Raw genomic sequence first — 61,021 nt, forward strand, 5'->3', positions numbered from 1 at the left:
CATTAATCACTTCAGATGGTGGGGTTAATAACAGTTATACTGCTGGAAGGTCTAACAGGTGAAAATATCATGATTTAGTAGTAGGTCTAATAGACTCTGCAAAGTAGCTGTCATAACAAATGTAATGGACTAAAAAGTACAATATCTCCCATTGCAATATCGCGAAGAACAAGTAGCATAACAATAAAATACTCAAACAAAGTACAAGCACCTTGAAATTGTGCTTAACAAATGTACGTACAATGTTTATCTGTGATTTAAAGTAAAGTAAAACCACAAAATCGCTTTTTAAATCTGATAGTTTCGCAAAGTACGAGGAGCTCCTGAACGCATCGGGATGGAAGGTGGGTTTTTCTCCTCTTTTTTGACTCTCTTTTTGGGGAGGGGGCACAAAGCATTTCCTTTTTCCATTTGCATCACACTTTGTAGCAACACAAACAAGTCAGACTCTCGTACGAATTAAGTGAGGATTAACAAACCTGGAGGAGGAGGATGCTTCAAAAACTCTGTGGACTCTGGAACTTCATTTTGGATTTAGCAGCCAAAGTTTGACGCAATCTTTCCCGGGATAATAATCAGGAATAGTCTGCAGTGTCATCACCATGGAAGTATTTCACAAGGAGCAATAGAGATGTGCACAACTTGGAGATAAAGTTTGGAAAACATTGAAAAAAGTGTCTCTTCCAGATGTCTTTATCGATGCAGCTGTCTAATGAAACCCATTCACACCCCTAAGGAAAAAGTTAATACTTTCTTTATTTCTAGCAACTTTGTGGACTTCTGGGAATAATATATGACCTCTTTCGCTTTGCATTGGGATTTTCCTTCAATTAAATCAGGATAACGGGATTTTGTTGTTTCCATATGCTGGAAATTAAACCACGTCGAAGTTTCTGGAAATGGACGGACACCGAGGAGACAAAATAAACATGTTTTAATAAATAACAGCCAGAAAATGCTATTTGGGTGAAGTCGTCGGAAAGGGAAGCCCCAATGAGTGGCACACAGTCAACACTCACTGACAGGTAGGTTAAATGCTATTTTCCTACCATGAACTCGTTATTTTCCAGGATGCATTTTGAACACATCATACTTTCTCACGATTTCTGAATCTGAAAGAGTGTTTTGAATCGGTTTACGCATGGGAACACACCCAATTGCATCACGCCAAACCCCATTGAAACAAAATCAGAATGTAAGGTTATCTTACCTTGTGGAAACATGCATCCCGCCAGAATGGAATAAACAAGATGTTACCATTTTGTTGCCTATTTTGGTAAATTCGGCATTCAAAAGATCAAACAAAAAAGCTATATTTTTCTACGAAGTGTAAATTAGTTTTTCTTTTATCGTCACATTTTAGTGCTAGAGGGCAGCTTCTGGGATTCGTAAGGATAAGGGAATATAATGAAAACGTTCAGTTTGACCTAATATAATTGTTTTTAATCGATTGTTAGCACGCCGAACTGAATATAAGGGGTTTATATCACAGATTAACTCTTCATTTATCTTCTAACTTCCATTAATAAGGTGTTAAACCTGGAGCAATTTAAAATATGCACATTTCTCAATGGAGTTTGTAACAGGGTTCCCATTCAAAACTAAAAGAGGGCTCAGTGAGTTGTCTCCTTTTCCTGTTGTCGACAAGCACCTTGTTCCCAGCCATCATGGTTCATCTTACTAGAAGATTAGATAGATGGATAGATGGATAGATAGATAGATAGATAGATAGATAGATGGATAGATAGATGGATAGATAGATAGATAGATAGATAGATGGATAGATGGACATATTTATTTGTGGCCTTAACATGATAGAGGTTTTCTACACATGTTTATGTTCAAATAATATATTACATGCATGACAAGTGCACAAAATGAGTCTGAGAAAGCTTCCTCGGTGTGTGGCTTGATTGAAGGTGAACTGATTGAATTATCTGTGTGTAAACGTGTTCCTTTAGTATTTATGTATACTGTGAAACAGTCCCACAGAGGGGGTTCAGCTGAACATTATAAGATACCTGTATGTTTCACTGTCACATTATGTTATATGTGATGGTCAGCACACTGACAGCATGTTTTTGCAACAGGATGCAGAACTGTGGACAGAGTTAAATGTCACATTAACCTGTGCATGTCAGTATCGATTGATTATATGATCAAATGACTTGTCTTTTCATTGATCACAGAAAAAAATCACAGTTTTGTATAGAATTTGGGAATTTTTTTGCTTGTTTTATGGCAGAGAAATACGTCACTGATAAAGTTCTGCAGCTCTTTAGTTGGTTGAAACTCTTCTTTAGGAATCATATGAGGTGAATAGTTTTCTTAACGTTAATGGTTGACTTTGAGCTATTCGGATTCCACCCCCCACTTGTATATTTTTACACTGAGTAATCAGGAGTTTCCTCTGAGGAAATGCCAAAACAAAGGCACACATGACTGCCTCGGAAAAGTCAAACAAAGTCAGTTGATTTCTTGACCTTCAGCCTGAAGAGAAACTGAGCTGCTCCTCTGCTTTTTAACCAGACTGACTGGGCCTCTTTTTCGTATCGTTTTTTGTAATGTTTCCATCACAAATCCCACAGAAAGACCATATTCAGTTAAACAGACGGTGGAAGTGGAAAGCATGACACACGCCACAGAAGGGACTTAAAAGGAAAATGAACCCTGAAATGGATTTCACAGATAAACACACGGCTCTTAGCAGCTCAGGATATATTTTTAGATGTATTATGACATGACTTATGACTGTTATATGTATCCTGTTTTATGAGGGAGGGCGGAGCATGTAATGCGTTATCATATGATGCACAATTCTACTTTATACTTCTACTCCACTACAATTTTGAGGAAGAAACTTGATTTGCTCTTACAGGGGCTGCTTTTTCGCTTTCCTGTAGTGTATTTATACGTTTTAGTGCATGTAAATGGTCTGCAAAGGCTACAATCCCAAAGTTCCACCTCCATTGGACTCCTTTGTTTACTTCCAGAACATAGTGGCATCACTACGTAATAAGATAAGATAAGATAACATGGTACTTTATTGATCCCAATTTGGGAAATAGTTTTTGTTGCAGCAGCATAAAAGACAAGGCATTTTACAATAAAACAAAACTAGAAATAAACAAGAATAGAAATAAAATAGAAAATATACATGTAGAATTTGACAAGACATTATATATACAATAAAATATATATATATATATATATATATATACACATAAATATATGACATGGAATATTAATATTAGCTTCTATAACTAGCGCTCCAACACATGTAGGTGATAGGCTGAGGGGCGGGACATCTCTAAGCAGTTGACCAATCACATCAGAGCCGGCCAGCTAACCAATCAGAGCAGACTCTGGTTTCAGACAGAGGGTGAAAAGAGGTGCTGCAGCACAGGCTGAGAAAAAGAAAGAGCTTTTTTAACATTAAGCATGGAGACATTCCCAGTAGAGACACTAGATACTGATATACACCTGAACATCAGCAGGAGAGGACTCTTTAAGTAGAGACACTAGATACTGATATACACCTGAACATCAGCAGGAGAGGACTCTTTAAAGTAGAGACACTACATACTGATATACACCTGAACATCAGCAGGAGAGGACTCTTTAAAGGAGAGACACTACATACTGATATACACCTGAACATCAGCAGGAGAGGACTCTTTAAAGTAGAGACACTACATACTGATATACAACCTGAACATCAGCAGGAGAGGACTCTTTAAAGTAGAGACACTACATACTGATATACAACCTGAACATCAGCAGGAGAGGACTCTTTAAAGTAGAGACACTACATACTGATATACACCTGAACATCAGCAGGAGATAACTCTTTAAAGTAGAGACACTACATACTGATATACACCTGAACATCAGCAGGAGAGGACTATTTAAAGTAGAGATACTACATACTGATATACACCTGAACATCAGCAGGAGAGGACTCTTTAAAGTAGAGACACTACATACTGATATACACCTGAACATCAGCAGGAGAGGACTCTTTAAAGTAGAGAACACTACATACTGATATACACCTGAACATCAGCAGGAGATAACTCTTTAAAGTAGAGACACTACATACTGATATACACCTGAACATCAGCAGGAGAGGACTCTTTAAAGTAGAGACACTACATACTGATATACACCTGAACATCAGCTGGAGAGGACTCTTTAAAGTAGAGACACTAGATACTGATATACACCTAAACATCAGCTGGAGAGGACTCTTTAAAGTAGAGACACTACATACTGATATACACCTGAACATCAGCAGGAGAGGACTCGTTAAAGTAGAGACACAACATACTGATATACACCTGAACATCAGCAGGAGAGGACTCTTTAAAGTAGAGACACTACATACTGATATACACCTGAACATCAGCTGGAGAGGACTCTTTAAAGTAGAGACACTAGATACTGATATACACCTGAACATCAGCTGGAGAGGACTCTTTAAAGTAGAGACACTACATACTGATATACACCTGAACATCAGCAGGAGAGGACTCTTTAAAGTAGAGACACAACATACTGATATACACCTGAACATCAGCAGGAGAGGACTCTTTAAAGTAAGAGACACAACATACTGATATACACCTGAACATCAGCAGGAGAGGACTCTTTAAAGTAGAGACACTAGAATACTGATATACACCTGGAACATCAGCTGGAGAGGACTCTTTAAAGTAGAGACAACTACTACTGATATACACCTGAACATCAGCAGGAGAGGACTCTTTAAAGTGAGACACTACATACTGATATACACCTGAACATCAGCAGGAGAGGACTCTTTAAAAGAGAGACACTACATACTGATATACACCTGAACATCAGCAGGGAGAGGACTCTTTAAAGTAGAGACACTACATACTGATATACACCTGAACATCAGCAGGAGAGGACTCTTTAAAGAAGAGACACTACATACTGATATACACCTGAACATCAGCAGGAGAGGACTCTGTAAAGTAGAGAGACACTACATACTGAAATATACAACACCTGAACATCAGCGGGAGAGAGGACTCTTTAAAGGAAGAGACACTACATACTGATATAAACACCTGACATCAGCAGGAGAGGACTCTTTAAAAGTAGAGACAACTACATACTGATATAACACCTGAACATCAGCAGGAGAGGACTCTTTAAAGTAGAGACACTACATACTGATATACACCTGAACATCAGCAGGAGAGGACTCTTTAAAGTAGAGACACTACATACTGATATACACCTGAACATCAGCAGGAGAGGACTCTTAAAGTAGAGACACTACATACTGATATACACCTGAACATCAGCAGGAGAGGACTCTTTAAAGTAAGACACTACATTCTGATATGCACCTGAACATCAGCAGGAGAGGACTCTTTAAAGTAGAGACACTACATACTGATATGCACAGGCAGTATGAGAAGAATAAAGAGCTTTTTGAACATTAAAGAATGGAGACATGTCCCAGTGATATAGATTAGATTCAATGGAAAATGGTGAAGCAAACACAAGCAGGAGAAGTGAGACATAAGTCTGAACAATAACAAAGGGCAAATTGAATACTGCCTGCTATCTATTACAAACACTATTTATTTTTGCGATCACATGATTTAGATTATTCCAGAAAATATGCTCCATGTTTAAAGCCTTATACTGCGTCAACATCTTGATATCATTTATAACTACTTAATTATACCAATAAACTACTTAATAATGACTTTCTATGAGTAATAGTCACAGTCTCTTTCAGATTGAGTCATACATCGTTGTATCATCATCATTCCTAAATAATGTTGAGTTGCAGATTATTGTAGGAGCTGTTGTGTGTGCATGCATGGGGTTTAGGTGTGGCGTTTGTTTTGATAAGTGAAGCATGTGAAAAATGCATAGGCTGGATTTTTCTCTCACGTTGCACATTTGGTGGAACGAGCACCTGGTGACCTTTAGACATATTCCTCTGCTGGACTTCAATGTGTTGAGGATCAGGAGATAGATAGAGAGATAGATAGATTAATTGATTGATTGGTTGATAGATAGATTAATTAATTAATTGATTGATAGATCGATTAATTACTTAATTGATTGATAGATAGATTAATTGATTGATTGATAGATAGATTAATTGATCGATAGCATAGCTAGCGAGCTCGATTACTTGCTTGATTGATAGATTGGTTGATAGATAGCTTATTCCTTAATTGCTTGCTCGCTCGCTCGCTCTTCCTTGCTTGCTTGCTCGCTTCTCTTCCTTCCTTGCTCGCTCGCTCTCTCGCGCTCGCTTCCTTGCTCGCTCGCTCGCGCGCTCGCTTCCTTCCTTGCTTGCTTGCTTGGTTTCGCTCGCTCTCCTTCCTTCCTTCTTGCTCGCTCGCTCGCTTCCTTGCTTGCTTGCTCGCTCGCTTCCTTCCTTGCTCTCTCGCTCGCTAGCGCGCTCGCTTTTGATTGATTGATCGATTGATCGATGGATGATATCGCATCGGTCTTCAACAGGGGGTCCGTTATAAGATAATATTTACTTTATTGATCCCAAATGGGGAATTTTTTGCGACAAACAAACAAGGCATTGCACATGAGTAGAATTAAAGAGTAGAAATAACAATTCTAGAATTTAAAACATCTCAAAATAGATTAAAATATACAGTAGACCGTGGAAGTTAACAAATCGATAAACTCAGACAATAAAACAACTATCGAAGTGCCAATTTTCAGTTAAAACAATTTAAAGCAGGGTATTCTTTACATTAAGTGTGTAGGGAATGGAATATTACATTAAATATAAATGTAAAATGTACAGTGTGTGGGGTTATGGGGTCTTAAGGGTAACTGCAGGGGGTCCGCCATGTTATTGTTTTGAAAGTTGTTGTTTTTTCTTGCTTAAAAATACACATTACAGTCACATAAATCCAGGGTATAGGGGAAATAGAGGACATTTGATTTTGCACAACATTGATGATAGTCTAACTGTTACACACAGACCCTCACCATCGCTATAAAGTGAGATAGCTAGGTGTTCGGGTGATGCTCAGATTGCGTGTGATCAAACTGGATGCCAGCGGACCGTAGACAGGCTCTTTTTGCTCTTTGTCACACACACACACAGTTCTGCTGATCTGTGTGTTTCCCAGCCCGCCAACAGCCCCCCCGACCCCTCGCTCTGACGGGAAGTGGTGACAATCACTGTTAAACAATGTCCTGTCGGGCCCTCAGACCCCCGAGCCCCTCGGCGACACATCAGTGCAGGACGGACACCGATACAGTGAAATATAACTCCTCCCATCCTCTACAGTTAGTGAAGGTTTAACTTTACTTTAAAAACTAACTTATTTAGTTTTGCTCAAAGCCTCTGCTGTGTTTTTGGCTCGGTTTGATTGTCTGTCTGTTCAATTATGTATTTATTTCAACAAGGACCAAGCATACAAATACATTAATCTCAGAAAAGAGAAGAGATACATTATGCCAGATTGAAGCTAATAGCTCATTTCCATCTGCAGTCTTTAGGCAGGTACACAACAATCAACAAACACTAAAACATTGCATAATCTCTATCACTCAAACAATTATAAAACATGATTTAAAGGGGACCTATCATGCAAAATCCAGTTTTTTATGTCTTTTATACATCAACATGTGTCCCCGGTGTGTCGGGGAACTCACGCAGCGTCAGAAAATAAAACCCTCTCTCTTTTCCTCCATACCCAAATCTCTAAAAACGGGGAAACAACGGAGCTGATCCAGATTGCGTCCGATATGACGTAATATCTGAAATGTGGACCCACGGCCCAATCAGAAACGTTGCTATCAGAAACAATGCCCGACTGTTTTGGACGTAATATGGTCGGTGTTTACATTAGCATCGCTAACAGTCAGAGCTAACCTGTACTGGAGAGTATGTGTGTGAAGAAGCAGGAAGTAAAAAGGAACTCACCTTGTGGTATAAACCGGCAAGAGAGAAAGCCTTTGAGCTCCAGACTGTTTCAGCATTTAGTTTAGACAGTAGCTGCCGGGTCCCGCATGAGCTCCGCCCCCTCCTTTTTTTTAAATAAATTTTTTTTTTTTTAAAGCTTTTTTCCTCAAATCAGCACTTTTGAAACAGGAAGTGAAATAGAGGGATATGAGGCATGGCTAGAATGAGTGATCTGTTTGGTATTTTGAGCAAAACACTTCATAGACATGTTTTTTTATGTATTTTTTATATATCTGAGACCTATGCTATTGCTTAAAAATAGCATGATAGGTGACCTTTAAGTACAGGGTCAATCAAATAATACATAGGACAGTTAAAAATATAATATTACAATACAGTTAAAATTGAAAAACTCAGATTACAGTGTAATTAATGTTGGCATGACTGATTGCTTAATATGTTGTTTTGTTTGTCTTTCCGTTGAAAAACACTGGCTAGATTTGCATGAAACTTAATGTATAACTTGCAGGAAATTACATTTTTTTTAAAGTCAAGAGGAAAGTGGTCAACATATTTTAAATGTGGTTAAAACAAAAACTAAGTTTCCATTTGTATTAAGTCTTCTTTTCCCTTTTTAGCTTCTTTAACCAAACATGATAGTTTATTTTGCATTTTCTTGCACTTTATTACAAGCTCTACTTTGTAGCACCCAAACTTGAAATGGTCTTTGACTACTGCAGTCTCACAGCACTGTTTCAATCAATTATTATTATTATTCAGGCATGTTGTTTTAAACTATATCTTTATAGATTTCGTGGAGTTGTAGCTCCTTCCTCTTTGCTTTCGTCTCCATCTCCAACCCTCTGGAGCCGATTGACGTTATCATCCCAGAGGAATTGTCTGGTATTTTTTGGCATTGGAGGCTCAAGTAGATTGCTGCGTGTTTTTCTTTGGTTGCTCACTCTGCAGTGAGACATAACAGAACATGTTAAGAAATCAGCCAGCAGACATGTATCCCAGCAGCTAATGTAATACGTGAATTAATGTTGTCTCCTTTTAACCGTGGTGCCAGTACACTTTGACAATGACACGGACATTTTGGGAACTTTTTAAACCTTTAATGCTTCAGAAAAAATGCATTTGATGTTGATGACCCTACAAAGGAAGGACATATTAGGAGGCGCGTTCACACCAAGTACTTTTCCCACAAAGGTTCCTGAGAACATACGATTTAGTTGCTTCACACCAAAAAGTCCAGGAACTAATTTAGTTATAGAGAACCTTTTTTACCCCCTTTTCAGTCCCTGCTAGAGAGCAGGGACTTTCGTGGAGAAAAAGGTTCCTGTGTCTGATTGGCTGGGCGGAATGCAAACCACGCCCCGTAAAAACTCCCAACAACTTTTGTGAAGCCGCCATTTTATTATCCTTGCATTGCATTATTAGCATTAGCATGAGCCCAGCGCAGAAACGCAAAGAGACTAACTTATGGACAACACAAAATAAAACATGGGAGGCGGTGGAGATGAGGAGGTGTCGGCGTTCTTTGCGATTTACTCAGAAGGCTTCAGTAGAAGCTGCTGGGAGTCCCAGCAGCTTCTGCTGAAGCCAGTCCCCAACTCCGGGGACTTCCGGCCGGGGGACTCCGGGTGGCAGTATCCGCCGTGAAGTGGTTTGCGGCCTGCCAGTAAAACCCAAAGCAGAAGAAGAAGAAGTGACGTCAGCGGCTTCATTGCCTAATCCACCCCCAGGAACTAATTTCCGGTGGTGAACGCGATCTGTACTTAGTTCATGAGAACTAAAGAGTTCTCAGGAACCTTGGTGGGAAAAAGTACTTGGGTGTGAACGCACCTATTGCTTGACTGTTAGCAAATCCTGGATTGAGATTACAGCCTGGGAAGATTTATCATCTAAAAACTAGCTTTTACCTCCACAGAAGAGATCACTATTTTCAGTTTCTCACAGTAGAGACACTAAGGTACTATATGAAGCTGAACAGAAGCAGCGTATGTCCTCTTTAACCTACAGTAATGTTTCCGCTTTGCAGGTTATTTATTTTTGATCAGTTGGTTAAAACTTCCTAAGCACTACTGTAGGCTACAACGGTTAACAAAAAAAAGACAAAAACACCCGTAATGCATGCAAGGAATGCAAGGACACTACAGTGGATATTACATGACACACCAACAAAATGTTACACAGTAATACATATATAGTGTTTTTTCTAAACCAATAACTAATTAGACTCCGGTTTACAGTACACGATGCAGGACGACTGGCTGCTACAAGTCTCATTACACCCATAATCTTTGTCACTTTGGGGTCACTTCACACAGCTATCAGCTCTTCTGAAAATAAACCATTATCTTTATTTCAAGGTGTCTCCATACAGTAGTTGAAAGAAGTCTTTAAATATCTGCAGCAGAATTCCTCCTGTTATCCAGCACTCACTGCCACCCACTAGGATGCAATCTGTCCTGCTCTCGTCTTATCAGCTGCTAATCTCCTGCAACAAGGCTCCCTGAAGTGGGGCCCTGCAATCCCAGAGAACAACACAGGCTTACCTCCTTCATACTCTTTAATAAGACAACATTTAAATGCTTTTAGTCTGTCATTATGACAGTTTTGTTGTGTCTAGGAGGGTCAGTATTTATTTCTCAGTCTTTAGTCTAACACAGCGGTTCCCAAACGTTTTCAGTCGGGCCCCCCTTGGGTAATTGGAAATATTTTCGGGCCCCCCCAACCCGGTTCCCATCTATATTTGTAGGATTAATTGTTATAAAAACATTACATTTTCTCTGTTGATAATAAGAAGACACAAAGATCCAATTATCATTTTATATTTTATCATGGATTACACATGAACAAAAGTGCTTGTAATAGATACTCTGAATTCATTTGGCCTAATTAAAACTAGTAGGCCTTCTTCCCTAAAATGTCTTTAAGGAAAATATATTAATGATAATAATTCCTACATGCAGGTTGCAAACGATCACGTCACTATACCATTCCCATTCCATAGATAGCTAATGACTCGTGTGTTTCATGCTCTCTGCTGCTGCTAAGGTTTTGAAACAGAGGACACACGCTGGTCGTTCCTCCCCTCCTACCACGTTAGATGTGAAGCCAAGGGAGATGTATGACTCATCATCATACTTTCTTGATTTGGGCTTTGTTGCTGTAAGGCTTGTCGTAGGCTCTTCCACTTTTCTTTTAACTGACGGCTGGGTTAAAAACGTCTCCATTTTGTAGACTTATTTTCGATTCGACAACCCAACCATCAAAAAGACAACATAGAATAGAGGACTATATGTTCAAATGTGCGTTCCCGTGTCAAGGGGTGCATTTCACTACAGGGGTGCATAATTTGACACACACTTTCCGTCACAGGAACACGCTTTGCTGGCGGCGAAAATAATCCCACCAGACTCCTTTGCCCCTCCAACAGAGGGATGTCCTTTTTCCTTTTCGTCATTTCGTCATTTCGTCAGCTCGATCTTCTCTCGAATTATGTATTTTTTCAAATGACGGCAAGACGCCCCCCTGGTGGAAAGGCTGATCCCAATATTTCAATATTAACATTTTCTTTTCACCATGAGGTTAATTTAAACGTCTTATTCTCACAAGTTTGGAGTGAAATTGAATGTTCCTCGGCCCTCGTCGTCTGTCTCCTCTCAAAGTCGCCCCCGTCGCCTCCTCCCCCTCCTCCGTTTCTTTTTCCCACAATCAGGAAGCTGGAGTGGAGCCAAGAAGCCGAGTCTCCGTTTCCGGGAATCTGTCCCACAAAGCCACAGTTCAGTGAGGGGGCTCTGACGTGGGGGCCATTGTTAAAGAGCCCCATGGTCCCAGGGAGGAGGAGGAGGACAAACGAAACCTCCTCTAGTGGAGTGAGGAGGAGGAGGAGGTTAATCTGCTATTAATATACAGTGGTCCCTTAAGGGAGAGGCATATTAAACAAGTACCAATGCAGCTCTTCATATTGTCATTTATTGCAAAATTGGACATCAACAAACGTTTTCTTTCGTCCTTTAAATAAATCTCCTCGGCTCTCATTCACATAATGCAAGATTCAAGGTGAAATGTACCTAAAATATGTGAAATCAAAATGATGAAGTGCTTCATTCAGGTCCTTCTTCTAGCCATGTTTCCACCTAAATAATCCTAAATAGGAGCCTTGGTTTAATCTTTGCAACAAGCTCGTCCATGATTGCATTCGCTGAAATGATCGGAATCAGAAACGGGTTTATTACCAGTTGACAAGTACGGGGAATTTGACTTGATGTTGTGGTGCATACATAAAAAAGTATAAAAGTACAGGGTAGTCGTACTGCCACCAAAATCACACTGGTGTTTGCTGTCCCCCTCTAGTTTGTGCACACAAAGCATTTTACTCTGAGCTCAGCAGGTGAGAAACTAAAGAGGGGCTTCCACATGTGGCAGAGCAGGTGTTGGTGCTGCCAGATTTTGCACCCCCCCCGTTAACTTTGTCCATGATAGTCACAATGTCACCAGTGTTGGTTGTTTCCATCTTATTTGAGACGGTTTTCCATCCTGAGGATAATTAAGACTTTGTATTCGCATGCTGACCAAGTCCTTTAATTATTTGTCCCTGTTATTCTTTGCCTTGTCCTGTTATCCGAAAGAACTAAGATAGTCCGGTCATGAAAAACAACAATTAGCTTTGTTTGATACTGTAATGACCCAAAGAACGAGATTGCGGATACAAGCGGCCGAGATGGGTTTTCTCCGCAGGGTGGCTGGCGTCTCCCTTAGGGATAAGGTGAGAAGTTCAGTCATCCGGGAGGGACTCGGAGTTGAGCCGCTCCTCCTTCGCGTCGAAAGGAGCCAGTTGAGGTGGTTCAGGGCACCTAGTAAGGATGCCACCCGGGCGCCTCCCTAGGGAGGTGTTTCCAGGCACGTCCAGCTGGGAAGAGACCAAGGGGTAGACCTAGGACCAGGTGGAGGGATTATATCTCTTCGCTGGCCTGGGAGCGCCTTGGGACCCCCCAGTCAGAGCTGGTTGATGTGGCCAGGGAAAGGAACGTTTGGGGCTCTCTGCTGGAACTGCTACCTCCGCGACCCGACCACGGATAAGCGGGAGAAGATGGATCGATGGATGATACTGTAATTTCTTACAGGGCAGTTCTTTTTTTTTGTACTGGTAACTAATGACGTAGGCTTACATGTGTTTTTAAGTACTTCTGAATAAAGGTGAAATAAATACTTTACATTACGTTATTTTCGTGTTGTGTAAATAATGATATAATGCTTTGGAAAGGCAAAGAATAATACAAAAAAAACATGATCAGTACATCCATAATTAATGATTATGCAAAAATGTCAACAATGATGAACACTGATATTAAGAACAATACAACATTTAATGTATTATTTGTCTTATTATTGTAATTAACTTTTACAAACCTATTGTAATCAATGGAGAAGATACCACACATTTGGACAATTTGGGTTAGGGTAAATATACTCGTCTTTATTTTGTGCAGTTGAAAGACTTTAAAAAACTGGAACTTATAAAAGCAGGGACTTCTCATTGCCTGGAGAAAAGGGTAATTGTTGATTGAGATAGTACCACAATTGAGATAGTACCACAGAACCAGAGAAAGGACTTGGTCAGCATGCGAATACAAAGTCTTAATTATCCTCAGGATAGAAAGTCTGCTCTGCCGGAGATGATCTCAAATAAGTTGGAAACAACCAACACGAGTGTGATTTTGGTGACAGTGTGATTATCGTGGACAAAGTTACAGTGAAAGTGCCAAATCCGGCAGCACCAACACCTGCTCTGCGACATGTGGAAGCCCCTTTAGTTTCTCACCTGCTGAGCTCAGAGTAAAATGCGTGTGTGTGCACAAACTAGAGGGGGTCAGCAAACACCAGTGGGATTTTGGTGACAGTACGACTGGACAAAGTTACAGTGGGGGTGCCAAAGCAGGCAGCTGCACCACCTGTTCTGCTGAACATGGGCTGTCGAGAACCGTGCAGATCTTCCCTATTGACACCAGGGTTAACCTTGGCTAAAAATCTTATCCTTTCAGCATGTATTCTGTAGGAATAAAACATAAACACACTGAAGTATATTCCAATACGAAACATGAAACATGAACATGAACAGATGTGTTTTTACTTTGCTTCCTCTAGGACCCCCAGCATTCTCAACAAGGAGCCCACAGACAAGAAACCCAAGAAATGAGAAATCCTCTGTGTCCCTCAAACATGAGTTTGACCCCACAGGTACACACACACACACACACAACACACACACACACACACACACACACACACACACACACACACACATCACACAACACCACACACACACACACACACACACACACACCATGTATACATCACTTCAGGGGACATTACATTGACCTACATGCATTTCCTGGAGACTTATCCTAACCTTAACCATAACCAACACATGCCTAACCCTAACCCTAAACCTAACCAAGTCTTCACCCTAAAATTAATGATTCCCCTTATGGGACCTCAATTATGTCCTCATAAGGGAGGTGAGTCCCCACACGTGACTGTGTAGACAGATTAAGGTCCCCCACAAGTATAGTAATGCTAGACCACACACACGCACACACACACACACACACCATGTATACATCACTTCAGGGGACATTACATTGACCTACATGCATTTCCTGGAGACTTATCCTAACCCTTAACCATAACCAACACATGCCTAACCCTTACCCTAACCCTAACCATTACCCTTACCCTTACACTAATCCTAAACCTAACCAAGTCTTCACCCTAAAATTAACGATTCCCCTCATTTGGACCTCCAATTTGTCCCCATAAGGGAGGCGAGTGAGTCCCCACACGTGACTGTGTAAACAAATGTAGGTCCCCACAAGGATAGTAATGCTAGGACACACACACACACACTTCAGTAATTTTCCTGTGAAGCCTTTGTGGATCCAGTGTGAACGATTTAACTGCACTTGTTAAATGGTTTAACATTTCATTATTTGTATTTAAACCCACATTTGACAACCAAACTTCACATGACAGGACATTGAACCAAGATTTCAGTTAAGCTGAAACTTCAAGTTAATTCATTTTTTCTTAACAGTTAAACAACTTATATCGCCACTGGCTTTCTTAATGTGTGGTACATTCATTTGGGATAAGGAATCGTTTGATTGAGTAGAAAATGTGTCTTGATTATATGTGAGTTCAGTGAGGTAACTCAACATAAACAACATGGTTTAGTTGTCTTTCTGTACGTTTAGATACAGTTTGCTGTCCAAGTTAGTCTTCTCTCCGTTAATTTGCTTTAAACATGAAGTATGAACCTCCCGAGGTCTCGACCACAGGCAGCAACACGTATTAAAGGTTGTTTCTCCTGGGTTTCTGACATTAATCCTTCCTGCCCTTTCGCTCACCCTGGAGGCCAGAAGACGACCAATTATCCTCTCTGCTCCGAGAGATAAGTCTTTGAAGAGGGACAGAAAACCTCTGGGTCACTAAACTTCCTCTGATGAGGGAGGTTTCTTTATCCGACAGATTGTTTCTGCAGATTTTGGAGACGTTAGTGTAGGAAGGGGCTGAGACTAAACTGGGAACCATTAGCTGTGCATGTGGTGAATTAAAACTGTCAATACAAACACAGGATGAGTTGATAGATATGAAAGTGTGTCTGGATCCACTGCAGCTTCTAAATGCCTCTTTAAAACTACATTTTACAATATTTTCCCTTTGTATTGCTGTGTTTTAAGATCTTTTAACAATTGTTTACAGATAAATATTGGTGTCCAGATCAAAACAGCTTACAAAATGTTACATTATTGATGTTTTTTTTACAAAATGTTACTTTAATTTGCATTGTTTGGTTGCATAATGTAAGTGTTTTCTGCAGGTTGTTGATGTATGATTAGGGTTGTTATTAATATTAGTAGTAAACCTGGTAGTGTAAGTATACAACGGATAACAAAGAGAGAGTAAACACATCTCTTTCTGGTGAGTTTAGTTTTGTTGGAAAGAGTGCAGCCTCTATTTAAAACATTTCCTGCTTCATAAAACATGTCCTGCTTCTCGATCACATCCTGTATTCCCACAAATAAACATCGTACAGTTAAGTTGGGTGTGTGTGTGTGTGTGTGTGTGTGTGTGTGTGTGTGTGTGTGTGTGTGTGTGTGTGTGTGTGTGTGTGTGTGTGTGTGTGTGTGTGTGTGTGTGGTGTGTGTGTGTGTGTGTGTGGTGTGTGTGTGTGTGTGTGTGTGTGTGTGTGTGTGTGTGTGTGGTGTGTGTGTGTGTGTGTGTGTGTGGTGTGTGTGTGTGTTTGTGTGTGTGGTGTTGTGTGTGTGTGTTTTGTGTGTGGTTTTGGTTGTGTGTTTGTTGGTGTGTGTGTGTGTGTGTTGGGGTGTGTGGTGTGTGTGTGTGGTGTGTGTCTTGGTGATTATAACGATATGTGTAGTGTTGTGTTCGTTAGTTAGTGGTGTTTGTTTTTCACTGCCCGTTCTGATGTGCAGTCCGCGGTGTGGTGCTACTCCCAGACGCGGATGCGGCATGGCTTTCGGGTGGACACTGTAAGCGATGAACAAACCCCTGGTGTTTTGTGCAGCTGGTTAAAGAAGGGTTAGACACCCACCCACACACACACACACACCACACACACACCCACACACACTTGCAGAAGCCACGTTTTCTTAATCTTTCTTTCTGTACAGATGGAGCGGCAATGCGAGCCGGTGTTCAGACAGGAGACAGAATCATTAAGGTTTTCATTTTATTAATATTTAGTCCCTGTTACTTCCTGGATCAGTAACTGAACATCTCTTAATCTGGATGCTAATTTAAGGATGATTTATTGAATTGACACATTGTTGTTTGGGGACTATGGTATTGTTCTGATAAAAATATATAAAACATCACCTTTTCCTTAAAGCAATATATGCCAAAGTCTTGACTCTTTCTCGATGCTTCTTGTTCCTGACAGGTTAACGGGACCTTAGTCACTCATTCAAACCACATAGAGGTTGTGAAGCTGATCAAATGTAAGTCTGCATGTATCACTTAATGATCTCTACTACATTACATGTGTTTGTATGGGTCATGATAAGTATAATCTTACTAAAATCAAATCAAGTTTTATTTATATAGCACATTTTTAAACGATTTTGGACGAGCCAAAGTGCTGTACATATAATAAAAATACCCCACAGTAAGAGACACTTTACAGCAAATACAACAGCACAGATTGTGCAGAATATCAGTATGAGAAAACGACCCCCTCTACTTCCCTCTATCCTTAGACCCTCTGTCCTTAGACCCTCACATCCTACAAAGAAACACTTCCAGAGAAAACCCACAGTTTAAAGGGAACATGGGAGAAAACCTCAGGGAGAGCAACAGAGGAGGGATCCCTCTCCCAGGACGGACAGACGTGCAATAGATGCCGTGTGTAAATTGAAGAGATAATACATTTTACAGCATATAGACCGAATGTTAGGAAATGCATGTGTCTGTAATAAGAAGATGAATCCACGAGGATGTCAGCTACAGTCCTGTGGAAGCCATCAGGGAAGCAGCATGACGAGACCCAGGCAGGACCGCAGAGACAGGTTCAGCCACGACCCGAAGTCCACGACTTAATCCAGAACTCAGGATAGAGGATCCAGGGCACAACAGGATCAGCCTCGACTCCGGATCCCGGCGTAGATATAGATACAAAACAAGAACATTTGGGGGAGGCTGGGTTAATCGGAACAAGAGAATACACAGACACAGACAGACAGAAGGAAGAACAAGCACTCCCTTAGGATAGGTTGAGGGAAAAGGGAAGCAAGCAAGAGAGTAAGGAACAGAGGTGGAGAGGCACACTCAGGGAACAAGGTCCCCACTGCAGCCTCAGTTGGAATTGGTGAGAGGTAAGGAGGTACGCTGTTAATACGGTCTCAACACTCCCCGGCCGGAATAAGCCTCTCTGCAACCTGTTTCCCTCTAATAGAACCTCGAGAGGTCAGAGAGGGGAAAGGTTTTTGGATAAAGAGAAAATAGAAAGAATAGATTACAGGTCTAGAGAGTATGAGAAGTAGAGAGAGAAAATATTTAGAAGAATGAGAAGTAGTAATAACCTTAGTTTTAAATATAAGATCCAAGTTTTTAGGATTTAAGTGAAAGAGCAAGAACCAAAATGTAGGTGAAGAGTCACAGCGTGTCTGCTTCAATGCACTCTTTATTAGATTATTTTATCAGCTATAAGCTTTGTCAGAGAGGAAGGTCGTAAGCGTACTCTTAAAACGGATAGGCTGTCGGCCGCCCGAACACAAACTGGAAGCTGATTCCACAAAAGTGGAGCTTGATAAGAAAAGGCTAGAAGGCCAGAGAGAAGAAGAATAAGTGAGTTTTAAGTGTTGATTTAGAAACCCCTAGGGTCTCACATGGAGGGGCAGAGTGTTCCAGAGCCTGGGGCCCGCATCAAATGCTCAAAAAGCAAAATATCCAAAACATTGTGACAAATACATATAATGATGTTAATACACCACTTTATGTATTATAATACGACATATTGTAGTACAATTGACTTCTCTATGTTTACATATTTTATTCTATTTTAGTCTATCCTAAAATTCACCAACTCTTACGAAATCCTTTTTACCCCGAGGGATAAATAAAGTATTTCTGTCTCTGAGAATAGAGGAACATCTGACCGCATAAAAACAATGAAAATAACAAAAATAACGATGAGATGTGTTTGAATTACATGTCCTGCCCAAAACAGCTGTTCATACAGGAGAGGAAACCCTTTAAGATCTCTCCAAATTAAAGGGGACCTATCATGCAAAATGCACTTTTTATGTCTTTTCTACATCAACATGTGTCCCCGGTGCGTCAGGGAACTCACGCAGCGTCAGAAAATAAACCCCTCTCTCTTTCCTCCGTACCCAAATCTTTTAAAAACGGGGGAACAACGGAGCTGATCCAGATTTGCGTCCGATATGACGTAATATCTGAAATGTGGACCCACGGCCCAATCAGAAACGTTGCTATCAGAAACAATGCTATCAAATCGATTCTTTGTTTGTTTTATCTGAGTGTTCCAGGGTATTCTCTGAATACCTTGAAGGCCCTGACGGTTCACCTCTGATATTAATGCTAAAAACGTTATCCCTCAACATTTACAGTGTTATACGGTAATCAGAATCAATCAGAAATATGTATTTGCTCCAATTTAGAGTTAAAATGATATGAACATAAGTTATACAAAAAGTGCACATAGTACGTCAGTGGTACGAGTATTGCACAGTTGAGTAATAGAGTGCCACAGTGACACGTCCTAAAACCCGGACGTAAGTTAGCATGTCACCACTTCCGGTTCCTTCGACAAAAAGCAATGGGATCTCTCCAAGGATTTAAGGAAAATATCTGAACTAAGGTCTGTGGTTCAAACACACTGAAGAGACGGATCACGTTTTGTTCTACGACATTACATCCATCAGCAGTGACCCCACTGGTGATTTCTGAAGAGTTGACGTGTCTGAGAAACGATGGTTGTTACCAAGTGGCTGAATAGGACTACAGAAGTCGTGGAGGCCGTTGTACGTCATTACGCCAAACACGTAAACACACAGCAAGTTAGTTTCTGTTCTGCTTGAAAGCAAGTCCCTGCCTCCTGCAGACTGTTCAAACAAACGCTTTCAACTCGTACCATTTAGAATCTGTAGTTTTGAATATGGATCTGAAGTCGGCGTGACGTTGAAGCAGCGACCCTGCTGTAGTTCGTTTACAGCATAGCGTTAGCATTTTGCTTCTGGCGACTAGATTTATAATTAGAAAATGATAAAGTAGGATAGACATGTGGAGATTATCCTCTGAACAAAACGTGATCCGTCTCTTCAATGTGTTTTCAACCACAGACCCTGATTTCCAGCTATTTTCCTAAACCCTATGGAGAAATTGCATTGCGTTTTTTTCGAAGGAACCGGAAGGAGTTTACTTCCGGGTTTTAGGACACGTCACTGTGGCACTCTATTACCCAGGTTATAAAGTCTAAATATAGTCCTCTCTGTGTACGCTAACTCCCCAGTGGAGGATTTTATTTCTTTAATTGACTTTCTATCGACAATAACTCAGTAAAAACCCTGCAGCTCTTCACACGAGGAGCCAAACCCTCCTGTGTTTCCTCCTCCTTCATTCCTCTCTCTTGACTCCTCTCTGGCAGCGGGATCCTATGTGGCCCTCACGGTGCTGGGGAGGCCCCCGGGGGTCCCTAACCTCCCGGAGGAGGAGAGTGGGGGGGAGCAGAGGAAGAGAGGGGGGGGGCAGCCAGAGGTCAGCCCACCCACCCCTCTCTCAGACCCCCACACTCCTGCACCGCTGGATAGCGTCCAGGAGGAGAAAACCTCCATCACTGATGGGGGTAAGGAGGGGAAATACACAATGTGTGATGTTTCTTATTAACGGGGGACCTATTATGCACTTCTTCATGTTCTTCTACATAAACATGTGTCCCTCTTCTTCATGTCTCTTCTACATCAACATGTGTTCCCCTCTTCTTCACTGTCTCTTCTACATCAACATTTGTCCCCTCTTCCTCATGTCTCTCTCTTCATCAACATGTGTCCCCCTTTCTTCATGTCTCTTCTTCATCAACATGTGTCCCCTCTTCTTCATGTCTCTTCTACATCAACATGTGTCCCTCTTACTTCATGTCTCTTCTACATCAACATGTGTCCCCCTCTTCTTCATTGTCTCTTCTACATCAACATGTGTCCCCTCTTCTCATGTCCTTCTTCTACATCAACATGTGTCCCCTCTTTTCTTCATGTCTCTTCTACATCAACATTGTGTCCCCTCTTCTTCATGTTCTCTTCTACATCAACATGTGTCCCCCTCTTCTTCATGTCTCTTCTACATCAACAGTGTCCCTCTTCTTCATGTCTCTTCCACATCAACATGTGTCCCCTCTTCTTCATGTCTCTTCCACATCAACATGTGTCCCCTCTTCTTCATGTCTCTTCTACATCAACATGTGTCCCCTCTTCTTCATGTCTCTTCTACATCAACATGTGTCCCCTCTTCTTCATGTCTCTTCTACATCAACATGTGTCCCCTCTTCTCCATGTCTCTTCTACATTCAACATGTGTCCCCTCTGTGGAAGAGGACTCTGAAGTTTCAGGAACAAAGATTCTCTCCTCTTTTGATCCATTTCTATAAAAACCTGTCTGAAAATGAGCTGATCAGATTTTGACCACTTTATGATGTCATAACGATGTTTTGTCTCTGTGTAACCATTAGCCAATCAGCAACCAAGGTAACCCCCCCCCCCCTTATCCCCTGAATCTCCTCCTAGAGCACCATTGAGTTCTTTGTAACCAGATCTCTCTCAGAGGGGCCGTGGGGAGGGGCTCCTTATTTCATCTGAAGTAACAGACAGAGAATCAGCACTTTGGAAACAGGGCTGAAACAGAGGGGATTATGGGTAATGCTGCAATGATCTGTTTGGTGTTTCAGCCAATCAGAGACAGGCTCTGGATATATCTGAGACCTGTGATATATGATGGAAAACAGTATGATAGGGACCTTTAAAGGATGAGGACACTTTTCACAAAACGTGTGAAAAACACAGATTCTTGCATTAGAGAACACAGATTCTTGCAGAGGAAGCAGGAGCTTGAGAAACGGACGCATAAGAAATCTGGGAAAATTAGTTTCTATCCCCATAACCGCATGCAAGCAAGACACAATACATCAATTATAAGATTTATTTTGGGCTGTGTTAGTAACTATATAAAACATTGGAGTACTCTGCGCACATGAACTGAAACTTAAATGACTGTATTTTTTATCTGTGTTTCAAGAAATCAGCAGTCATTATTTTTGAATCATCTGAATCACTGAATGTGTGAACTAAAGACTTCTGTCTGACATCGAATCAGAAATACATGCACGTAGATTGTTCCCTGTAGAAATGATCTGTATCTCTTCTCATGCTGTTCTTAAATTAGACGAGTCTTTTACTGTATGATGAATTTCCACATTTCCCTTTGGACGTTAGTCTCTCCAGTATCACTTCTCTCTCTCCGTGTGAACCTCGAGCTCCTTTCAGCTACAGGAGAATAATGATGTATTTCCAAACATATGTTCTCACTATTTCGGCTCATTATTTCCTCCTTTAGGGTGAGAATAAAACCAGGCACAGTGAGAGGGTGGACCTCCTGCAGAAGATGCTAACCAAGGAGCAGCAAGACCTGCAGGTGGATTATATATATATTATATATGTATATGGAAAGTATCCTATACACCATATTTACAATGCTGTTTGTTTGCATTGTACAGTATGTCCTTCTGTTCACTTTACTCTTGGTGTATTTGGGCAGAGGTGGGAGAAGTACTCAGGTCTTTTACTTGAGTAAAAGTAGAAGTACTCAGTCTTGTACTTGAGTAAAAGTAGAAGTACTCAGGTCTTGTTACTTGAGTAAAGATATAGTACTCAGATCTTGTACTTGAGTAAAAGTAGAATTACCCAGATGTATGTAACTTGAGTAAAAGTAGAAGTACTCAGATCTTGTTCTTGAGTAAAAGTAGAAGTACTCAGATCTTGTACTTGAGTAAAGTAGAAGTACTCAGGTATTGTACTTGAGTAAAGTAGAAGTACTCAGGTCTTGTACTTGAGTAAAAGTAGAAGTACTCACATCTTGTACTAGAGTAAAAGCAGAAGTACTCAGATCTTGTACTTGAGTAAAAGTAGAAGTACTCAGATATTGTACTTGAGTAAAAGTAGAAGTACTCAGATCTTGTACTAGAGTAAACGTAGAAGTACTCAGATCTTGTACTAGAGTAAACGTAGAAGTACTCAGATCTTGTCCTTGAGTAAAAGTAGAAGTACTCAGATCTTGTACTTGAGTAAAAGAAGTAGAAGTACTCAGATCTTGTACTTGAGTAAAAGTAGAAGTACTCATATCTTGTACTTGAGTAAAAGTAGAAGTACTCAGATCTTGTACTTGAGTAAAAGTAGAAGTACTCAGATATTGTACTTGAGTAAAAGTAGAAGTACTCAGATCTTGTCTTTGAGTAAAAGCCATAAGTACTCATATCTTGTACTTGAGTACAAAGTAGAAGTACTCAGATCTTATCCTTGAGTAAAAGTAGAAGTACTCAGATCTTGTACTTGAGTAAAAGTAGAAAGTACTCAGATCTTGTACTTGAGTAAAAAGTCAGAAGTACTCAGATCTTGTACTTGAGTAAAAGTAGAAGTACTCAGATCTTGTACTTGAGTACAAGTAGAAGTACTCAGAACTTGTACTTGAGTAAACGTAGAAGTACTCAGATCTTGTTCTTGAGTAAAAGTAGAAGTACTCAGATCTTGTACTTGAGTAAAAGTAGAAGTACTCAGATCATGTCTTGAGTAAAAGTAGAAGTACTCAGATCTTGTACTTGAGTAAAAGTAGAAGTACCAGAGTGTAGGAATACTCTGTTACAGTAAAAGCCCTGCATTCAAAATGTTCCTCAAGTAAAAGTACAAAAGTATTCTCATCAAAATATAGTGAAAGTAGCGACAGTAAAAGTAGTCATTGTGCAGATTGGTCCGTTTCAGAATAATATATATGATATGTTTTATAATGATTGATCATGAAAGTGTTCTCAAAGCTGGTGAAGGTGCCAGCTAGTTTGAAGTACTTTGTATACTGCAGGGTAGCTGGTGGATTTACTCAGGTGGAACTAAAGTCTGATTCAACACTTGGTTCGATTTCACATCATTCATCCACATCTGTGAAGTAACTAAAGGTATTAAATACATGTAGTGAAGTACAAGTACCACCATTTACCTCTGAACTGTAGTGGGGTAGCAGGGTACAAGGTAGAGACAATGGAAATACTCAAGTAAAGTATCTCAAAATTCTTCTTGAGTACAGTACTTGAGTAAATGTACTTAGTTACTTTACACCTCTGTATTTGGGATGTGTTCCAGGTGAAGGAGGAGGAGCACAGCAGGAACCCTGGTCCTAAACTCCTGAAGGAGGTTCAGGAGGTTCAGAAACACATCTCTCTGCTGCAGGAGAGGCTCAGCAGAGCAGCCACTTCACAGGTTAGAAAAGACTCTTTAATATTACCTTACACTTCATTTAACCAACACAGTTATCTAAAGCAAGGTACAAAGAAGGATTATAAGTTGACCAGTTCAGAACAGACAGAATCCTGCAGGTACATGAGCTATACATAAGACACAAGTTATTACACTTTATTTGAATGTCTATGGTGCAGTGGAAATACGGTTGCAGCTTTGATCCTCACACTATTTGAGTCAGATTGATGCCAGGTGGAAATAGAAATAACATTATTTTTACAGCATATATGTTGTCACTAAATGCATGTTAATCCTTTTACTAAACCTCCTTCATCCATGCTCTGAATGAAGCTTAAACCACCTTGTCCCGTCCGCAGACTTCACCTTAACAGGATCTTATTTCTGCATTTTGACTTGCACCATTGCTTCTCTTGCACTATTTAATTTCAATTTCTTGTTGTATATCTTAATTATATTGTGTATTGCGCTGTAGGAGGAGCCTGGGACTTCAGACTTTCATTGCCAAAACTTTTTACAAATGACAATAAAGTATTTGAATCTTAGATCTTTTACACTGGACACTTCTATTTTCTACATGTGTGATTTAGGATGGAGCTGCAGGGTCCAGGAACGGTGGGGAAGAGGAGGGGGACGCAGGACCTCGACACACCCCTTCCTCTCCGGGGGAAAACAGCACCGACGGACCCTCGACCAACAACAACTCTGTGAGTATAATCACCAGTGGAGGAAGTACATTTACTCAAGTATTGGACTTAGGAACTATTTTTTACATGTACTTCACCATTTTATGCTATATGAACTTATCGTCCACTACATTTTCTATCAAAGTCAACTTTATTGTCAATTTTGCAGTTTGTGTTTACAGAGAGATGGAAATACCGTTTCCCATAATCCCGAATACAAAAACAAATATATATAAAAACATGTATACAAATATGTATATACACAATGTATGTATGCAAATATTATACTCCACGACATTCATTTCACACTCATAATTGCTAGCTACCATTTTATATATAAAAACATATGATAGGCTTATATGATAAGATATAATGCAGTATTATTCTACACATGTAACTTAACTTGATATGAAATACAGTATATTTGTTGTGGATAAAAAGGAAAAGAGACATTTTGCTTCCAAAGTACTTTTATTCCTAATACTTTAAGTACATTTTCAACTTTCCCACGGTATGATGTTTGTGTTTTATGCAGTCTTTTAAGACAATAGCTAGTTCTGACGCTGCTGTTGAAAGAGGAACGTCTTTATTAATACACTATAGGAGTATTCATGGTCTAATGTAACAACAGGAAGTCTGAAGCTCTGCCCACACAGACTGCTTTGTAATAACTTCCTCTGCTCTTTCCTATAAATAGAGATTTGAAATGATCCTTACTTTTCCAACTCTGGGGATTTTCCAGCATTCAGCAGCAGACTAAACAATCAATTAAGAGTCGTGTGTGTGTGTGCGTGTGTGTGTGTTAGATGCACAGCAGCCCCCTCGTACAGACGCCCTGTCAGAGCCCAGATATCAGCCGACGGGACGACCTCGATTTCCGGCCGTCTCCTGAAACGGAGGACACTCCCGACACAGTAATGAGACACATTTTTTTGTTTTTTTATCGTCCTAATGTGAACTCTTACCTGTCCTGTCCTTGGTTTTACTTTTCATGCTGCTTTGACACCTGAATTTCCCTACAGGGGTTAAATAGAGGTTTATCTTGTTTTAATAATATTACTTAAATAAACACCAACAGCCGATTGTTAAGATAGATTGATAGATTGGGAGGGATGAAACCCTCTAAAGGTCTCACATGCAGAGCACACACAGTGACATGTGTTCTCTGCTTTTAACCCATCCTAGCACCAGGAGTCTAGAACTAGGAGCAGTGGGCAGCTATTGCACAGCGCCCGGGGAGCAATGGGACTGGGGGGGGGAAGGGGGGTGTCCGGGGCCTTGCTCAAGGGCACCACGGCAGGGCAGGAGGTGAACTGGGACCTCTCCAAGTAGCAGTCCACACTCCATATTTTAGGTCTGGTCGGGGACTTGAACCGGCGACCCTACGGCTCACAGTCCAAGCCCCTACTGACTGAGCCACTGCCGGACTACTAGCTAATTAAGTGTACAAAAGATGTCTAAAATGTGTAGTTGATGCTTAAAGAAGGAGGAATGAGGCTCAGAAACACGAAATGGTTCTTGAAAATTGTTTGTGTTTTACATGTTTTACACAAACATGATGATACGTTTTTCCCATAAATAATAACCTATATTTCTATAGGTGGCAAAGCTAATGCCACACACACACACACACACACACACACACACACACACACAAGACTTATCCTAACCTTAACCATAACCACACATACCTAACCCTAACCAAGTCTTCACCCTAAAATTAATGATTCCCCTTATGGGGACCTCCAATTTGTCCCCATAAGGGAGGCGAGTCCCCACACGTGACTGTGTAAACAGATTTAGGTCCCCACAAGGATAGTAATGCTAGGCCACACTCACACACACACACACACACACACACACACACACACGCACACACACAGACTATCGAGCTGCCCAATCATGTGGTGTTGTTGTGGTTCGACAAGTGATTTTCACCAGGCATTAAGAGACCATGTCCATTGACTTGTATTCAATATAAATATGACACAACAATAAACGAACATATCCAAATTCAGTTTTTTATGTGAGGAAAGAAGCAAGAAAACACTTTTTATAATGAAAATAATGATAATACATTCATACTCCTTTTTAAAGGGAGCTACATAATAAGGTGATATATAGTATAGATTCAAATGTTCTTGTTTCATTTGTAATATTCTTAACAGTGAATGTGTTTTAGTTTGGCTTTCAGTGCATTATCCCTCTGAATTCTGCACATTGTAACTGCACGTATTTTATTCCAATTGTATTTCTACGATTTCAACCATATTCTATTTTATGTCATTATAGTTTTCTCAAAATAGTTTTCTATCGTTGTTTTGAATTTTTGTTTTGTTTTTATATATGCACCATAACATCAAGTCAAACACCATGCCAATGTCTTCCTCAGGCTTTCAGTGCCCAGTGCATTGTGGGAAACCCTCCCTACCTCCTCCACCCGCAGATCATCGGAGCAGAAGACGACTACTTTGACTCTCAGCAGGAGCAGGTACCTCCATAATTATAGATATGAAATTGACTCAAATGTCGCGTTATCTTCATCTTTATGAACATGAACATGAAATCCTCTGTTATCCAGATTAACGGAGTGTGCAGCTGCTTCCAGAGTCTAGACGCTCTGAAGGCTCGGCCGGCGCACCTCGCTGCTTTCCTCCATCACGTGGTGTCGCAGTTTGACCCTGCTCCTCTGGTACACACACACACACACACACACACACACACACACACACACACACACACACACACAAAGAGACACACACCATGTATACATCACTTCAGGGGACATGACGTTAACTTACATACATTTCCTGGAGACTTATCCTAACCTTAACCATGGCCCTTAACCTTACCCTTAACCTTACCCTTAACCTTACCCTTAATCATAACCAAGTCTTCACCCTAAAATTAATGATTCCCCTTGTGGGGACCTCCATTTTGTCCCCATAAGGGAGGCGAGTCCCCACACGCGACTGTGTAAACAAATGTAGGTCCCCACAAGTATAGTAATGCTAGGACACACACACACACATAATACCCATCTATTATTCCAATAATGTGTGGTTTTATACCAAAATGAAAAACACCAATGTAGCATACTTCTACTCTGCTGTGTGTTATTGTACTTCCTGAGAAGACAGACGGATAACTGTATTCATTGTTCTAGTTTTACCAAGCTTAATATTACTACTCAACATACAAAAAGTACTAAAATATAACAATGTCATTTAATGGTCTAAAAATAATATTAAAAATCAATTTAAGCATTTATAAATTGACAACAAAATCTGTAACAATCAGTATTTTCTGTTTAAATTTGCTCCCTAAAAAAAGATCATTTTAATTGTATATTAACAGTTTTATAAATCACTTTCTTCCTCATGTTAGTTCTGTTATCTCTACGCTGACATGCACAAACAAACCAGCTCCAAAGAGAGCCGACGCTTCTTCATCGAGTTCCACTCTCTCTTCCTGGATCGGACAGCGGTACGTTTTCTTTCTTCAGACAATCGCTCTTCTCTCTCTTTGACCTCACTCCGGATTATGTACCATTTTGGTTGATGCATCTCTCGTGTTGTTTCCTCAGAACCTTAAAGTACCGGTGCCAGACACAGTTGCAGCTGACCTGGGTAAGAGGCGGAGAGACACTCAGATATTCTACAGATTTGAAATGGCACAAAAAACTGTTAATTAATGATGAATAAATAGTGAGAATCACAAGCAGAGTTTCCTGAATGCATGCATTTAAGTTATAATACTCTTAGAGCTGTGATGATATGACTGTGTGTGTGTTTCTCTGCAGAGAAGCGGAGGCTGGAGTTAATCCCAGAGGATCTGTGCAAACAATACACTCAGCTGCTGCAGGACACACTGCTGCCAGAGCTGCACAGGAACCTGGAGGACTTCAGGTAACACACACACACACACACACACACACACACACACACACACACACACACACACACACACACACACACACACACACACACACACACACACACACACACACACACACAGTGGAGAAAGATACCGTACTGAAGTAATAATATTACGTTTATTTAGTATAGCTCCTTTCACAAGAAAGAACAGAAGTAAAAATGAAGACCACAGAAACATGAATACAAGAACAACATGAGGCAGACATTAAGGTCAACAGAACAACAGAACACAGACCACGTGGAGTCCTGAAAGGAACAAACATAAGAGCACATCACACACATCACACACATCACACACATCTCAAGTAGAAACAAAAGCCAATGTAAAAAGATAAGTCTTCAGTTGTTATAGTAGAAGTACTAATACTATGCTTTATGAAACATATAGTTAAAAATGACCAAGATCTGGAAGGTGTATCATGAAATGGTGACTAGAAAATGTATACAAAGTCAAATAATGAGTGGCAGAGATAATGCATGTTCAGAGGGGAGAAATCACTTTTACAGATAAAGAACATAAGAACAAACGAGTGTTAAATATCAAATTACTGATGATGTAATGTCAATACACAACTCAACACAATATATAACACAGATGTTAATTATTTAACTTTTAAACTCAACAGTTGAGTACATATCCTTGGTCGTTTCCACCGCTGAACCTTGTGTGTGTGTGTGTGTGTGTGTGTGTGTGTGTGTGTGTGTGTGTGTGTGTGTGTGTGTGTGTGTGTGTGTGTGTGTGTGTGTGTGTGTGTGTGTGTGTGTGTGTGTGTGTGTGTGTGTGTGTGTGTGTGTGTGTGTGTGTGTGTGTGTGTGTGTGTGTGTGTGCACAGACAGAAGCGCAGCATGGGTCTGACTCTGGCTGAAGACGAGCTGTCGAAGCTGGACTCAGACGGAGGAAAAGACCCTCAGAATCTGGAGAGGGAATGTTGCTGTGCCGAAAACATACTGTCAAAGATAGAGGACATCCTGTGAGCACACACACACACATAGACAGACACACACACACACACACCACACACACACACACACACACACACACACACACACACTGATACACATGCATGTAATTATTCAACTCCAGTGTAGTCATACACATGCTGCATTGATTTGGAGTCACCGGGTCACATTATATGGAAGCTATTGCAAAAGAATCTGGAATTTCAATGAGCAATCTGCACATTTCTCCATAGAAATATTCATATTAGAGAGATAATCAGACTAAAATGCAATAACAAGATGTGTGTCCTACTTTTCCAGAGCAGTAATACAATGCTGCATTGATTTGGAGGTCACTGGGTCACATGACATGGTAGCTATTGCACAGAAATGAGACTTTTTTCATGAAGAAACTTGCAGATTTGTTCATAGAGATATTCATTTAAACGAGAAAAAGGCAGTACAATCCATAAAAAGATGTGCGTTCTATGTGTACAGGGATTGATTTAGAGTCACACAATCACATGACAACAACAACAACAAATCAAGCCTATTCAATGATCGTTTGCTAACCCTGAGTTTCCTGTTGCAGGTTGCCGTCACAGCCCACAGAAGAGGAGAAGTGGTGAGAAGAACGAGAGTTTTTATATCAATAATTATACATTTTTTATTCATTTCCCCAAAGTCTCTTGCATTGACGTTGCACATATCCAGATAGCGGATAGAAAACTGTTTATAATTAGCCTTAAATGAGATTGTAAGTGGCATTAAATGGGTTTAAAATGTAACGTACGTCAAGCTGCAGTAACCCTGTTGTGTAAAAGGTCTTCTTAGGGTTTATTTGTAGTCTTACTTTCACTACATGTGTGTTTTTGCACCATGTTGTGTGATGAAATCTGCAAATGAGTACATATTGTCACACCATATCCTATTATATTGTTCTATTTGCAGCCAAACGATGCAGTACGTGATGCTCACCTACATGAAGCACCTCGGGGTGAGAGTGAAGGAGCCTCGAGGCCTCGAACACAAACGAGCTCGCATCAACTTCCTGCCCAAGATCAAGGTCCGCCCCCTCGTCACACAATCATGATTTACAGTTTTGTTGTCCAAGAATGATCTTATGAGTTCACATGCAGCAGCCCCTTTGAGGAAGTGCTTCTAATGTGTTTCATTTCTAACGAGCAGAAGAGCATAAAGCCAGAGAAGGAGGGAGAGGAGAAAGTGAAGAAGCCTCGGTTTGCCAACATCCTCGGCCCGCCTCGACGTCTGAGCCGAGTCGACTCCACTTCAGGTGAGAGGGAGAATAACGTTTTACCATCGAGTTTATTGTTACAATTGTTTAGATAGCACAGAACCCACTAGGCTATGAGTGTAAAAGAGTGCCATTGTAGGTCAATATAAAATACAGAGTCGATGGGACGGGGGTGATATTTAATTAAATGAATACATTTGTAAATAAATATGAGAAAAAACAATAGAATATTACACTTTGATTTTGTTCTTTTGCTTTTTTAAGTTTCACAGAATAGAGTTTCCTTCTCTTTGATGTACCCCTTTAAACTTGGAAATATTGAGTCTTTTCACTCGATCTTACCCCCTCCCCAAGCCCTGACATTTCCTTTGTGTTACCTACAAGGACCCTACAAAAAGATACAAATGTTGAGTGAGACAACAAGTACAAAGTGTTAAAATTATAGCAATATTAATGTTAGAAAAAGTGTTTTTTGAGTGTGACCACGTGTTAATATGGTTTTTATAATTAGTTTTCAATGGTGTGGATTTTACTTGCCATACATCTTCCTACAAACATGAATCTACTAGTGAATTATGGCTCTTTGAAGGGAGCCGGATCTCATGGCTCCGTTCCTTTCAAAGAGCCGTTCAAAAGAGCCGTTCAAAAGAATCGTTCAAAAGAGTCATTCAAAAGAGTCGTTCAAAAGAGCCGTTCAAAAGAGTTATTCAAAAGAATCGTTCAAAAGAGCCGTTCAAAAGAGTCATTCAAAAGAGCCGTTCGAAAGAGTTGTTTTTTTAGAGGGGGCGGGGTTAATAGGTTTATCTGCGAAATAATCACCAGGATAATGATTGACCAGTGGCGAGCCTTGACTTTTATACCTAGGCCCTCTGACCCCCCCCCTTCCCTCGAAAAAAAAGAAGAGTTATTACGTCACAGCGTATACTTCAGCGGAATATCAAAACAGCGGCCCGGGGTGCAAAACGCATCAATGACAGCGACCCTCTACCACACAAAACAACACCATTTATATAAACACTAGGGCCGGGACTTTAACGCGTTAATTAAGATTAATTAATTACACAAAAATTAACGCGTTAAAAAAATTAACGCATTTTAATCGCACTTATTTTTGCACCGCGGAACGTTTCTCACTGGATGAGTTTCAGGCGTACCGATTATACTGGAGCACCAACTAACATTCATGACTTCAGACATCAACAAACCACAGTGAACAACAGTGGGAAATGTTGTTTTAAAAAACGGACGGATGGAAGCGTCGATAAGAGCACGGTTGTGTGCAAATTATGCAAAAAGGAATTTGCATATCACCGCAGCACATCAAGCCTCAAGTATCACCTCAATGCAAAACATATAGCAGCTAGCGTGGAAGCTAGCGTGGACGTTAGCCTCTTTTATCGCGTTCACACCAAAAAGAGCCGGTACTAAAATGAGTTCATGAGAACCTTTTTACCCCCACGAAAGTCCCTGCTAGAGAGCAGAGAGCTGCTAGAGAGCAGGGACTTTCGTACGGCTCTCTTGTGAGAAAAGAGCTATATTTCTGATTGGCTGGGCGGATTGCAAACCACGCCCCGTAAAACTCCCAAAAAGTTTTGTGAAGCCGTCATTTTATTATCCTCGCATTAGCATTATTAGCATTAGCCCAGCGCAGAAACGCAGAGAGACTAATTTATGGCAACACAAAATAAAACATGGGAGCGGTGGAGATGAGGAGGTGTCGGCGTTCTGGCGATTTACTCGGAAGGCTGCTGGGACTCCCAGCAGCTTCTACTGAAGCCAGTCCCCAACTCCGGGGACTTCCGGCCGGGGACTTTGGGCGGCAGTATACGCCGTGAAGTGGTTTGCGGCCTGCCAGTAAATCCAAAGCAGAAGAAGAAGAAGTGACGTCAGCGGCTTCATTTGCCTAATCCACCCCCAGGTTCAAAGAGTTCTCATGAACTAAGTTCTCATGAACCTTTGTGGGAAAAGTACTGCGGTGTGAATGCGCCTAATGGTATACTAAAATCCATGTGAAAAAAAATTGCTTCTCACTGTTCTTAGGTCAAATATGTATATGCGATTAAAAATGCGATTAATTTCGATTAATTAATTACAAAGCCTCTAATTAATTAGATTTTTTTTTTAATCGAGTCCCGGCCCTAATAAACACCTATCATGACAGGGCACCCGCTGCCAAGTAACAATTACAAATGAATTAAGTCGGCACGGCGGCCCACATTGAAAATGACTTAGGCCTACCTTTGATGATAAATCACTGAAACACAAAGTCCATCCTCCTGTCCTTTTGGATGAAGCACTTGATGGCGGGTCATGCAGCTGATCCTTTACCACTCCAGTTTATCATTGTAACTCAATCTTGAAAATGACTCGGTTAATAATTTCGTAACGATGTCATCACTATCACTGAAGTGAGCCATCATGAACGAACTTATGCTAATTATAAATCTATCGATCATAAATCTATCGTTTAGATTTATGATTTGAAAATAATAAAAGTAGGGTAGATATGTGGATATTATCCGGCTGAACACAACGTGCATTTATCTAACAGGTTCGTTTTCCACAGACCTTATTTCGGGCTATTTTCCAAAACCCTATGGAGAAATCGCACTGCTTTCTGTCGAGGGAATCCGAGCGAAGCTTACTTCCGGGTTTTAGGACGCGTCACTGCACCACTTGCATAGACCTCACAGCGGGCGGAACTTGTCATAAAGTCCGTGAAAATAAAGCCCGCCCATTTAGAGGGAAGATATGATTGGTCAATTGTACTGTCATTTGACATTACTCTCTCGTTGAGTTACTATAGCTGGCCCTCTGTGAATGTAGAGAGGGACCAACAAGCTCTCCCGTCTTCACATAACTCGCAGAGACGGCGTTTAACCCTTCACATTCCAACAGAAACTGAACAGGCAGATTCGAAGGATTTATTTCTTTGGAAATATTATTTTAAATAAAATTAAATCAAGTTATTTTGGTAAAACTAATGAAAATGGTAACAACAAAAACATATTTAATAAAATATTAAAATTTTAATTAATTAAGAGGGCCCTGACGGCTCGCCACTGTGATTGACTGTATTGCCAGACCTAACTTACTTACTTTACTTACTAATTTACTCACGGTAAAAAAAAATGCACTCCCTATTCCATAGTCATGAAGGAGGAATCTAACTATATCCAGAATACGTTTTATTGGATCCAGGCAGGAAACATGTTTATTTCTGCTGTGAAGTTGGGCATTTTAACAAGGGGGTCTATGGAAATGGCTCCTTTCTGCATCCATCCCCTATCGGCTACTAGAGGAACTGCAGTTTGTGGCTCTTCCTTCTGGGCTGCCCCAGAGTTTGCCGCTTGTCAGGAACGTCAAAATCGCTATGACGCGCTGATTGGCTGTGGGTTAGTGATGGGAATAATGGCTCTTTGAAGGGAGCCGGATCTTATGGCTCCATTCCTTTCAAAGAGCCCTTCAAAAGAGCCGTTTTTTTTAAAGGGGGCGGGGTTACTAGGTTTATCTGCGAAATAATCACCAGGATAATGATTGACTGTATTTAATGTCAATAATCTGCATTGTAAACATGACACAAGGTGGCGCCATATCCATGTCCTTCATGTCAGTGAATGTACTTTGAATTTACCCTCTGGTAAAGTTGCCTTGCCTTGAATGAAATTCACGCAACTCTTAATATTAGATACTGTGTTTTTAAGTGGCGATGGAGATTATTTGTTGACCCTGCTTTAAAGGATATGTTGCCTTTACAAATGGTGCGCTTCATCACTGCCTGGGTTTTGGTTGAAGTGCATCCAAATGCTGCTGCGTTTTTGCGAAAACACGTCGTCTACCTGTCCTGTACCACTTGTTATGACTTCTCCCTCTCGCGTATTCCGTTAAGACCCACCCCATCTCACTCCTCGTGCTGAAACCTACCAATCAGAGTAGGGGGGGGGTCTTCACAGAATACGTTTGGGGAACAAAATCAAGCTCTTTAAAAGGCGAGTGGATTTTGGCAGGCAGTGAGTGCGGACCGACGATTGAACGATAAAAAGAACGGCTCTTTGATACGACTCGGTTCCCCTCGTTCGAACCAAAGAGCCGTTCAAAAGAATCGGCTCGTTCTCGACCGACACATCACTAGAATCTACGGTCCAAACTAAAGGGTCAGGTGCTGGGTTTTGAAATTGCATAACGTTAAGTGAATAAAAAGCTTGCTCAATGCAGAATCAACGTTTTTTATTATTATGATTTCCTCCTGTGTGTTTTCCTGCAGTGGGTAAAGCGGTGGAGATGAATAAGCAGCGTTCCCCGAAGCCCCTCCCCCCGGCTTCCCTCCTCCCCGAGCAGCCGGACACCCCCTCTAGTTCTGCTCGGAGTCGTGGAAATCTGAGCGACGGATCGGACGCAGGCACACACTCCAACACACACTCCTCCCCCTCCAACACACACTCCTCCCCCTCCAACACACACTCCTCCTCCTCCTCCTCCAACACACACACCTCCCCCACGCTCAGCCCCCCACCCGGACACCTCTCAGACAGCGGACACGACTCTGACTCCAGTAAGACTCTCCTCTTCCTCACAGGACTGTTCTAGACAGAAGGAGTTACCCTCCTGTCTGCTCGGGTCAAATTTGAATGTTTGTCCGGAGAAGGTTATTTCATCTCGTTGAACTTTGACATATACCAGTCTCAACCCATCAAGATGTGTTCTTCCAAACAATATTCGACTTAGACTTAGACACACTTTATTGTCATTTCAACAAGACACAGAGTGTACTATTAAAACGAAATGTCGTTGTACTGGCTTACAGGAACAGGACAATATAAAAACTTGCTAAAATTGTACATATAAATAAATAATAGTGACGTGGTGCTGATCAAATTAAAGATAAAGTGTGCGTTTAAAATATAAAGACTTACTATACGTATAAATAAAATAGACATTACACAGCGTAATGTAATCTCTATGTTAGTGGTCTACTTAATATTCAGCAGTCTGATGGCATGGGGGAAAAAGCTATTACAGAATCTGACTGAATATCCGTAATATTTTCAAGTTTTTGCCTTGTTTTGACTCAGAAATAAGTGTGCGTTTGTGTATATGGGGTACATTGACATGCTCAAAAGATCAGTACAACTTGTAAATTGCAAAATAGTTTGCCTAAAATGTGTGTATAGGGTGATTCATTATAGTATATGCTTTTTTAAACGGTCAAACCAGGACAGAGGTTGCCCAGTTGATGGTACGACAACACAAAGGTTTAACAAGTTCCCTTAGTTAACGTCCTCTGTGTTATCTCTCCTCAGACGTGTCTCCGTTCTGCCTGCAGCCTCGACTCGGGGATGTTCTGCCGGTCGAGAATCAAGATGGCGTCTGCAGCCCGACCGGATCTCAGTTTGACTTCAGCGCCTCCAACCTGGAGCAGCTGGTGGAGGAGGACCCCGACCCCTTCAGGTGACCCACTGCAGGGTTCAGGTTTTAAATATATATATGTGGACTATGAACAGAAGGATGTTAGTGCCACTTCACAGAGCTCAGGTTTTCTCTATACTGCGGTCTTTTGTCTTCTCTTAAAGTACATTGGTTTCTTGTTGTATCTCCCCCTGCAGGATGGAGGTTCAGTGTCCGGTGTCCTCAGACGTCCAGAGTGAGGAGGATCAGGGGGAGAGAGAGAGTGAAGCCCCCCCTCTGAACTGGCAGAGCCTCGTCAGCAGAGGAGTCCTGGAGAGCTTAACTCCTCAAGAGATCAAACGACAGGAAGTCATCAACGGTGAGACCCTTCACCAACACCTGTCTCTTTCTCAGAGGTGGGAAGTAGTGGAGTACAAATACTTCCTTACTGTACTTAAGTACATCTTTCTGGTATCAGTACTTTACTCCACTACTTATTTTTCTGACGACTTTTTACTTTCTACTTCTTACATGTTGAACCCAAATACCTGTACTTTCTACTTCTTACATGTTGAACTCAAATACCTGTACTTTCTACTTCTTACATGTTGAACCCAAATACCTGTACTTTCTACTTCTCTCATGTTGAACTCAAAATAACTGTACTTTCTACTTCTTACATGTTGAACTCAAATACTTGTACTTTCTACTTCTTACATGTTGAACCCAAATACCTGTACTTTCTACTTCTTACATGTTGAACCCAAATACCTGTACTTTCTACTTCTCTCATTTTCCAAACAGCTGGTTCCTTTAGTCTGAATGTGTGTTTGATGCGTGATCATTATTCTTTAGAGTCATTGCGTGCCTATTGATTTGAACACGATCCGTGTATCCATCATTTCCTGGTCTTCTCTAAAGAAGAGGGACCAATGGAAACGTTGTCATGTTGCCGTTGTTCAGCATGGAAACATTCATTAGCTAACAATGACATTATTGTTCTAGTAATATAAAGGGAGGTCAGGTACTCTTTAAAACAGCTGCTAGTTATGGGTACTTTTTACTGAAGTACATTTCAAAGCCTCTTTACTTTTACTTGATTAAATAAGTTTAGTCAGTACTTCTACTTTTACCAGAGTATTTTTAAACAGGAGTATCTGTACTTCTACTTGAGTAAAGAATGTGCGTACTTCCCCCCCCCGCCTCAGAGCTGTTCTACACGGAGCGAGCTCACCTCCGTATGCTGAAGGTTCTGGACGGTGTTTTCCACCAGAGGCTCAGCAGAGACGCCGTCCTCCCCCCCGACGACATCAAACACATCTTCGTCAACCTGGAGGAGATCATCCAGCTGCACGGTAACACACACACACACACACACCCCCAGCTGAATGGTAACACACACAAACGCACACACGCACGCACACACACACACACACCCCCAGCTGAACGGTAACACACACACACGGTAACAGTCACACACAGTTTTATGGAACTCTCCAGAAATGCTTCCTTAAAATAAATCTTGATAAACGTGTCAAATTGCAATTTAAATAAACCGCATATTTTAATGAAAAGCTCCATCATTTTTACAGATGATACCGTTTTTGATCGTAATGTTGGTACTAAATAAAGGACAGATTTAGGCTTCCATTTTGTTCATTGCATTGGAACTACTAAAAATGATATTTTTTTACTACTAATAAGAAGGAAAAAAATGATGTGTCTAAAATACATAAGCACTGTGAGACATGAAAAGCATTTATCCAAATCGTCTCAAAGGACCGCAACACCGCATCTGATTGACTTGTGTTTCAGAGTTTCTTCTCTTGCTCCTCAGTTTCTGTCACAGAGCAGATGACGGCCATCAGGAAGAGGAGCGAGACGTCGGTGATCGGGCAGATCGCTGATGATCTGCTCGCCTGGGTAAGAGCCTTTCAAATTCAAGACAAACTGCAAGAGGGCAAATTGATATTCATGTTACAGTAAACAGCTCGAGTGTAAACGTTGTGTGTTTTGTTCCAGTTCAGCGGGGAGGAAGAGGAGAAGATAAAGCGCGCTGTGGGGACTTTCTGCAGCAACCAGCCGTCGGCTCTGGAGCTCATCAAGAGCCGCAAGAAGAAGGACCAGAAGTTCACTCTGTTCATGCAGGTCAGCAGAAAACAGGAGAATAAACACAGGAAACACCGTCCAGGTTTCAGTTAGGAAGAGGAAATGCAGAGCAGATCCTTAAAGGCAGGGTAGGTAAGAATGGAGAAGCCAGCTCGAGTGCGCTAGAGTTTGAAAGTAGGCAGCCAAAAACAATCTGCCCCTTCCTTCAGACTTCCTCACAGAGCCCCTCCTCCAACACACACGAACGCGCACATGACCAATGAGGGCACGAGATAAGTTTGTGCACAGATGGAAGGCTGACAGGCAGGTAGGCCATCCAGTTACTTTAGCCGGGCCGGCTCAAATGATTGGTCGTGCTTTTTACAGCGCCACGGCTTCAACTGATGAGATATTGTTATGGATTTGTTGTCAAAGCATTTAATGTATTCATTGCTATCGGGATGTTAAGAGCATTCCATGGAATATAACAAGTGTTTGTGAAGAGAATTACCCACCCCACCTTTAAGTAAAGAGATCAGAGGTAGTGCCACTCAGATTCGGTGGAGTGAAAGTATTTTAATTAAGAGAAAGTCAACTTTTTTCATTCTTTTAATATATATTGTTTCATTATTCTTCCATTCATAAAAAGTCACTTTCAAGAATTTGTTGTTGAGGCAAAGAAGATTACTTATTGATTCAATGCCGATTTGTATCTATATGAACATATTTTAAAAGTATATGAATTTACAGATATATAACTGATAATTTAAAATATATAGGATTGTATTTTTAAACTTTGACTGAATCAAAATGTATGCAAGTTAATATAAGAAGGGAACAAATTATCTAAACATTTTTTAATAATCACATTTAAAAAACAGTTTCGTACATTTAATTAATTTGTCCTTGCTTGGCTTTCTGCTGCCCTCTGGAGATCCTGCTTTGCTTCGTCTGTGAGGGCATTTTAAAGATGTTTTATCTATTTTAATTATCTTTATACTCATTACTTCAGGAGGCTGAGAGTAACCGTCTGTGCCGCCGGCTGCAGCTGAAGGACATCATCCCTGTGGAGATGCAGAGAGTCACCAAGTACCCTCTGCTGCTGGAGAACATCGCCAAGTACACAGGTAGGAGCCAAACACCTGTCATATACAGAGGTGGGAGGTAGTGGAGTACAAATACTTCGTTACTGTACTTAAGTACATTTATCTGGTATCAGTACTTTACTCCACTACTTATTGCTTTGACTTCTTACATGTTGAACACAAATACCTGTACTTTCTACTTCTTACATGTTGAACCCAAATACCTGTACTTTCTACTTCTTACATGTTGAACTCAAATACCTGTACTTTCTACTTCTTACATGTTGAACCCAAATACCTGTACTTTCTACTTCTTACATGTTGAACCCAAATACCTGTACTTCTACTTCTTACATGTTGAACACAAATACCTGTACTTTCTACTTCTTACATGTTGAACCCAAATACCTGTACTTTCTACTTCTTACATGTTGAACCCAAATACCTGTACTTTCTACTTCTTACATGTTGAACACAAATACCTGTACTTTCTACTTCTTACATGTTGAACACAAATACCTGTACTTTCTACTTCTTACATGTTGAACTCAAATACCTGTACTTTCTACTTCTTACATGTTGAACACAAATACCTGTACTTTCTACTTCTTACATGTTGAACACAAATACCTGTACTTTCTACTTCTCACATGTTGAACTTAAATACCTGTACTTTCTACTTCTTACATGTTGAACTCAAATACCTGTACTTTCTACTTCTTACATGTTGAACCCAAATACCTGTACTTTCTACTTCTTACATGTTGAACCCAAATACCTGTACTTTCTACTTCTTACATGTTGAACACAAATACCTGTACTTTCTACTTCTTACATGTTGAACACAAATACCTGTACTTTCTACTTCTCACATGTTGAACCCAAATACCTGTACTTTCTACTTCTTACATGTTGAACCCAAATACCTGTACTTTCTACTTCTCACATGTTGAACTCAAATACCTGTACTTTCTACTTCTTACATGTTGAACACTAATACCTGTACTTTCTACTTCTTACATGTTGAACACTAATACCTGTACTTTCTACTTCTTACATGTTGAACTCAAATACCTGTACTTTCTATTTCTTACATGTTGAACCCAAATACCTGTACTTTCTACTTCTTACATGTTGAACCCAAATACCTGTACTTTCTACTTCTTACATGTTGAACACAAATACCTGTACTTTCTACTTCTTACATGTTGAACCCAAATACCTGTACTTTCTACTTCTTACATGTTGAACCCAAATACCTGTACTTTCTACTTCTTACATGTTGAACTCAAATACCTGTACTTTCTACTTCTCACATGTTGAACTCAAATACCTGTACTTTCTACTTCTTACATGTTGAACTCAAATACCTGTACTTTCTACTTCTTACATGTTGAACTCAAATACCTGTACTTTCTACTTCTTACATGTTGAACCCAAATACCTGTACTTTCTACTTCTTACATGTTGAACACAAATACCTGTACTTTCTACTTCTCACATGTTGAACCCAAATACCTGTACTTTCTACTTCTTACATGTTGAACACAAATACCTGTACTTTCTACTTCTTACATGTTGAACTCAAATACCTGTACTTTCTACTTCTTACATGTTGAACACAAATACCTGTACTTTCTACTTCTTACATGTTGAACTCAAATACCTGTACTTTCTACTTCTCACATGTTGAACCCAAATACCTGTACTTTCTACTTCTTACATGTTGAACACAAATACCTGTACTTTCTACTTCTTACATATTGAACTCAAATACCTGTACTTTCTACTTCTTACATGTTGAACACAAATACCTGTACTTTCTACTTCTTACATGTTGAACACAAATACCTGTACTTTCTACTTCTTACATGTTGAACTCAAATACCTGTACTTTCTACTTCTTACATGTTGAACTCAAATACCTGTACTTTCTACTTCTTACATGTTGAACACAAATACCTGTACTTTCTACTTCTTACATATTGAACTCAAATACCTGTACTTTCTACTTCTTACATGTTGAAGACAAATACCTGTACTTTCTACTTCTTACATGTTGAACACAAATACCTGTACTTTCTACTTCTTACATGTTGAACTCAAATACCTGTACTTTCTACTTCTTACATGTTGAACTCAAATACCTGTACTTTCTACTTCTCACATGTTGAACTCAAATACCTGTACTTTCTACTTCTTACATGTTGAACACAAATACCTGTACTTTCTACTTCTTACATGTTGAACACAAATACCTGTACTTTCTACTTCTTACATGTTGAACTCAAATACCTGTACTTTCTACTTCTTACATGTTGAACACAAATACCTGTACTTTCTACTTCTTACATGTTGAACTCAAATACCTGTACTTTCTACTTCTCACATGTTGAACTCAATACCTGTACTTTCTACTTCTTACATGTTGAACACAAATACCTGTACTTTCTACTTCTACATGTTGAACACAAATACCTGTACTTTCTACTTCTACATGTTGAACTCAAATACCTGTACTTTCTACTTCTTACATGTTGAACCCAAATACCTGTACTTTCTACTTCTTACATGTTGAAGTCAAATACCTGTACTTTCTACTTCTTACATGTTGAACTCAAATACCTGTACTTTCTACTTCTTACATGTTGAAGTCAAATACCTGTACTTTCTACTTCTTACATGTTGAACTCAAATACCTGTACTTTCTACTTCTTACATGTTGAACTCAAATATCTGTACTTTCTACTTCTTACATGTTGAACACAAATACCTGTACTTTCTACTTCTTACATTGTTGAACTCAAACTACCTGTACTTTTCTACTTCTTACATGTTGAACTCAAATACCTGTACTTTCTACTTCTCTCATTTTCCAAACAGCTGGTTCCTTTAGTCTGAATGTGTGTTTGGTGCGTGATCATTATTCTTTAGAGTCATTGCGTGCCTATTGATTTGAACACGATCCGTGTATCCATCATTTCCTGGTCTTCTCTAAAGAAGAGGGACCAATGGAAACGTTGTCATGTTGCCGTTGTTCAGCATGGAAACATTCATTAGCTAACAATGACATTATTGTTCTATTAATATAAAGGGAGGTCAGGTACTCTTTAAAACAGCTGCTAGTTATGGGTACTTTTTACTGAAGTACATTTCAAAGCCTTTACTTTTACTTGAGTAAAGAAGTTTAGTCAGTACTTCTACTTTTACCAGAGGATATTTAAACACAAGTATCTGTACTTCTACTTGAGTAAAGGATGTGTGTACTTTTGCCATCTCTGTGCAGGTGTGTTTTTAAATCATGATACTGGTTATATGTGGAGGAGATCTGATTTGTTGACCCCCCCACAGGAGACGGTGAGGAGAGGGAAAAGGTGAAGAAAGCCGGCGAGTGTTGCAAAAAGATCCTGAACCACGTCAACCAGGCTGTGAAAGAGGCGGAGAACAAACAGGTACGCACTTTAAAATCAGTTTCAAATATACGTGTATCACTTAAAGATAGAGCAATGTGGAAGGTTTGGGGAAAAACCAGGTTACATTATTTATATTTGCACATTTTGGGCGTTTGAAATAGTGTTCATTAGTGAGTGAACCCTAACCTATATGAAAATAATTAAAGTAATCAATAAAAACTGTAGGCATCAGGTTCTATTAACCATTTTAGTCAATCTAGTCAAGCCAAAATATGACCTAACTTCATGATGTTATTATGAACTTTAACTAAGTATTCAGTTACTCCAAGTCCTCCTTTTGTATCCGCCTTTATTTATACCAACACCATTTCATTTTAAGGTTTTCTGTAAACGAAAAAATAGCGTTTTTTGTACAGTTGTTATTTGTATTATTAACTACATCGCGTCTTTAGACATCAACAAAATTGCATGTTGTCACCTTTGGGATTAACGCTCTGTCTTGTCATGGTAAGGAAAGGTTTGTGAAGAACATATTTTGTCATGGTTTGAAACGTATTTTAAAAAGTGGTGTTTTTCTCAACAGAGGCTGGAGGATTATCAGAGGAGGTTGGACCTCTCGTCTCTCAAACCGAGTGAAAACCCCGTGATCCTGGAGCTGAGGGTGAGCCTCATCACCTCTCTGATTATATTATATTATATTAACATGTATCCCTCTTTATTCTACACGGCTAATATCTTGTTATCAAAGATATGGTCTCACCCCCTGCATGCCACACTGGTTTCCTACCGGAGCACTTTCAGCCACAGACTGAGACCACCGAAGACCACCACACAGCGCCACAGGAGGTCTTTCCTCCCAGTGGCAAACAAACTCTTTAACTCTTCACCCCTAAGTAAAGGGCACTGAGAACTTCCACACCAACACTATGTGCAATATACATATCAATATAATTACCATCATTACAATACACTCGCTGCTATATAACTATGTGCAATATTATTATTACTAGTATTATTAATAATGCTATGATAACGTGCAATTACGTAACTGCCACTAGGTTTTATTTTTTGCATGACTAACTACTAAATACTGCTAATAATTGCATTGATTGTGTGACCATCTATGTTTCATGATGTTTAATTGCTCTTTTAGTGTACAGTTGTGCTGCTGTGTTTATTGGGTTTATTGTATTTTGTTATTCTGGCACAACAATTTCCTTCGGGATAAATAAAGGGTTATCTTCTCTTATGTGTTGTATTTTTGTGCTGCAGAGTCTGGACCTGACCAAGAGGAAGATGGTGCACGAGGGACCGCTCTCCTGGAAAGTCAACAAGGACAAGACAATTGGTACAAACACACATCAGTAGAATAACACCTACATACAAACACAGTGTTAACCATCCACCAGTTTATGAATGAAGAGGAGGAATCGTAAACGCCTTTTGTAACCAGCAGATTCTGTGGAAGGCAGAGAACATACTTGCCTCTCAAGGTCATGTTCTTGCAGCTGGATTTCACCTGTTGCCATGTAGATATGCTCCAGCTCACACGTGTCAAACTCGAGGCCCGGGGGCCAAATCCGGCCCTTGGTGGATTTTATTTCGGCCCGCAGGATCATTTCTAATTACTATTAGATCTGGCCCGCCGGTATATTGCACGCACACCTTCACTCCATCCTGAGGGTCTCCTCAGCTCAGAGCCTGACCCCAAACATTGATGACCTTGCACCCAAGATGAGATGCCAAGTATCTGAACTAGCATCACAGAGCAGCACCCTGAGTTCAATGGAGGCTTCCTTCTGTACTTTCTCTCACACGACAACAGGGCATGTTTGGTTTGTTCTTTGAGGGGAATAGTTTTGTTGAAGCTGTTGTTGGCCTGTGGGGAAATGTAATCATAAGAAATGACTCTGGAGAAGCTGCAGATAGATCCATAAGAAATGAATGCAACTGATTATTTAATGTTTAATGTTGTTTTTATAGGCAATCATTTAAGCTTTGTGAGTTCCAGGTTTAATATGTGCAATAAGTTCATTTCAATAAGTTCTGTAATAAACATAGAACCAGTCCGGCCCTCCACTAGTACCCATTTTTATTTTGGCCCACTGTGTATTTGAGTTTGACCCCCCTGCTTTAAAGACAAATCGCTTTTCAAAATAATTCATCCCCTCTGCACTCAAACTTTTAAATTCTTGATATTTATTTTCTTATTTATTGTGATTATGAACTATTTATGGTGTAAATTGGAATGATCCACATCCAGTTTCCCGGGTGTTTCTGTGTGCTTTCTTCCTGTATGTTCCTGCCTGTGTACCTGACATAAGCTGCTCATAACCAATTGCCCCTTGTGGGATTAATACAGTTGTCGATTGATTGATATACTGTATTGGTCCCTCTCAGAGCTGTACACCCTGCTGCTGGACGACATCCTGGTTCTGCTGCAGAAACAGGACGAGCGTCTCGTTCTCAAATTTCACGGCAAGAACCCGACCAGCGCCGCCGACACCAAGAACATCTTCAGCCCGGTCATCAAACTCAACACCGTGTTAGTGCGGCCTGTCGCTACTGGTGAGGACTACACTATTAGGTTTTAGCGGTTTGTTAGGATGTTTATATGTGACACTTCAGGTCACTGTAGTACATTACATTTCATTTAGCTGACGCTTTTATCCAAAGCGACTTACAATGACCGATTACAGGGACATTCTCCCCGGAGTAACTAAGGGCTAAGTGCCTTACTCAAGGGCACACTAGTGGTGGTGTTCCTGGCGGGATTTGAACTCACAACCTTCCGATCTTCAGCCCACCTCACTATCCATTTAGACCACCACTATCCCTCTGTAGTATTATTGTAAGCCTAGTTTTTGTTTTATTCTTTATTTGGGGTCACATTATATTAAAAGTACAGTTTTGAAAATCATCTGAAAATGAACAAAATTAGTACAATAAAATAAAAACGAAAAAGTACATTTGAAATGACAAATATCTACACATGTACACATGTATCTAAACACACACACACATGAATATATATACACATATATATATACACAGTATACATACATGTACGTACAGATACATACATATACACACACACATAGGCCAAGTTGTATCTGTAACTTTGGGCGGTGGTGGCGAAGTCGATAGGGACTTGGCTTGGCAACTGGAAGGTCACCAGTTCAAGTCCTGGCAAGACCAAGTGCTACCGAGGTGTCCCTGAGCAAGGCACCTTTACCCACACTGCTCCCCGGGCGCCGTTCAAAATGGCAGCACACTGCTCCTAACACAGGATGGGTCAAATGCAGAGAAACAATTTCCCCACGGGGATTAATAAAGTATATCAAAAAAAAAAAAAAAAAAATAACTTAAGTGTAATACATATGTAATAGGGTGAAAATGCTCCGTCTGTTTTTCAGCCCTTAGCCGATGAACATTTAAGACCCTTAAATAAAAAACACAGAGCCAAACCTACTTTGCGGATCCCCTGCAGTGACTCCGAGGAACAGAAACTCTGGTTAAATGTTATTTTTGTTGTAATGTCTTCTCTTTCGTCATCAGACAACAAGTCTTTCTTCGTGCTGTCCATGTCTGAAAACGGCGCTCAGATCTACGAGCTGATGGCGCAGACGGTGTTCGATCAGAGAGCGTACGTCACACACACACACACACACACACACACACACACACACACACACACCACACACACACACACACACACACACACACACACACACACACACACACCACACACACTTTATTTCTCCAATGCTTAATCATTTATTTGTAAGAAGTTGATGGCACAATACAGTCATGTTGTCCTCGTGCTGTTCCTCCTGCAGGTGGCAGTGTCTGATCACACAGAGTGCCATGAAGGGAAAACCTCAGAACAGAGACATCATCCCTCCTGCAGCTCAGACTGAGTGAGTCCCCCCACACACTTGCTCAGTTAAATAAAGTTATATATACGTTTTTATTGTTTCTAATGTGAGTGTGTTTCAGAGCCGAGCATGAGGCCATTGAGACCATCAAAGAAGAAGCGAGTAAAGACCCCGACGTCACATCCAGTGAAGGCGTCCAATCTGCAGGTACTGAGGATGTGGATGAATTAGGTTTCTGAGGTGTAAAAACATTTAGTATATTAATCAATTGACAGCTTTGTACCTAGTAAAACAATTAGGACTACATCTTAAATCTGCATTTGTTTGCATTTGTCCTTTATCCTCTCCCGTAGTTTACAACTTGTTTACTATAGAGAGGCGAAGTCCCTCCCTTTCCTCCATGGGACCTTATTTCGGAAAAAGTATGTATTGAAGTCAATGGAGAGAGAAAGATTATCTTTTGATCCCGTTTGAATTGTGCCACGAATTACACATAAGATGTTTGTCAATTTAAAACATAATTTTGCCAAAGTCAAAACAATTTAAATGTGTCGTAAAACTGTGAAGTAACACTTTGTGTGAAACCGCTCAATGAACTACATCTCCCGTCTCGCACCACACACCAAGATGGCCGTCACGTTGAAACATTTCACTTCTTTCTTTCAGAATGAGGCGGAAAATATTAAAAGAGGTTGAGAGCATGTTGAGAGCTGTGCATACACACAAGGGGAGTTAGTCGGTTCGTGAGAGCCAGCATGCGGGACCGGGATTCTGGGATTTGTAGTCTTTCTAGCTGCGTATTTTTCATAGTCTTATATTTCAACAGTTTTACGACAAACCGTGACTTTTTTGACGTGGAAATGATTTTTTAAGACAAACATCATGTGTGTAATTCAAATGGGATCGAAAGACAAGTTTTCTCTCTCCATTGACTTCAATACATACTTTTTCCGAAATAAGGTCCCATGGGTCGGAAGTAGATGGGCGGGACTTCGCCTCTCTGTCAAGTTTTTTTTTTTTTCAATCTGTGAGGATTTTGTCAGTATTTATTTTGTTGTGTAACCTGTTGTGATTTTTTTTTTTAAATGTATTTTGTGTGAATTTTTTGTTTATTTAATAAATTTAATAAATGTATTAATTGATTGACCTTTGAGGAATTCATACATTTATTCTGTGAGGATTAATCATTTATTTTGCCAGGAAGTTTTGTATTTTGTGAGGAATTTTGTAATTCAATATTTAAGTATATTTATTTTATTAATAATTATCACTATCACCCTCTTGTTCGAAATGTCCTCTCAGACAAAGATGTCGCCGTCTCTTCTCCAGACATTCAACCGGCTCCGAGTCTGAACCCGTTTGATGGCATGAAGTCAGACGATGAGGAAGAGGAGGAGGAGGAGCTGCTGGTGGAGGACAGACGTGATGAAGATGAGGAAATAGAGGAGGAAGAGGAGGTGGATGAAGCGGAACTGGAAGCTTTCCTGGACGGACAGCTGGAGGACGGACTTCCCTTCCTTCAGGAGGAGGAAGAGACACATCAGGACATCGCTGCAGAAAACATGGAGCAGGACGTCTTCATCACTCCGTCCTCTAAAGGAGAAGAGGCTCTCAGGACATGTAAGTGTTAGATTAAATCAGGTGTGTCCAAACTACGGCCCGGGGGCCAAATGCGGCCCGCGGACGATTTTGAATCGGCCCTCAGCTAATTCAAAAAGTATAATGGAATGCGGCCCACAAATGAAACTTGTGCTTGTCTTCTATTGTACTTCTTAAATACAAATGTAAACATATATGACACAGTAGTATTCATGTGTTAATAAGCCCACTTTTCAAATACATTCAGTCAGTTAAAGTTGAAAACACATTTTAGTTGATCAAAAAAGCCAAATACCTTTTTAACATAACAAGCTTGGAATAGCCCCTCCATATTTCCCCTTATGATAACACATCTGAGGCATCTGTTTTAAGGGATGAGCTGTACACTTTTTGTAACAAAATAAATGAAACCCTTTGGAAAGCTGGGATGTAGGCTTTTTTTTCCTTAAGGTATTTTAAAGTATCAAGCATAATTTACCTATTTGATTGATTTTGCTAATTTATAACTTAACTTATGAGGCAATATACTCTAGTTAATGCCCCAGACCTTCGTATATTTTTCTGTATGTGGCCCCTTGGTAAAACGTTTGGACACCCCTGGATTAAAGGGTCAGTGCACCCACATTACACATCCATTTTCTCTCACTAAAGGTTATCTAGGCATTAGATAAAGGGCAATATATCCATATTATTAGTCGTGGTATGAACCGGGATATTGTCTTTTTTTAAATACTGTGATATCCTAAGAGTTTATTCCTGGTTTTAAAGCTTTAAAGAGTGTAAAATGTAAAACACATTCTCCTGTGTTTGTAGTGGCCATGCTGAAGCAGGCTCTCTTCCACCACATGATGAGCAGAGAGGAGGAGGCTCAGGATCAGAGTGGGTCTCTTCCTGGGAGCCCTGAGGGGCCGCATGAGAGCCGAGGGTCTCCACCATCACAGAAACAAAACGGTGACGGTGAGGGATCTTCAGACAAAGTGCATTTACTCGAGTTCTGTATGAAGGAGCCAAACTGCGAATTCAGCCATTGTTGTTTAATTCTATTTTTATCATTATTTGTTTACATCACAGCCCGTTGTAATTAGTCACTTCCTGCACTTGTCACATGGGTGTGGTTTAGGGTATTTAAGAGCTTGTGTGATGGACAAAGAGGATGAATTGGTTCCGTAGGGTCTTTCTGTAATTGTTCGTTCAGTTTTCGTTATAAAATATGATCGAACAAGAACTTCATTACGGATTGCTTATTGTGAACGAGTCACAATGAAGAACTAAACTTAGCCTCTTAAAGGTGGGGTAGGTACGAATGGAGAAACCAGCTTGATATTTCCCACTTTTTACTTCTATCCCAAACTGTGTACGTAACCCTTCAACAGTTTGTTTCTAATAATAATTTTAAAATGGTTCCTCCTGCTCTTCTTCTCCCTCAGGTGGTTTCGTGGTCCTCGATTTCGGTGGCGGCTCGGAGGAGAGCAGCACTGATGATGATGGAGGAGGAGGAGAGGAGGAGGAGGAGGAGGAGGAGGAGGAGGAGGAGGAGGCGGAGGAGGAGGAGGAGGAGGAGGAGGAGGAGGAGGAGGAGGAGGAGGAGGAGGAGAGGAGGAGGAGGAGGAGGAGGAGAGGAGGAGGAGGAGGAGGAGGAAGAGGAGAGGATCGACATGAGGAAAGCTGCTCTCCTCTTCCTCTCAGGCGGGCGGAGGGCCGAACCTCAGCCGGCAGCTGATGACCCACCTGCGTCTCCTGCAGGCCGACCTGCAGTATCTCAAGGTGCTTCACACACACTGTGGGGCCAAAAAAGGCACAAATAGTTGTTTTGTCTGTGTTTTACTGGTTTTTGCTGGTTTACACGGGGGAAACAAGAATTTCTTGGAACATCTCTTTAAAATACGACCCGGTTTCCTTCAAAAAACCTGCAGAATATCTTTTATAGTTAACTTTTTAACTTGGTTAACCACCGTATGTTTTGCAATTTCTATTTGTAAGAAATCCATTGTGATGATCAAGGCATTTAACACCATTTATAATATATATCCTTTATTTAACCAGGTAAAAGACTCATTGAGATTAAAATCTCTTTTCCAAGAGCGACCTGAACCAAGAAGGGCACATGTACAAGTTACAAACAACAGATAAAACACAGACATACAGGAGGCAGAACCAAATACAGCTGGAAAACAACAAAAGATAAAATTAGCCCATTCATAATGCGAAGTAAAAACAAAATATTAAAATCATTCAAAACTGGTCAACATTTAAAAACGATTTTAAAGATATACGAGTACTCACATCTACCAATGGGTGTCGTGTCTCTGTCCTTTAAGATGTGCCCTGAATTCCCCCATAGTGATTCAATCTGAGAGTTTTCAGCTCCTTCTGTAAAACAGTGTTCCAAGCTGTGGGGCAGCATATCTAAAAGCATGTTTTAACCAACCAGTTTGTTCTCACTGTAGGAAACCAGCCATCTGATAATTCACTTAAAGAAAGGAATCGACTCACCTCAGCCACAAGACACCTTACCTATACATGTCTTGACCTGCAACTGTACAATTAATAGGGTCTCAGCTGTGATTTTTATATCCAAACAAGTTAGTTTTACGTTGAAGAAAAATTTGAATAAAGGTTGTTGAAGAGATAAAAACGTATGCTTGTTGATGCCAAAGTCAGAAGTTAAATCCTATGATTTATACTTTACCGTAGTAATTGTGTTGTGTTGTTGTTTACTTGTTTTCAGGAGGTGGAGGTGAAGGTACACGAGCTGCAACAAACACACACTGACCCAGCTGCTGACGCCGAAGAAAACCACGGTGTGTGTCGCTGATTTCTACACGTACGCATTTACAGAGACACGTTTGTCTGTGTTTTCCCACTTCTTTTATTAGTTAAACGATCATAACGAGAAGAAATAATGTTTTTTTCTATTAATAGAATCTTCCCAAATGTGGTTTTAATTATGATAATGTCTTGTTTGCTCAAATCACAATAGAAATACACTTTCAAACGGAGCCTCTGAAGAAAGCTAATCTCAAAACACTTTTTAATTTTCGTTCTACTTTCAGATTCTTCTCCCCGTTCGTATGAGTTTGACTCCATGATTTCTTCCGGATGATCTTTGGACTTTTGAAACACTGGTGTCGCACAGAAAGGGAGGCTGAATGTCAGAACTCACACTTCAGGCGCGTATCAGTGGAAGACTTGATCATCGTTTTAGGAAAACTATTCACTATAAACTCAAAGCCTCCTGAGGAGAGACTCTGTGGAAACACCCCGAGGACAATTCAGGCGGTTTTTTCTTTCGCAGTATATTATTAATCAACTATATAAATTATCCTTAAACACTGGAGAAAGTCGAGTGTGGAGTCACACAGATGGATTTAGAAACACTTTACGGAGTGAAAAGAGGAAATGGATCATAAAGGTATATTTGTTTTGTTCAGGACTCACTGCTGTACGTTTGATTTTAGAGCAACGCTGTATTATGGCTATTTTAGGTAAGAAAATTATTAATTGAATGGAATATTTACAGAGCTGGGGAGTGAGGGGGGATACATTCCTAGATTAAAGTTGTACATTTCCAAGAAAAAGTGATTATATCTTTTTCCAATCATGCAAGAGAGATTTAAATAGAAGAAATTATTTTTAAAAAAAGCTTTTTTATCGTAAAAAATACAAATATTCGATTTTCTTTGTCGTAAATTGAACTATTCTTCTCGTAAATGTATGACTTTAACCCCTCCCCTTTCAGAATACTCTCCTGTTCTTCATGACTTCATATTTCTTTAAAACCATTTTTTTTTAAATGCCACCGGATATGCTTTCATATTCCTGAAATCTCCATTGAAAATGAACACATCTGGCAACACTAAAGCCTTCAACATTTCCAGTACCGTGTGTCCACCTGGTTTGGATGTCTGAGTAAATATAATACACGTGAAATGCTGTTCAGTGCTTACTTTCAAGTCCCAGTTTTCAAATTTCCTGTAGCACTTGAATGTAGCATAATATAGCTAACAGACGCAGATAGCTGCCTGTTCATTATCAACAAATAAACAAAGCAGATGGACGTACAAATAGAACCACTTGTGCTTAAGAACTGTACTTTGTTCAAATGGACTTTCATTCATTAGTGGAGCAGATTTGGTAAACAATTATTTACTTGTTTTGTGTGTAATCAAGGGTGGTCCAGAGAGTCAATTGAAAAAAAAAGGTTTTGCCAGGATAATCTCAAAATGTTCTAGTTGTATTATCTGTAATAACAAACGCTTGGCAGGTGAACCAACATTATCTGTCTGTATGTTTTCCTGAGTGAGTTTGGATTTGAAAACGAGTGCTTTTATGCTTACTTAGATCATGGGGTGGTGGTGCAAAAGGATACAGAAAAACTGCCAAATAATAACCCTTTTTTTTACAGTCACTAAGAAAAATTATCCTGACATTTTCCCCACATATTTTACAGATGAAAGAAGAAATATTAAGAAACTCATCCTGAGATTTTCCTGTTTTCACCCGGTTTTGATACAGAAACATATTCCTTAGATTACCAATGAAATCACGTAGAGCAATCTTTAAAAAACAACAACATTCAGTTTGTATAACTGCAGCAAAACACTACGCACCATATCACGGACAATACAAGCTTTTCAGAGAGACATGTGAATTTCTTGGATTTCACTTTATTATTTGTTTTGCAGACAATTTCTCTAAACGTTATCAACCACTTTTTATAATTCCCCTGTAGTTTTGTGAGGAGGTTTTTCCTAAGGATCATTTTTGCAACAGGCTGCTTTAAAAGTGATCTTGAGCTTTTCATAGTGTCTTGTTTTTCCATTTGAGGTACATAGATTTCCTCGTTTAACCACTTCACTTGAATGTTGGGCAGAAATCACTCAGATAGCCACAAGACCGCTCACATGACACCATGGCTTTGGTTTTGGGAGCGACATACACAAGAAAATCAAATGAATGAAGAATATTCAGACATAAAAAGTTTGATTCCTCTGTAAAAGAATATATTGTACAATTATGACTGTATATCGAAGGTTTTGTGTTGGTTTTTTTCACCATGCAATCATGAAATGTTTTAACACAAACTACTTAAAGAGGGTGAAGTATCCATGTACTATTAATCTGTTTTATAAATGTTCTATTCAAAATGTTGTGGTTATTAATTTACTATTAACCATGTTTGTTACAAAAAAGGCAATTCAAGCAAGAAGATTTCATCTGTTGAAAACATTTGAAAAGAAAGTGGCGCTTAGTTGATCATTCAAAACTACACCTGCATTTACCACTGATCCCCACAGGTGGCGCCAAAAACACGAATCAAATATCTTCAAGATCGTAGCTATCCGGTTTTTGTGTGTTGACGTCTTCGAACTTGTATTTATTTAGCCATCTTTTACTCTGCTCTGATTTCCCTCTAGCCAAACCTACATACTGAGAAAAATCACAAACGTTGCTCTTCTGGGAACTGATATCCAGAATCACACCTGTAATACCGCTAATAGCCATAGGTGGTGCTTAATTGACAAACCAAAGACCATAATCACAGATGGAGTTAGTCACGCTTTCCAAGTATTTGTGCTTTGACTTCTTTAAGTATTTGGTTCTCTCGCTACGTTTTATCACAAGCACCGCTCTCTTGGAAGTGAAATCCAAAAGAACACCTGTAATACCGCTAATAGCCATAGGTGGCGCCAAATTGACAAAAAAAGGTCCTAACTAAACAAAAATTCTATCCTTTTAGTTTTTGCGTTCTTTGAGCTTGTGGTTCTCCCGCCACATTTTATACTTCACTCTACTTTTCTTGTAGCCAAACATACTTACTGACAAAAATCACAAACGTGGCCCTCTGGGAAAGTGAGATCCCAAATCAAACTTGTAATATCGCTGACTGCCATTGGTGGCTTTGAGCTTTTGGTTCTTGTGCCACCTTTTATCAAAGCTCCCAAATCCCACTTAAAGGTGGGGTAGGTAATTTTAGAGAAATCAGCTCGAGTGCGCTAGAATTTGAAAATACACAGCCGGAAAAAATCTGCCACTTCCTCACAGAGTCCCTCCTCCAACACACACAAACGCGCACATGACCAATGAGGGCACGAGATAAGTTTGTGCACAGATGGAAGGCTGACAGGCAGGTAGGCCATCCAGTTACTTTAGCCGGCTCAGATGATTGGTCGTGCTTTTTACAGCGCTACGGCTTCCACAGATGAATTTTTTATTTTATGGATTTGTTGTCAAAGCACTTCAGATATTCATTGCTATCGGGATGTTAAGAGCATTCCATGGAATATAACAAAAATCGTATCTCGAGCCGGTTTCTCAAACTTACCTACCCCACCTTTAATACCAATAGGCGCATTCACACTGCGGTACTTTTCCCACAAAGGTTCATGTGAACTTAGTTCATGTGAACTCTTTAGTTTGCATGAACTAAGTACAGATCGCGTTCACACTGGAAAAAGTCCCTGGGGGTGGATTAGGCAAATGAAGCCGCTGACGTCACTTGTTCTTCTTCTGCTTTGGGCTTACTGGCAGGCCGCAAACCACTTCACGGCGTATACTGCCGCCCAAAGTCCCCGGCCGGAAGTCCCCGGAGTTGGGGACTGGCTTCAGTAGAAGCTGCTGGGACTCCCAGCAGCTTCTACTGAAGCCTTCCGAGTAAATCGCCAGAACGCCGACACCTCCTCACCGCTCCCATGTTTTATTTTGTGTTGCCATAAGTTAGTCTCTCTGCGTTTCTGCGCTGGGCTAATGCTAATGCTAATAATGCTAATGCGAGGATAATAAAATGGCGGCTTCACAAAACTTTTTGGGAGTTTTACGGGGCGTGGTTTGCAATCCGCCCAGCCAATCAGAAATATAGCTCTTTTCTCACAAGAGAGCCGCTCGAAAGTCCCTGCTCTCGAGCAGGGACTTTGGAGGGGGTACAAAGGTTCACATGAACTAATTTGAGTACCGGCTCTTTTTGGTGTGAACGCGATAAAAGAGTTCACATGAACTAAGTTCACATGAACCTTTGTGGGAAAAGTACCGCAGTGTGAATGCGCCTAATGTCCATCCAGTTTTTGTGTGTAGACTTCTTCGAGCTTTTGGTCCTTGTGCCACCTTTTATCAAAACCTCCCAAATCACACCTCTGATTACCGCTAATCACCAGGCGGCGCCAAATTGACAAAACAAAGGTCCAAACTAAACATGAATTAATTTACTTTTGCCTAAAAGTCCGTTCAGTTTTTGTGCTTATTTTAGCTTGTGCCACTTGTTATACTTAGCTCTACTTTTCTGTAACATAACACACAAAAAGTCCCAAGTGTCGCTCTCTTGGAAGTTGGAAGTGAAATCCCATATCCCACCTGTAATACCGCTAATCACCATAGATAGCACCAAAGTAGCAAAAACGAAGAGTGTAACAAACGACAAAAAACTGTTACTTATTTCCAAAGACTTCTTCGAGCTTTTTGTTGTTGTGCCACCTTTTATCAAAAGCTCCCAAATCACACCAAAATCGCCAAAGGTGGCACTAAAATTAAGAATTCATTCACTTTTTCCATTCACTTTCTGTGCTTGTTTTAGCTTGTTGTTCTCCTGCCACTTTTTATACTTCGCTCTACTTTTCTTGCAGCAGAACCGTGCGATGTCCACCATGAACACCCAGGCTAGCGCGTACATGGCCACGCCGCCGAGCTTCATTATCAGCGTTGTTCTCGGAGAGGTCACCTCGCAGTAAAACAGGACCGTACCCACTCCCACGCGTACGGTGGCGAACAGAACGATGAACAGCAGATCCACGGCGTCGCCCAGCAGGCTATCGTAGAGGCCGAGCTGCCGGAGGAACCATCGGGTCTGAAGGAGAGGGTTTGTGATCTCGCTGCCAAAGATCGCGCCGCAGGTTTCGCACCCGGAAACGCCCATGAGCAACGCCAGGAGGATCCCAACGATGCTGCCGGCGTGATGAGCGAGCATGAGAGGGCCCTCGGTGTGGAAGCAGACGCACCAACACATGTCGAAGAAGAAGTATCCGAGGCAGACGGCCAGAGAGACCGACTGAAGCTCTGTGTTTTCTGTACCTGAGGGACGGAGAGGAGGGTTGGACGTGAAAACTTCATCCGGCGGCTTCACCTGAGACATGTATTAACCACAAAGTCTACTTGAATGACAGAAAATGATCACAGAAAGACAAGAAATTAAGCTTTTTGTCAACGTAACATGTGAAGAGCTTGTAAAATATTATTTTCTGTCATGAAATTACACAAGTAGCCTACAAAAAAAAAACAGCTTGTAGAATGTTTTTTTAAAATTATATATAATGTTGAGGTTTTGACAAGGAACATCTTGAAGGTGTCACTTTGGAGCACTGGGTAATTTTGAATATATTTCTCACTATTTTCTGAACAATTTACAAACCCAAAACTTAAGTTACTTTGAGGTCCTGTCTAAACTAAAGTTAATATACCAAGAAAGCCTGCTTGCAGTTATGTGTGTTAGGTTTTCTGTACCTGAGGGTCGGAGAGGTGGGTTGGATGTAGTGAAAACACTTAATGTGAAGGAAAATACCTAAATACTTATAAATTACCTCAAACTTTGATTTTTTACATTTTTACATTTCTTTGAGTGGCAATTTTGTGTGATGGGGAGTGTGTGGGAGATAAACTCCAACCCCAATAAGCATAGGCCCTCTTTAAGATACTGAAATCATTGCTGTTTTTCAGGTATTGTGCCACTCTCAAAGGTCCCCTATTATACTGTTTCTTATCAATATATTACAGGTCTCAGATATATACAGAACCTGTCTCTGATTGGTTGAAACACCAAACAGATCATTGCAGCATTACCCATAATCCCCTCTGTTTCAGCCCTGTTTCCAAAGTGCTGATTCTCTGTCTGTTACTTTAGATGAAAATAAGGAACCCCTCCCCACGCCCCTCTGAGAGACATTTGGTTACAAAGAACTCAATGGTGCTCTAGGAGGAGATTCAGGTGATAAGGAGGGGGGGGGGGGGGGTTACCTTGGTTGCTGATTGGCTAATGGGTACACAAGACAAAACATCGTTATGACATCATAAAGTGGCCAAAATCTGATCAGCTCATTTTCAGACAGGTTTTTATAGAAATAGATCAAAAAGAGAGAGAATCTTTGTTCCTGAAACTTTCAGAGTCTCTTTCCACAGAGGGGACACATGTTGATGTAGAAGACACATGAAGAAGAGGGGACACATGTTGATGTAGAAGAGACATGAAGAAGAGGGGACACATGTTGATGTAGAAGAGACATGAAGAAGAGGGGACACATGTTGATGTAGAAGAGACATGAAGAAGAGGGGACACATGTTGATGTAGAAGAGACATGAAGAAGAGGGGACACATGTTGATGTAGAGGAGACATGAAGAAGAGAGGACACATGTTGATGTAGAAGAGACATGAAGAAGAGAGGACACATGTTGATGTAGAAGAGACATGAAGAAGAGGGGACACATGTTGATGTAGAAGAGACATGAAGAAGAGGGGACACATGTTGATGTAGAAGAGACATGGAGAAGAGGGGACACATGTTGATGTAGAAGAGACATGAAGAAGAGGGGACACATGTTGATGTAGAAGAGACATGAAGAAGAGGGGACACATGTTGATGTAGAAGAGACATGACAATGTGGATGTTGCATAATAGGTGACCTTTAAACAGGGCCGTTTCTTCCTATGCGGACTATGCGGGGGCATAGGGCCCCCGCGGCCACTAGGGGGCCCCCAAGCTGAAAGTATTTTTTTATTTATTCATCCGAAAAACAAAAAAAGTTTAATTCATACACACAAAGATGAACACAATTAGTAGAAGCAGGAGGGCTGAAGCATAGCTTGTGGAAAGTAGCCCTCCCGTGCATCATCCTAATACAGCGGCATTATTGCGTCAAAAACGTATAGAAATGAAGGAGTACAACAAAATTAAGAAAACAAGAGAAAAAATTAAATAAAAGTTAGGGCAGGAAAACAATAAATGCATATATATATATATATATATATATATATATATATATATATATATATATATACGAAAACTAGATATAGGGTCATTTTCTGCACATGTCAATAGCAGTTTCAACGATCTTTTTTTGGAAATTAATGCACTTGGCAAATGAATAATAATAATAATATATGCATAATTGCATATAAACATTGTGAACACTTATTTTCAAGTGACCTTTTTTACATTCATATGTTCACGCTGTGGTTTGGAACTGCTTTTGAATGTTATTAGGCATTTTGTTATGGAAAATGTTGTGCATAATCAGTACTGTTTTAAGCTGTACTATCTCAACACATTTTAATAGATTGAGTTTTTTTAAATATGGGAGTTGTGTGTTCATATTTACCAACACCACAGGCTATTCGTAATACTTTTTTTTGGGATGTTATTATTTTTTGTAGATTTGTTGAGTACGTGTTTCCCCATATTTCGGAGCAGTATTAAAGGTAAGGGAGAAATAGACTGTTATAAAGAGTATATTTTCTTCAAGAATGTTCTTAGTATGATATAAAATACCTATTGTTTTTGACAGTTTAGTCTGTACATCATTTATATGCTGCTTCCAATTGAGTTTTTCGTCAACAAGCAGTCCTAAAAATGTACATGCACCAACTTTTTCTATCTCTGTATTGCAAATCCGTATAATGCAGTCATTTCTACTCTCAGACTTTGTATTGAATAACATGTCATTTGTTTTGGCCACATCAAGGGATAATTTATTAACTTCAAACCAGTTACATAGTATTTTTAATTCTGCATTCACAATTGTAACAAGATCGCCAAGATTATGATGGGAGCAGATAATTCAAAGTTCAGGTTCAGCCTCAATATATTTGGGGAGAATTAAAATGAGCCGTCTTTATTTGCAGACAGCCAAGCCCCCTCCTGTGAGTGTTCGGTGAAGCATGATATGCTTACAAATCCAATGTAGGATATAAACACGACTAAACTGCAATGATAGCAAAACTGTGGCTTGGGTTTTTGGGGTAATAAAGTCCAAATCAGCCTATGTATCTGTATGATTATTATTACTTTTTGTTTTGTTACTTCCCATTGTAAAGCATCCTTGGGTTTCGTGAAAGGCGCTATATAAATTGAAATTATTATTATTATTATTAAATCATCGTTGCGCTGACAGCTGAGAAAATGCTGCATCTCTTGCATTTATTGACATAGAGGAGCCTTATTGTTTACCTTTTTAATATCATTTTTTGTAATTTTCAATTGCTTGGTTTTCGTGAAATTAGCCTGTTTTCCTATTAAAGTGTAACAGATTGATGCATCTCCACAGATCATCTTAAAGGTCCCATGTCATGCTTTTCCGGTTATTACCCGTCCCCTTGTGTGTTATGAAGCTTTTTCTGCATGTAAACGGTCTGCAGAGTCAAAACCCTCAAAGTACACCCTGTAGCGAGTAAAACTCTAACACAGAAAATACCTCCCCAAAACGCCTCGTTGGAGATACGTCACTGTCCATTGATTCTTCCGGGTAACTCATGATGTCATGCGTTACCCGGAACCAAATGGACCAATCCGTGGAGCCGTTACGTTACGTCCGCGGAGCCGTTACGTTAAGCCCCCGCTGATTGGTCCAAATTGACCAATCCACGGACGTCCTCACACACTCAGTGCATGCAGCTCAGCTGATCTCTCCTCCCTGGCTGCAGGCTGATCGCGGCGAAATTCTCTCTGCAGACCCATTCTCACAGCGTTTATCAACCTTTTTCTTACTCAATATCAAGCCACACTTATTGTTTTTACTTCGGCTGTGACTTTGTGTGTGCTCAGGGTGAGTTTGGCTGTGTTTCGCTGTGTATCGCTAAACAAGGAAACCACACCTCCACGGAGCTCAGCTCGATTCACAACGTCCCAACCAATCAGAGCACACTGTGCTCACAGGGAGAGTGGGGGCTGGAGCTATTGGAGCTACAACGAGCCGTTAAAGGCAGAGAGTGAAATTCAGTGAATACACGTAGTTTACAGAGATGCTGTATGAGAAACCAAAGTGATTTTGGAAAATTGCACAATATAAATCTATTCTAGTAGACCTCAACAATGGAATTATGATCAGTGGAAATGGCCATGACATGGGACCTTTAAAGGCTTCGGAATCCCCCCCATTGTAGTCAAAACTATGGCCCCCAAACAGCATCTTGCATAGGGCCCCCAAAAAGCTAGAAACGGCCCTGCCTTTAAATAGTAGTGACATATTTGAGGAGATAGTGTTTTTTTTATTCGGTTATACTTTACCTGCATGAGTGAAAGGCAGAGGTCCGTCTATGAAGAGGACGTATCCCGTCAGCAGCACGATGATGACACCGTGAGACAGAGTGACGAGTCTGCAGCTCCACTCGGCCCCCCGCTGAGCGAAGGTGTAGCAGAACAACAGGTAGAGACAGAACCAGCCAATCAGGCTGCAGAACACCTGCAGCACCAGCATGATGCCTGTGTGTTTCAGCAAAAATAAATACAGATTAAAAAGGTCTTTGTGTTGAATATAAAGATTCAAGCTGCAGGTAGACCATTTATTATTCATGCACTGGGCAACACTGGTGGATAAAAGCAGCCAACATATAGGATCTTTATTTGACTAACTTTGTCTCTGTGAGTCCGCAGATTTCTATTAAATTATACATAGAATGGGCCTAGAAAATGCACGTACTTTAAGTATATTTTGATGCTTCTACCGGTGTACCTTCAGTAAGATTTTGAATGCAGGGCCTATCTTGCAACAGAGTATGTTTTAAGAT

At 40.4% G+C, this 61,021-nt stretch overlaps 2 protein-coding genes and 1 long non-coding RNA gene across 3 annotated transcripts; 2 read left to right on the top strand and 1 right to left on the bottom strand.

The window, feature by feature from the left end:
* Positions 1-16,505: 16,505 nt before the first annotated feature.
* On the top strand, positions 16,506-49,764 carry LOC117551203 (rho guanine nucleotide exchange factor 12-like; the record flags this gene model as incomplete). Its single annotated transcript, XM_034223956.1, has 34 exons — positions 16,506-16,539; positions 16,633-16,682; positions 16,902-16,959; positions 20,127-20,324; positions 22,085-22,162; positions 23,878-23,994; positions 24,582-24,698; positions 25,484-25,591; positions 27,070-27,168; positions 27,259-27,369; positions 28,065-28,163; positions 28,264-28,306; positions 28,480-28,585; positions 29,449-29,586; positions 30,147-30,179; positions 30,506-30,620; positions 30,743-30,848; positions 35,074-35,361; positions 36,110-36,257; positions 36,413-36,573; positions 37,403-37,549; positions 38,032-38,117; positions 38,217-38,342; positions 39,295-39,409; positions 42,719-42,819; positions 43,364-43,441; positions 44,053-44,128; positions 45,181-45,348; positions 46,339-46,426; positions 46,620-46,700; positions 46,780-46,865; positions 47,961-48,278; positions 49,071-49,214; positions 49,685-49,764. Coding segments are annotated over exons 4-34 (3,750 nt in total), but the record flags the coding sequence as incomplete, so codon positions are not given.
* A 101-nt stretch (positions 49,765-49,865) lies between these two features.
* On the top strand, positions 49,866-53,404 carry LOC117551205. Its single transcript, XR_004569759.1, has 3 exons — positions 49,866-50,021; positions 50,986-51,081; positions 51,311-53,404. It is a non-coding gene; the product is annotated as an uncharacterized LOC117551205 (long non-coding RNA).
* A 2,234-nt stretch (positions 53,405-55,638) lies between these two features.
* LOC117551204 (TLC domain-containing protein 5-like) lies at positions 55,639-60,711 on the bottom strand. Its single transcript, XM_034223957.1, has 2 exons — positions 60,522-60,711; positions 55,639-56,318 (listed from the first exon to the last, which is right to left on the bottom strand). Exons 1-2 carry the CDS (start codon positions 60,709-60,711, stop codon positions 55,786-55,788), a joined length of 723 nt encoding a protein of 240 aa, XP_034079848.1. The 3' UTR covers positions 55,639-55,785.
* Between the last annotated feature and the right edge of the window lie 310 nt (positions 60,712-61,021).

This window comes from Gymnodraco acuticeps, unplaced genomic scaffold (genome assembly GCF_902827175.1).
Source record: "Gymnodraco acuticeps unplaced genomic scaffold, fGymAcu1.1, whole genome shotgun sequence".
Taxonomy (NCBI): domain Eukaryota; kingdom Metazoa; phylum Chordata; class Actinopteri; order Perciformes; family Bathydraconidae; genus Gymnodraco; species Gymnodraco acuticeps.

What these genes read in the sequence shown, in the direction of transcription:
- LOC117551204 (XM_034223957.1), bottom strand. Translation starts at nt 60,711, where the DNA reads ATGCTGGTGCTGCAGGTGTTCTGCAGCCTGATTGGCTGGTTCTGTCTC. An exon ending in TCTGCCTTTCACTCATGCAG is followed by an intron (nt 56,319 to 60,521) that starts GTAAAGTATAAC and finishes TCCGTCCCTCAG; the next exon opens with GTACAGAAAACACAGAGCTT.